Source organism: Octopus bimaculoides, chromosome 1 (assembly GCF_046866305.1).
Source record: "Octopus bimaculoides isolate indiv1 chromosome 1, ASM4686630v1, whole genome shotgun sequence".
Lineage (NCBI taxonomy): Eukaryota > Metazoa > Mollusca > Cephalopoda > Octopoda > Octopodidae > Octopus > Octopus bimaculoides.
In genome coordinates this window covers 60,752,691-60,824,779 of record NC_142928.1, presented here as the reverse complement: position 1 = coordinate 60,824,779, position 72,089 = coordinate 60,752,691, and the positions used below count along the sequence as shown (strand labels likewise).

Here is a 72,089-nt window from a genome sequence, read left to right as displayed (position 1 = left end):
ACAGCAAATAGACAAAATACAGGCATCCCCTGAGAATATCACACCTACACAGCACACACCACTGCAAAAAACAAAAACAAAAAAAAACAACCCAGAATCCCCCATCAAACATACACAGGCAGGCATCCAACAGTAAAACTCTGGATGCCAAAGAGATGTTTCAGAATTGAAATTCCACCCTCCAAATTGAAAAGCCACCCTCCAAATTGAAAAGCCACCCTCCAAAGTGAATTTATAGAAAGCACTACCAAAAAAAAAAGTAATTCTGTTCAAAAAGTAACGAAGGAGAAAAAACTAGAAATAGTATTGAAAGAAGAAGCGGAGAAATGTCTACAGCCTATTTGGTCTGACATTCCCTTTCTGACAAGAGGCAAGAGATTTGCAACAATCATTGTGCATTTCAAAAGTGAGGAAAAAGCCAGGCAACACTCCATCAAACCCTTAAACACAGCCGAGGTAGTGCTACTACCAACCTAAATAAGAAGGCGCACTTCCAAAATAACGGTGGAAGAAATTCCTCCCGAGAGAAATGTGACCTGGCCTTGTGCAGCACTCATCATGGGCTTAGAGGATAAAATATCGATCCTCAAAGCCGCAAAAGTAGAGAAGCAGAAATGGAAAGGCCAGGGGCTCGAAATATTCATTCGAGCAGTACCTCAACACCAGATTGGAGAGGGGACCAAGTTAAGTGTGATGGTCGAGGGGAGGAGGCCTCGCTGCTTTAAATGTGGCGAGAAAGGCCACGTAACCGCAGAAATGTCGCTCCCCTTCCCAAACCTCCGAACCAACAACTACAGCTGATACAAAGGATCCATCCATACAGGAAAACACTACCCCAACAACCGAAGATAAGGAAACCAAAAAACATTGGGCTACTGTAACTCACAAAAAAAAAAAATACCAAAATGAAGAAACACCCAGCACCAACAAAAGAAAATCTCTCCCAGCAGACACACACGGTTCCCAAATAGTCCACCCCAACTCCAACACTAACAAAAAATAACCAAATCTACCGCTCACAGTCGTGAAAAAGAACCTCCCCTCTCCCTCTTCCCAACAGCAGCCGAGTTCAACTTAATGGCTATAAATGCGAAGAATGATTTTTTAGCAGTTAAGTGCAAGATATACTATCTGCAGAACCCTATAAAGAATATTTCGCCATCCTACCTGAGTGGGTGCAAATTTATTCCATAGACTGGATAAATTACTATATGTTGTGCTCCCGATTCCCTAACGACATAGGCCCTCTCAGAAAGGACTTCTGTACGTCCATGTACGTGGACATAACCAAAAAATCCCCGCAAGACACAGACGATACTGAGAAGGGATTATAATCCCTTCTCCAACAAAGGTAAGACTTTTTATGAATACACTCACTGTAGGATGTTTAAATGTACGTGGCCTGGGGTCAGACTAGAAGCAAGGTCACTTCCTTAATGACCTCAGGTCACATAGATTAGATGTGATAGTGGCCACGGAAACCAGAGTGAGTGGGATGTGGGCCTTTATCCCTACTCCTGAACGGTTACGAGAAATTTATTTCTCCATGCCAACCAGGGGGAGGGAGTGATGCCACGATTCTACTCAGGAAAAATCTGGCTTTCGAGGGTAGAACAATCTTTATTGACCTGGAAGGCAGGTTGGTCCTCCTTGATGTGACGATCAGCAGTGGTAAAACATTCAGGCTGGTAGGTGTCTACGCCCGCTTCGGGACTAGACAGTCTGACTAATTTAGAACCCTAGAAAATTTCCTAAGCACGTCTCATCTATACTATAAATTGCAGTGTTCTTGATTGCTTGATTGATTGATTGATTGAGTGTCGGCAGATTCACTTGAGAACGGTGCAGTGGAATCACGTGAAATTCATCACAGAGCGGCAGCATAGTCCGCTCATGTTCAGGAGATTTCTATTGCCCTCCAACTCCCATGGTTACCGAGATAATCGATTATTACTTTTTAAGATAGGAATATCCCATTCAAAGTGGAGAGAGGCGATTTTGTTGCCTTTCCCATGTGCGAAATTTTACGAAAAACCAGCACAATAAAGATTTTTTTTCCAAGTAATGTGGCTGGGTTTATTTTTCGAAAATTTTAATCAGAGGCACAGAAAAAAAATAATTTCAATTTTTTGTGCATTAAAAAAAACCCCTATAGCTTACGCTCTTTCTAATTACTATGTTTTTTTTAACTTCAGTTACAAATGTCTTCAAACGTCGACATTCAAACAGCTTTTCCATATTGAGACAAACGGACTCTGCACAATTGTATCCATCCGGAAACGCGTTTTCAATAATTGAAATTCACAATTCTAATCAGTGTACATGAACGTCCAACCTATGATTGATCTTGAACAGTTTCGATTAACATTCTTGTGTCACCAATACAACAACCGCACTACCATATATTTTTCTTTTAATGCGAGGTTATACCACAAATAAGGTTCCGTGACTACATGGGGCTATGGGTATACACGTGAAGTTAGTTTTACAATATCGACCCGCAAAATCCTTAGCATCGTATTGTTTTTGAGTTGTTCTTACTTTTTTTTGTTTTTGGAATTTTTTATTTTTTTATTTTTAGTTCTTTTTATTATTCAAAATATACATAGGAAATAGCTTTTAACCAAATCCACCACACTGCCCGAATGAAACCGGGAAAAACAGCTAGTACTTTAGTATTTTTAGGTTACTTTAACACGATCTGCGATCCCTGCTCAGATTCTATTGGATTGAATCCAAATAGAAGGGGTAACCAGCCCATGCCTCACCGATCTGTTCAGTTGCTTTCAGCTGACAGACCGGTTTAGACTAGAATTTCCGGATGCTCCAGTGTGGACATAGACGAACAGCGACGGATCTTTTAGATCTTATCTAAATAAAATCATAGTTAGACGTAAAGATAAGAATATAGCTAGTTGTCCACAGTTCCACTATGTCAGCTACAGTGATCACAAGCTTGTGTCCTGTACGAACAAACACGGGCAATTGGTAAACGAACTCGAGATGTGCAAGGTTTTTTACGAGCATTTCGGCCAGTTTTGTAGGATGGGCGATGGACCGGAGCGCAGGATAGACCCTACAGACTTCCTCACCGGTTTACCGCATCTCTCGGGGCGGGAAGCGGTATGCTGTGAAAAGTTGATCACGGCTGCAGAAGTAGAGGATGCTTTGTCGGATTGTCGTGGGGACAGGTCGCCTGGACTGGATGGTCTTGCCTACGAATTTTATTACAGCAAGCCAGAATTGTTTGGGCACTTGCTGGCTTGCGTTTTCATCAACTGGCATCAGGATGGGTTCACATCCAAACCTGTGAGTCGGGGAATGGTGACACTGCTAAGGAAGGACCCAAACAAAGGGAATCTAGTGAGTAACTTTCGGTCCATCACTCTACTGAACGCAGAGTTGAACATTTTGGCCAAGGTATTAGCAGAAAGATTGGCGCGGGTCGTGGGTGGACTCTTCAGTGAGGCGCAAACTTGTGTCATCTCCGGCCGGTGCATACACGATATTCTCCATATTATACGCTATACCTTAGAGCGGGTTAATAAGGTACATAGCAAGGGTGGGCACTGGTTCATTTAGACCACGCTCAAGCTTTCGATAGGGTCACCATCAGTATCTGGTGACGGTTCTCGCGGCGGTCGGGGTGGGCCCGATCTTTCGCAGTTGGATCATAGCTTTATACAGCAACAACAACTCGACCGTTCGGGTGAACAGTTTCTTTTCGGAACCGTTCTCTATCAAGCGCTCAGTTCGTCAAGGTTGTCCGCTCACCCTGCTTCTGTATGTACTGGCTCTCGAGCCCTTTCTGCGGAAGTTGGAGGGTATGAGTGGCGTGCCGCGAGATCTAGGCTGTGGAAGATCAGTGACGGCGTTCACGGATGACATCACCATCATCGTATCTGAGGCGAGACACCTACAGTGGGTAGGTGAAACCGTTAAAGAATACTAGGCGGTGGCATGAGCAATAATTAACCGGGAAAAGTCGGTCGACTTGCAGCTCGGCACCTGGAGAGGCAAGTCGATGCCGTCCAATAGCATCGTGGGACGTTGGACAGACATTCCGGTGAACATGCTAGGGGTCTGGTTTGGGCCAGACCCCAAGTTAGAGAAAACTTGGAGCAAGGTTACAAGCAGGATAGCCCAGATCTGGTCTGGGCGATGGCTATCCCTGAAAGGGAGGGCAGAGGTCGCAAATGTGTTTATCGCATCTGTGATCACCTATCACCTATCCGTCCTGCCTTGTCCCGATTCGTGGCTAAGCAAGATAGAATGATTGCTCTTCCGCTTCTTGTGGAAGGGCAAAGGACCTCTTGTAAGGCGATCTATCTGTTGCCAACAACCGCTAAAGGCTGGGCTAGGGATACCTTGGCTGATAATGCGCAAGCACGCGCTGAGGCTAAGGCATATTTAGCTTTACCTGGATGGTGAACGGGTGTGGGCTCCGTTCATCAAACTGTTGCTTCCTATGTTCACTAGTTTTAGTGAACAAAAACCATGGATCAAACGTAGACCAAAGTTGGGTGCTTGGCAGACCGAGTGTCGTAAGGCACTCCTGCTCCTCTGCCGCTCGGGCACAGGCAATGCTGGTAGCATGGATTTCATCTCGTCATTCTATAGAGGGTTGGTAGATGCCAAGTGTGATGACGCCCTGGGAGAAACCCTGGGCTTCGACGATGGTCAACTAGCCAGCCTGTTCCAAAGGACATTCGCGCCGGGACCCTTGGACAACTTCCAGAGGTCCCTAGCCTGGCAATGTTACCGAGGAGACTTACCAGTTCACGATAACTCGAAAGGCACGGTGCCTCATGCTCACCCACGTGACCAAGATGTGGGTGAGACAGTGAAACTGTTCCACACGCATTTGTGCAGTGTTCGAGGATTACAGAGCTGTGGGTTTATGTCGAACGACTGCTGTCACGTTTGGGAAGAGTACAGATGTCGTCCGAGTCAGTTATAAAGATTGTTCCACCCCACTCACTGAACAGAAAAGATAAGGTGTGTTTTCTTGTAGCGGTCGCTATAGCGAAAGAGGCTATATAGAGGACACAAATGAAAGGATTGGTGACAGGTATCTTCATCTCTGACCAAGGATTAGTAAACTTCTTTGTTTTCCTTCTACGAAGGAAAATACGGCTAGAATGGAGGTACCTGTCATCGGATACCTATGGTAAAAGATGGAAGCAAGTGGTATACATGTTGGGAATGAAATATCCTGCGTGAGTGCAGGCCATAACAGGTAAACCAAAAAGTCCAGTAGAGAAACGTGTTCTGCGGGGTCGTAACCGTCCCCCCACTTCATTGTACTGTTGTGTTGTTTGTTTTTCATTCGTTTAATTATCATAATTTTTTAATTCTTCATTTCTATGTATTTGTATACGCTTTCCTACCCCGTGTTCATTCTATATCGTTCCCTCTATATTTGGCCCTTGTGGCTTGAATAAAATCAATTCGTAATTTGGATGCTGAGTTTGACGTATTGTATTGCAAGTTGCTGGTTATATTCATTGGTAATTTAATTGTTGAATTTGCTGTTGTTCCATTTGTCGTGTGCTTTAAAAAAAACACTTGGTTTTACTGAGTTTGACAGAATTGTGAGCCTTTCTCTCCTTTGTGTGAAGGAGGAAATTATCGTTGTTTTTGTGGGGTGTTTACACCCAAAATTATTAGTTGAAAAATGAGTTGTTCTTCTGGCGAGGAGACTATTACTGAACCAATTTTGATCATGCCTACTGAAAAAGAAATACTGAAAGAACCAGAAATCGAACCAAGAAATAACAAAGTTACAAATTTTGCAACAGCAGTTGATGTAAACAGGTAAGACTTGAATATCGACCAAAACAAACTCATCCAGTATAAAGGACTGATTCAAAGAGGAGGGCACGAGGTGAAAGTGGCCCCCTCCCAGTGAAGTGACGCACAACGCGTCCCGATTTACTATTGTATATAAATCGTTCATTATAAAGAGCAAGAAATTGGATATGGCTTTGAAAGAAGCTGTGGAGATATGCCTCAAGCCGGTATGGCAAGATGTCGCCTACTTGCCCAGGTGCAAGAGATATGCAACTATCAAGATGAGGTTCAAAACCGAGGATAAAGGTCAGGCAACATTCTAAGGCCTCTCTGAAATCTGCAGAGGTGGTCCTCCTACTCACATATTTTGGAAGACGCACTTCCATGATAAGAGTAAGAGAAATCCCTTCAGAGGTGGACGTTACCTGGTTGGTGGCAGCACTTGTGATGGGCCTGGAGGATAAAATTTCCATCCTCCAGGCAGCAAAAATAGAGCAACAAAACTGGCTAGGACAAGGGCTAGAGATGTTGACTTAGAGCAAATTGTGTAGACTATACAAGTGGGAGAGGAGACCAGGCTTCGGGTGATAGTCGAGGGGTGGAAGCCCACATGCTACAAATGTGGTCAAAAAGGCCACATTAGAGCAGAGTGCAAGCCTCCCCTCGAGAAAAATTCGGCTCCTCTACCTCCTGGAAAAGATACTGCACCCTGAACGACAGCCGAGGCAGCTCCTGAAGCAGACATCAGAACTGGAAGCAGAGACACTAGAGGTGGAAGCCAGCAGCAAAGATACTTTAAGAGGACACACCAGAAATGGAATGGACTACCCCGCAAAAGAAAATAAAGGAAAAAATTCCCAACCCATCCCCCACCAGCCCCAGTACATGCAAAAAAAAAACATCTGACATGCGCACAAGACACACACACATCCTCCTCCTTCTCCACCAAACCAGACAAAAATATTATGGCTGTGAAAGCCAATAGCAATAAACTTACGAACAAACTACATAAAAGTCCCACAGAGCAATCATTAAAAAATAATTACAAAAATAACAGAAAATGTTAAAATATTTCATATAGATAGTTTAAACTATAAAATATTTAAAGATGAATTCTCCAAAGGCATAGGCCCTCTGAGGAAAGATTTTTCTCCTCAAATTTTTGAGGGTCATATTAAGCCCCGGAATGAGAGATGAAATGGGACTACCATCCCATCTAATCAAAAGTTAAGTTTCTTTTATGTTTACACGCCACGTTGATTTTAAAAATGTACGCGGCCTGGGGGAAGATTGGAAGTAAGGACGCCTCCATAATGACCTCAGGTCGCTTAGATTGGATGTGATAGTTACCACCAAAACCAGATTGAGTGGACAACGGGGCTTTTTCTCCCTCCTAAACGGTTACAAGAAAATTATTTCTCCATGCCAACCTGGAGGTGGGGAGGATTCGCGGTTCTATTCAGGAAGGATTTGAAACTACAGTTAAGAACAATCTTTGTCGACTCGGACGGCAGGTTGGTTGTCATTGATGTGACACCTTCAGGCTGGTGACTGCCTATGCTCCTTGTAGAACTGGACGTTTCTCGAAGTCTAGAGTATTTTCTAGGAACGTCACACACTTTAGGAGACTTTAACTAAATTTGCGATGCACGCGTAGATTGTGTTGGCTCGAATCCAGACAGGAGGAGTAACTCATGTCTCATCGATGGTCTAATAGTGATGGGTCTTCGAGGTCTTACTTAGGTAGGATTATCCTTATGCGTAAAGACAAAGACTTAGCTAGGTGTCCACAATTTCACTACGTCAGCTACAGTGATCACAAATTTGTGACCTGTAAGCTTGACTTAGGTAGAGTTTGTAGACAGGGTCTCGGCTATTGGAAACTCAACAAGTCACCTTTGGACTGTGAAGAGTACAGGAGACGGATTAGGCAATTAATAATGAGGGCATTGCTTGAATCCTTTATTAACAACGAATGGTGGCATGCCCTCAAAAGAGCCATCAAGTTTGAGTCTGTTAGATTTAGCAAACAGCTAGCAAGTAAGAAGGCTGGAATAGAAAGGGACCTAGTTAAGGCCCTAGAAGAGGCATTGAGGACTGATAATGTGACCCAAGTGGTAACCGCGAGATTGGCACTCAACCAACACATCGACCCTAGACACGAGGGATCATTGTCAGAGCTAAACACCGTGCAATGGAACGAGAGGGAATCAACGCTGTCGGATGGGCCCGTGCACTAGAGACCCAACGTGGCAATGATGTCACAATAAGGTCTTTGATGGATCAACATGAATGTGCGGTAAACGAATCCGAAGAGATGTGCAAGGTTTTGCACAACCATTCCGCCTAGTTGTTCAGGAGGGACAGTGGACCAGAGCACAGGGAGGACAGCACGGACTTCCCCACCGGGTTGCTGCGTCTCTCAGAGCGGGAGACGGAGTGCTGTGAAGAACCGATCAGAGGTGCGGAGATGGAGGAGGTGTTGTCGGACTGCGGCAGTGATAAGTCGCCGAGACTGGATGGCCTTCCCTACAAGCTATTTTTCAGTATGCCAGATTTGTTTGGGCACCTACTAGCATGCGTCTACACCAACTGGCATCAGAATGGGTTTATACCTAGATATGGGGTTGTGGTGCTGTTTAGAAAGGACTCAAACAAGGGGGATATAGTAGATAACTTTCGGCCCATCACTCTGCTTAATGCAGTGTTGAAGATTTTGGCCAAAGTACTAGCAAAAATGTTGGTGTGTGTCGCGGATGGATTCGTCGGGGAGGCGCAAACTTGCAGCATTCCCAGCAGATCCATTCAGGACAATCTCCACTTTCTACGCTATGCCTTAGAGAGGGTAAATAGGCTTCCTGGCAAGGGTGAGGCTTTGGTCCATTTAGTCGAATCTAAAGCTTTTGACAGCGTTGACTATCGGTATCTGGCGGTGGCTCTCGCGGCGTTCAGATTTGGCCCGAACTTCTGTAGGTCAATCATTTAATTATACAGCAACATCGATTCGATCGTTCGAGTGAACGGTTTCTCAAAACCGTTCTGCATCAAGCGTTCGTTGCGTCAAGTATGTTCCCTCTCCTCCTTCTGTATGTGTTGGCTCTGGAGCCTTTACTACAGAAGTTGGGATGGTATGACGAACGTCCCACGTGATCTCGGCTGCGGAAAATCGGTTACTGCCTATGCAGACGACATCACCATCATCGTGTCCGACGTGGACCACATACAGAGAGTAAGCAAGGCTAATAAGGAGTACGAGGCGGTGGCAGGAGCAAAAATTAATTGGGATAAGCCAGTCCTTGAATAAGGAAGGCAAGATGTGTTTTCTCGCTGTGGTAGCGTTGGCGAAGGAGGTTCTTTGGAAGACGCGAATGAGAAGAGTGGTGACGGCTGCCTTCATCTCCGGCCCTGGTTTGCTCAACCTGTTTATTTTCCATCGTAAAAGGAAACCAGGGCTGGAGAGGAGACGCTTGTCACCCGATATATATGGCAAAATATGGAAGTAACGCGGATGTTGAGAGTGAATGAAGCCGCGTGAGTGTAAAACATAAAGGAAACTAAAAGGTTCAGTGGTGGATCGGGGCTTGTGGGGTCGAACCCATCTCTCACTCCATCGTGCTGCTTTTGTATTGTTTGCTCATTCGTTTATATAATTCGTAAATTTTTAAATTGCTCATTTTCAATGCTTTATCATTCAATCCCGGACTCCTCTCATTTTGCATTGTCCTCTCTGTATTTATCCTTCATGGCGAAAATAAAATCAATTCATAATTTGGACGCATCAAGTGTGACCCGATTGTCAGCAGTGCAGGAAGAACAAGCTATCGGCCTATTGCAAACAGAGCAGCGTGCCCTCATTGTTCTGAAAGCTTACAATGTCCATGTCAGCACCAGCTATCGCCTGCAACAGCGATACAACACCAACAAAACTGCAGACTGTGCCCGTAGAGGGCGTCTCCGGGTGACCACGCCCAGGCAGGACTGCTTCATCAACCTGCAACACCTCTGTGATCGCTTCAGACCGGCCGACGTGACAGCTTGCGAGACCATTAGCACTGAACAGTGACCCATCAGTGACGACACGGTACGACGTCGACTGGCTGTCAGCAACCAGCGTTGCCATCGTCCTACTCGAGGGCCTGTCCTCACCGCCCGCAACCGTCAGGCACGATTACAGTGGGCTACACAGCACCGACATTGGTGGCATCAACAATGGAGGTCGATAGTCTTCTCTGATGAGAGACGGCACTGCGTTTCCACTTCGGATGGCAGAGTGAGGGTATGCCGTAGGAGGGGTGAAAGCATGCGTCATGGAGAGAGACGCGGGGGGGGGGGCAAAGCATCATGGTTTAGGGTACTATGGGCCTGATTTAGAGAACTGGGCCCCATGTGTTCCAAAATGTTGGTGCAGACAGAGGGAATGGCATCACAGCGCAGCGCTACATTGACCAGATCCTAAGACCTCACACCGTGCCATTCTTTGCGCATCACTATAGCCACGTGTTCCAGCAGGACAGTGCTCCATCCCACACGGCCAGGGACACCATAGACTTAGTGCGTCAGCACAACCAGGTGGTCTCAAGGCTAACAACTCGTGTAGAACTGGAAGTAACTTTCCTTAGGTGCCAATGGCTTTTGTGAAACGCCTCATGCACTCTATATTATATGGCCATTTTGAACACCTAGGGCGGGGCATACACGGTATTGAACATGTCGCGCGCTACAATCTCGATGTACTGGCTCCACCCACTACAAGACAAATGTTTTCTTATCTCCTAAATGAAGAGAATGGATGGGAGTAAAAGTCTGCCGAATGTCGACCCGACAGAGGGACCAGCTATCTGAATTGACAGTACTTTGGTAGATAAAGCAATTAAGGGTATGATGACCGGGAAAGCCCCCGAGTCATTAGGAATCACCGCAGAGATGCTCAAAATATCTTGTGGTGTCGGCTATAATCTAGTCACTTGTATGGTCAATCGGGTGATACATGAAGGAGTCATACCCAATGACTGGTGTAGCAGTACCATAGTCAACTGCTACAAAGTAAAGGTGATGCATTAGATACGAATAATTATAGAGGTATCAAGCTGTTGGATCAGGTAATGAAAATCACGGAGAGGGTCATAGCCCAACTAATTAGGGAGAGAGTCAGTTTAGACGAGATTCAGTTTGGGTTTGTGCCAGGGAAAAGCACCACTGATGCTATATTTCTGGTAAGACAGCTGTAGGAGAAATACCTAGCAAAAGATAAACCTCTGTACCTGGCTTTCGTTGACATGGAGAAAGCCTTTGACAGGGTCTCCCAATCCCTTATCTGGTGGTCAATGCGGAAACTAGGGATAGACGAGTGGTTAGTGAGATCTGTACAAGCCATGTACAGAGACGCTGTCAGTAGAGTGAGGTTTGGCAATGAGTATAGTGAAGAATTCCGGATAGGGGTAGGCGTCCACCAAGGATCAGTCCTCAGCCCCCTCTTGTTCATCATAGTCCTCCAGGTAATAACAGAGGAATTCAAGATAGGATACCCCTGGGAGCTTCTCTATGCTGATAACTTTTCTCTAATAACTGAGGCACTATCAGAACTAGAGGGCAAGTTTCAGGTGTGGAAGCAAGGTCTAGAATCGAAGGGCTTTATCTAGCAAAAACCAAAGTCTTAATAAGTAGGAAGGCAGACAAATCACAAATCCCTTCAGGTAGATGGCCCTGCTCGATCTGTAGAAAAATCGTAGGTAGAAACTCCATAAGATGTACCCGGTGTAAGCTATGGACACATAAGAGGTGCAGCAATATCAAAGGAAGGCTAACTAGCAAGGTAGTTTTTGTGTGTGGAAAATGCTCAAGAGCAATAAACACTGAAAATGTGCAGAAAACAGCTTCGTCACATGCCAGCGGGAAAACCTAGAAGTAGTTGATAGCTTACGTTACCTAGGTGACCAAGTCAGTAGCGGGGAGGATGCTCTTCGAGTGTAGCTGCTAGAATAAGAATAGCCTGGGCAAAGTTCAGGGAGTTCCCATCTCTGCTGGTGATAAAGGGCCTTTTGCTCAGAGTAAAAGGTACACTGTATGATGCATGTGTGCGAACAGCCATGCTACATGGCAGTGAAACATGGGCCGTGACTGCTGAAGACATGCGTAAGTTTGCAAGAATGAAGCTAGTATGCTCCGCTGGATGTGTAATGTCAGTGTGCATACACGACAGAGTTTAAGCACCCTGAGAGAAAAGTTGGACATAAGAAGCATCAGTTGTAGTGTGCAAGAGAGACGATTGCGTTGGTATGGTCATGTGTTGCGTATGCATGAGGACAGCTGTGTGAAAAAGTGTCACAACCTAGCAGTATAGGGAACCTGTGTAACAGGTAGACCCAGGAAGACCTGGGATGAGGTAGTGAAGCACGACCTTCGAACGTTGGGCTTCACGGAGGCGATAACAAGTGACCGAGACCTTTGGAGATATGCTGTACTTGAGAAGACCCGGCAAGTGAGACCATAACCGTGGCCTATGCCAGTGCAGCATAACCGGCCCATCTAAGAGTACTCTTCAGTCATTGGGCAATAAACTGCGCTTGCGTAGACCTGTTGAGTCAAGTGAAGTCATTGTCGTGGCCGATGACAGTACCGCCTGATTGGCACCCTTACCGGTGGCACGTAAAAAGCAGCACCTTTCGAGCGTGATCGCTGCTAGTGCCGCCTGACTCACATAAATGCACCATTCGGGCGTGGTCGTTGCCAGTGCCGCCTGATTCGCCGTCATGCCGGTGACACGTAAAAAGCACCCACTATACTCTCAGAGTCGTTGGCGCTAAGAGGGGCATCCAGCTGTAGAAACTCTGCCAGATCAGATTGGAGTCTGGAGTAGTCTTGTGACTTGCCAGCCCTCAGTCTAACAGTCCAACCCATCCCAGCATGGAAAGCGGACGTTAAACGACGACGACGATGATGATGATGATGATGATGATTCATATATCCTTTTATAATTTTTTTCCTAGTGTTTATAATTTATAAATAATTTTTTACAAGGTTTTTTTAAATAAAAGTTACTGGGTATGGACATCGTTATTTTAGTATATTTTTTAAGCACGCAATACTCATTAAATGTTTACATGCCCAAATCGGTTTATCTATTGCTTCCACATGTACTCCCTTATACATTTAGTACACCTCTAATTCAATTACCCTTTATATTCGATTCCATATTTTCAATATCTTATACTTATCCACTCGTAATGAAGAAAATAGTCCTTGTTACTGCTTTAATATATACTATGTAATCCTACTCACATGAAAATTTATTTTAGTTATACATTCATTGTAGAATGGTTTTATCATGACCATCTTAACAGTATGCTTAGGAAATAACTCAATAGTTTTTCTTGTGTATTAAAGTATCCCATTATTAGGTTTAAAGTTTAATTTCTATCACTCTGCTCTATAGTGATTTAAATTTTCTCAATTTAATATAAAATTGCTAAGTTATGAATCACTACCTCTTGTATCCCTCAATTCTAATTTCCATCCTGAAAGCTTATATTACTTATCTCTTTTGTTTTTCATTATATTCCCCTTTATTTGATAAACTAAGTGAGTATTGGCCACCCCTATCCTTCTTTCTTCTAGTTACCATCTCTTCCCCATCAGTCATTCCCTTACTAGCAGCTCTGCTTCATATCCTTTTATGTAGATAAAGCTATATATATGGTTCCAGTACAATGATAGTCTGGAAGTTTGTCTGATATTAATTGATTTATCACCATCAACTAGAATAAAGTTAACAACTCCCAAAGGATTTAATTCTAACTAGTTGAAGACTACATCTTCTAAATATGAATAACTACATTACCAATCTTTTATCTCTCCCCCCACCCCACTATTTTCCACTGCTATTCTCTAAATTAGAGTAGGCTTGATAGGATATGCATTATTTTCTAAACTCATTCAGCTACAGATATAACATAAGGAAACAATGTAATTATTTTAGTTCCTGTTATTGATGTAAATTTGTAAAAATGGTTTATCCTTTATGTTTGAAATCTATATGGTCATCTACATCTGAAGAGTGGTTTCTTTCAAATTGATGCAGAGTTTTCATTGATCAAGTAAATGAAGCCACTTGCACACCTGTACTTCCTTGTTACTTATTTACAATCTCTCTCCCTATATATATATATATATATATATATATATATATATATATATATATATATATATATATATATATATATATATATATATATATATATATATATATATATATATATATATATATATATATATATAAGCTGAGCTGAGATCCCCTTCGATCATGATTGACCATGGGATTGCACCTAGAAAGTTACCCTTCCAGACACAAGTCTGGGCAAGGTTGTTTTTATGGAAGACCGGCAGTCGCCCATGCATACCAACCTCCCCTCTCCACGCCACCAGTGTTATCCAAGGGAAAGCAAAGGCTGGTACAGCTTGGCAACTGTGACGTCGCAACTCATTTCTACAGCTGAATGAACTGGAACAACGTGAAATAAAGTGTCTTGCTCAAGAAAACAACACGCAGCCAGGTCCGGGAATCGAACTCACAACCTCATGATCGCAAGCTCGATGCTCTAACCACTGAGCCGTGCGCCTTCACACACACACACACACACACACACACACACACACATATACATTTATATATGTGTATCGGCGTTTATGAAATATACTTAATGTTGATAGGTTAATATGTGTCTGTTTAGACTGCTCTGGGTTTTCTAATTTTCTATATATAAATGTGACTGGTTTCAAATTATATACAACTTATAATTCCCTCAAGCGTGACTTGACGAAGTAGGTTAGGTAGACTTTACTTTCCACTAAATATTGTTAGTAATGACATCATTTTCTTTCACTACATTACAGATACTTTCTATAATAACAAACAACAAACATTAAGTGAAGTTCACCTGGAATACATAAGATTTTAAATCACTTTCATTCTTACTATTTTATCTACGAAATTGTTGCTGGAGAACAAAACAATGTCTCACCATTCACTCTGCTTATTTATACTGTATATTTTACATGGTATCCTACAAGTATCATGCTATAGCAATGGACATAATTTAATAACAAAATCCATATCAAGTACAAAATGTTTACAAGAGGATACCTGTTCATGTAATTTTCAAAATGGTACAGAAATTAATCTACATTTTCTTGATACTAAACAAAGACCAAGGTAACACCTATTTTTTTAAATATTTTATAACTACTACGTATATTATTACTTCACTTAAGTTGTTAAAAGGAATAGTTCTGTGTGACGCTAGTTTGCTACGTGAGGTATAATACTATTTTTGTAATCGAATTGATACCTGTCTTATGAATTGCACAAGGCACAATAACTTAAACCATAACTGGATATGTATGTTTTAACGATTCAAATTTTTAAAGACAATAGTTTGTTCTCGGTGGAACACAGCAACCATAGCAGAGGCCGGATCTGAAGAAATATTATTGAAATATGTTTGTGCCACTCTGTCTCTTTCCTTTACTCTGCTTCTTTTAATTTCTTTTCTCTCTCTCTTTCTCTGTTACCCTCCTCCCACGTTCACATAACCCATGACGATTTATGGCGGTGTCATTCTTTTTCGCGTTGTCTTCAGCCGCACTGCTCACGATTTTCTGAGCTTCTCGCTCTACCCCTCCCGTGTCCTTTCGGACAGTCTTCATTTCTCCTTTGCGTTACCCACTTTAATCTTGTCTTGCAGCCCCAAGGCTGTTTTGTTGTATATGTATTATTATCATTATTAATTGTTGTCTTCGTGTGGCCCTTAGCCTTTATTCTGTTTTGTCCCTCGTCCCTCTACTAACGGTCTCATCTCGAGCCCGTTTCGTTTTGTTATGTTTTGGTCTCATTCCCGGCAAGTTTCTTGCCGATGCTTCCAGAGTGACGCAATATTATCGATAAGGGCTAAAATTGCGTTTGACCCTCTGGCCGATAACTGATGAAGAGTTGGTGACATTCGGTGTTTTCTGTTCGCGTGTGTATTTAGTATATGTTCGTTTGTTTATTTACTACGCGTTTTTTAAAATTATGTGTGTGTGTGTTTTCGGTACGTATTAAACTATATAATTATGCATTCTTTTAGCGATCCTACTGATGAACTACGGATGATAAATTGATTTCCTCATTAATAAGGGAACTCGAGTATGAGATTAACTAATAATTTATTTTTCACTTCTATTCATTCTAGTGCCATTATCGGCGTGCCTTTAGAATTATTCTCTTTGTGGTTTGGGTTTAACTGCCCTTTTTAGCAGTCCTGTCAAGGGTCTTCTCTCCGTGTATAAATCTTTTATACACTCTTATATATTAAAAAATATGTTGTCTTATGACTTTTATAACGCATGCAAACCACTGTTAATAAATTATTCTAATTTTTTACCGCATAACTTACATATGTATGTACGTATGTGTGTATGTGTAAATAAATATATACAGGGTGCTTGTGTGGCATGGTGCAGAGTCTTGTCAGATATAAGGTCTTCCAGCAGCCATCCCCTTGACCCAGGGTAGCACTACCTCCTCCAGGGACTTGATGTAGACCTCCGTGTTGAATCTGAGGCCATGTGGGAAGATATAATGAAGAGAGATGGGCCTGTAGTTCCCAGCCTCTGCTCTGCTTCCACCTTTATGGATAGGACATATGGTGCCTTCCTTCAGCTTTTTGGGAAGTTTACCATTTGCAAGGAAACTCTGGAAGAGTATCCGGAGTGGTCCTGCTAGTTCTTGTTTACACGACTTTAAGAGGACAGCTGGGAAACCATCGGGGCCAGTTGCCGAATTTGAGCTCATTTCATTTATGGCAGCTATCACATCTTCCTCTTCAATGTCGATGTAGGTAATGGATGCAGTCTTTTTCTGCTGAGTGCTATTGTCAAAGAAATCAGCTGGGTTCTTTATCTGCATGTGACTCAGAGGAGAAGTGAAGACACTCTTGAATTGTGTACTGAGCACTTCACTTATCCATGTGGGATCTGCAGTCAGTGAGCCATTAGGCAGGAATAGGGATCCTATCTTATACTGTACCGTAGCAGTCTCCTTTGCAAATCTATAGAAAGCCTTGGGGTTTGTTTTTATGCTTTCTACTGCTCTCTTCTCCTTCTCTGCTCTCTCCTTTTCATGGGAGAGTTTAATTTTGTTTTCTATTTCTAATAGTGTTAATTTTAATTTAGCCCTTTTCCTATCTTCCAGTTCTCTATTTAACTGGTTTGAGACCTTTGTTCTGTGTCTCATAAGGATTTTCCTGTCTCTAGGAATTCTATTGGCATGTTTGCTGGTCTTTCTATATGGCACGTATTTGGTGCATATGTCTTGTATGGTTGACATAAAATGACTTAGTTTGAGGTCATTGTCTTGTATAGAAAGGCTGTCATGCCAGTTTTGATTTCGAATCTCTCTGCGAATTGACTTCCAGTCCGCCCTGTGGAAATTCAGGTTGGATATTGCTTGAGTCCTCCGATATATTGCATTTATGTTATCCCTTAGACGCATATATATATATATATATGTGTGTGTGCGTGTGTGTGCGTCTGTATGAGTTAGAGGTTAAACAAACATCTAAGAGATAATAAATATCCAATAGACTACTGAAAGTATACCTATGTATTTATATTTAAATGCTTACTGTTGTTGGTCAGTAGCGCAATTGAATACTAGGTACGAGTGGGGGTAAAGCAGAAATTTACCCAGAAGTTATAATGCAAAGAAGAAAATGGAGAAGATAGTCAATCAACAAAGATCATCCTGCGAACATTTATTTGGATCTATTTATTAATTAATTACAATCATATCCATATGTAAATAAATAAACAAGTAAATAAAAAAATAAATAAATGAATAAGAATAAATGGGTGAATAATACTATACTCTTACAGCTGTTTCTACTTTCGGGGTCCAACCTGCCAAGGTTTACACATCATATCAGTATTATACAGAGGCATGTATGTATGTATGTATGTGAAGATATATGTGTGTGTGTGTGTGTGTGTGTGTGTGTGTGTGTGAGTATATATATATGTGAGTGTGTGTGTTTCTGTATATGTATATATGTGTATCTGTCTTGCTGTATATCTTTGGCCTCTATCACCGCTTGAAAACTGATCTTGGCTTATTTACCTTCCTGTACCTGTAATGTAATGCTTGAACACTTTCCTATAAATTATATTCAATAATATATGTAATTGGTTACCTATAATCTGAGTTCTTGTTGTTATTGTATAGCTCCAGCTAAGTCCTAATTAAAGACATTAGGTACTCCAGTCGAGTTCATTTCGTCTTTGTAAAATAATTTACAACCACAACATCTAGTACATATTTTACTTTTATATGACGGTAGGGTGTAATTTGAATAACATGGCGTCTATTCCTTGCAGAACCAGTGATTCTCAACTATTTTTTACCTATGACTTCTTTGATTACTATTTTATTATGGTGGACCCCATCTAATCATTCGGTGTTGAAAAACTAGATTTATAGACACTTCTTTCAAAATTCCTGTTCTCTTTTTTACCAATTAACTTGTGTAGGTTGAACTATGTAAAATGTTCAAGAAAGAAACCTAGCTCTTTCTTGCAATACATACCAATACAGGGGCCATATGGACCATGGTTAAGAACCACTGATATAGATAGCAAGTAGGTTTGTGGGTGCAGGTCAGTCATCCTGGTTGAGTACAGTTATGATCGAATGCATTCCATCCATGTCCAGGGCCTCTTTTTCTTAGATGTAGTGAATCCGGAACTACAATATTGCGTGTGTAATTCTTTTCTAAAATGGAGTGTCGTTTAAAAAAAATGTACATAAGCACACAAAGCGAGTACAGAGAGGCCAGCCGCAGTCTTCATGCTCAAAGGGGTTTTATATACTTGAGTTTATGCATACATGTTCCTCTTCTCAGCCATGAATTAAGTCAATTGCTATACTGCAAGCAGCAAGGTTTTTAACTGAGATTCACTCCACTGTCTACATGCTGATTGTCCAAAGTATGTGTATCCGTCTATTACACTTCCATACAGAACCATAAAGTTTCAGAATGATTTTCAGTCTTTACCTGTTGCAGATATTTTTAATCAGGATTATGACACTTTTGATGATTCCCTCTTTTGTAATTGCAGCGTTATCCTGATAGTGCTGACATTTCCCAAATTCAACTAAAAATCAATCACGTTTTGTTTATCAGAAAATGGTAGGATCAGACTCACAATATTTTATTCTTTTACTTGTTTCAGACATATTTGACTGCGGCCATGCTGGAGCACTGCTTTAAAGGGGTTTAGTCGAACAAATCGTCCACAGAACTTTTTTTTTAAGTCTAGTATTTATTCTATCATTCCCTTTTGCCCAACCACTAAATTACAGAGATGTAAACACACCAACAACGGTTGTCAAGCAGTGATAGGGGAGAAACACACACACACACACACACACACACACACACACACACACACACACACACACACACACACACACACACACACACACGCATAAGTAGGATCTATTTTAAAACGGGGGCCACATTTTTCATTAATGTTTTATGTAGTGTTTTTGGTACGGAAAGACTTTCAAACTTCGTATACTTATCTATTTTGTGTTATAGAACAGAAAAATATTTTTGTATTCGAATTTGTTTCATGTAAAAAATTGTCTTATTTCGATAATTTCAACCAATCACTGACAAGTATTCAGTTGTTTATATTTACTCCTTTGGTTGATTAAGCGGTGTAAAGCGTATTTAATCTCCATACCTTCGTTTTATTTGCTTTTTTCATTTTAAATTTGCTCTAACCCTAACGTTAGGGTTAGGGTTAGGGTTAATTGTTTCAGAATCGTTTGTTTATGTAGTCGGCACTTAATGTATATCGGCTGAATGGACGTCAGTGATTGGTTGAAATTACAGAAATACGACAATTTTAACATGGAATAACTTATGGATTTCTTTTTTTTTAAAGAAGACGAGGAGAAAAAGATGTTTTATATGACACATTCTACCAGTGTTCCAAGTTTCAAAGTGTTTCGTTAATGAAAAATGTGGCCCCCGTTTTAAAAAAGATCCCATAAGTATATACAACGGACTTCTTTTAGTTTCTGTCTACCAAATCCACTCACAAGCCTTTGGTAGGCCTGAAGTTATAGTAGAAGACAATTGCCCAAGGTGCCACGCAGTGAGATAGAATTCAGAACCATGTGTCTGGGAAGCAAGCTTCTTATCACACGACCACACCTGCGCCAATTTCTTCGCAAAAATAACACGTTAAATACAGTTTATATAAACAAGTACAGATTGATAGATTACATCAGTTTTGCGAAATAGTTTTCTTAGCGTGTCAGTAAAGATGCAACACGGTGAACAGTTCTAAAAAAAATTATACTGCATAGGAGCCAATATTTTCACTGGAACTATTAGTCAATGTTTATATTTATAATTTTTGCAAACACTAGTACGTGTATCTAATATATATATTTTTCCTTTTCTTTTCAAAGATTCCACGCTGCTACAGAATATCAAACGTATTATTGGAATCCCTGTACAGGTTATACAGTCGGTGATAAAAAAGATGTTGCAGTAAGTGAATATACATATATTGATGTTGTTCTTTTAAATGGCCCTTGTTTTACTTACTTATGGTTTATCTTACATTATTTAATTGCTTTATCATTGCATTGAGACCATACGGCCATACTGGGGCACCACCTTGATGAGGTTAATCAACCACTACTTTTTTCTATAAATCTAGTACTTATGATATCGATATCTTTTGCCAAACCGCTAAGTTGCGGTAACGTAAATAATCCAACAACGGTAGTGGGTTGACAAACATATACGCAGACAAATATACACTCATCCACATACATTCATCCACACACATATATATATACATATGTATGTATGTATGTATGTATGTATATTTATGATGGACTCTCCCGTCGGTTTCGATGTATGAGGCTCCGACCACGTACACTCTTTGTTAGTCATAATGCTTATGTTGAATGTGACATTTAAGTCCCGCTAACGATTTACAAAGGCCACAGATGTTGCAAATATGAGGATTACAGGCTAGTGCCAGTGGTATATTTGCAGCCAGTTTTCTCCTTTACCTTGAAACCTGAAGCCTATTAATGCTGGTTGCAACAAGATTTTTAATACTATTTTGACACAACGATTTCCAGTTTGTTGGTTCCAAAGCTGTTCGCTCAGAGGTGTTGCGAGCTATCTTCATTTCTAAGAGGTTACTCTAGAGCTTGTCCTTATATCTGGCCCATTCTCAAGCTGACTTTGGTTATTTTTTCGTCACTCATTCTGATGACATGGCCAACCCAGCGCAATTGTGATTGTATAAGCTCTCAGTTCCACCAATGTTACACTTGCTAAAGAAGTCGGCATTAGAAACTCTGTTTTTAGTGAATAATTGCAGATTGTCCTTAGACAGTCTTTGTGGAAGATGTCTAATTAGTTAACGTTCCGTCTATAGGGTATCCACGATTCTGAGCCATACAAGAAAGTAGTAAGAATGGCTGCTTTATAGACCTGTAATTTGGTATCAAGTTTACCCCTTTCATTCTATAGGCGATGACGGACTTTGCCAAATGCGCTGGTTGCCTTAGCAAGACGGTTGACAATTTCATCACGAAAGGAAGCGCTCGAATTCACTTTATTATCAAGATATGTAAATGATTTCTCATAATCGTCAGGAAGATTATGAACCAGTGGCTTCTGCTTGACACTTCGAATCTGTTTAAGAGTAGGGCAAGATTGGTGGAGCACTTCCGTCTTTATGTTGATGGTCAAACCAAAGGCTTTACACGCAGCAGAAAACTGGTCTAGACGTTCCTGTGCTTCCTCTAATGAAGTCGCTACTAGTGCAGCACCATCTGCAAAAAGTAGATCACGAATGATGCTGGTGCGTAGCAGTATTCTGGCTTTGAAACGCTGATGATTGAATAGTCCACCACGTGTTCGAAACTGGGATTTGACATCACTTTGTATGTCGCCAAAAGCATAACTCAACATCACTGAAAAGAAGAGTGCAAACAAAACAGGGGCCATAACACAACCTTGCTTCGTGCCGTTTGTAACGTCGAAGGAAGCCGAAGATTCCCTACTGAATACGACAGTAGCCTTCATTCCCTCATGAAAGGAGATGATAATATTCAACCTCTTGCCAGGTGTACCAAGCTTTTGCAGAACTTTTCATAGTGCATGCCGGTTAACAGAGTCGAAGTCCTTAGTAAGGTCAACGAATATCAAGAACAACTCTTGGTTGTACTCACGTACCTTCTCCATGATCTCTTGAACGGAAAAGATCATGTCGATAGTGCCACGACCAGAGTGAAATCTGCAATGTGATTCTGGGTAGATATTATTTACAACATGTTTGACGATCCTGTCAAGAATGAATCGAGCAAGAATCTTACCAGCAATAGACAGAAGCGACATTCCACGATGATCATCACAGTCACTTCTGTTTCTTTTGTTCTTATAAAGATGTTGAATTGAGGCATTTTGGAGTCCTATGGTACACGGCCTACCATCCAAATGTTTATGAAGAGGTCATGCAGTTTCTTAAGAAGCTTCTGTCCACCATGCTTGTAGATTTCAGAAAGGACAGCATCCCAGCCAGGCGCTTTACCAGAAGAAATCTGTTTAATAGAGTTTATCACGTCCAGGAAGGTTGACTCCAAAGACAGTTCCGCTATTTCAATGTACTGTGGAATAGACATTATGAGTCATGAAAAGGTAGGAGTAACACTGTGCTCTTGAGGACCATATACTTTATTGAGACCACCATAAAAAGCTTTAGAATCCTTTCTGCCCGCAGCTTCTTGAAGTTCAATAGCCGTGAAAGACCACCAAGCCTGTTTCATCTGCAAAGGTTCTCAGTTTCTCTTTTAAGCTTTAATTCGCTATTTGGAAAACCGATATTTTATTCTATCAATGTATGCGTAATATAAAAACATTATTTATTGAATAAATGCTTTTTAAAATACCCGTATAATATTTGAACGTGGGATAGCTCTTTTACTCTTTTACTTGTTTCAGTCATTTGACTGCGGCCATGCTGGAGCACCGCCTTTAGTCGAGGAAATCCACCCCAGGACTTATTCTAAGCCTAGTATTCATTCTATCGGTTTCTTTTGCCGAACAGCTAAGTTACGGGGACGTAAACACACCAACATCGGTTGTCAAGCGATGGGGGTGGGGGGAAACACACACACACACACACACACACACATATATATATATATATATATATATATATATATATATATATATATATACACGACGGGCTTCTGTCAGTTTCCGTCTACCAAATCCACTCACAAGGTTTGGTCGGCCCGAGGCTATAGTAGAAGACACTTGCCCAAGGCGCCACGCAGTGGGACTGAACCCGGGACCATGTGGTTGGTAAGCAAGCTACTTTAACACACGGCCACCCCTGTGAGAAGAACCTAGAAAGTTGGCTAATTACTACTAAAAGACGAGGACAAAAAAAAAGTTACCGACAAGTACTCGAAACCTGCATCTTATTCACACTTTCCAAACATTCTATACCACTAAGCCAATATATACACAAACAAGTTGCAGGAGCGACTTCAACAGTGACACACACACACACACATACACACATGCACACTCGTGCATACACATAGATACACATACACACAAATAAAAGGCAATGAATGCGTGTGTGTGTGTGTGTGTGTGTGTGTGTGTGTGTTCACTGACAATTTTAATGTTGAAGTGAAACTGGTAATACTCAAATACAGAGGTCCCTTAACGGTACTACTTAAATACAGGTATTACGTACAAAACATTTTAAATGTATGCTGTGTGGACGTGTAATGACACCCTAACCCCAAAACTGACCCTAAACCTTATAAACTAAACCTTCCCTTCATATCGTTACGTAGATCCATCAGAACCTGTGTATATAAGTAGTGAAGTGAAACTAACGGTTTTTGTGTGTTCTTGAATGACTTACAAACATCTACGCTAGAATTGTTTTTGTTTCAGTACACGATCTCAGATCAAGTCACTTGCTATGCAAGCACATCTCTGTAAGTTTTTAAGATCACTATGGATAAATACCAACACAGACTTTTTCAGGCTCTCCAATATTTTAGTTTCTGAACAGAAACAATCAGGGGAAGGGAGTGGGGTTGCAAAACATTCACAATTTCTCAAATTTTCTTTTTTATAGCATATAAATGTATTTATGGGGGGAAATACTAAAATACATCAAAATATGCGAGAATAATAAAGAAACGATATTATTCTTATTAGATAAAGTATAAACAGAGAAAGGAGGAAGTTATCAAAAGAGAAATGATAGTGGAATTTTAAAAAAAAACAATAACAAAAGACGAAAAGAGGTGTACGAACAAGGAAGTGTATTAGTTTGGCGCTCGGGAAAAATGAAAAGGTCTTTTACGTTTCGAGCCTACTATACTATACTATACTATACTATTTTCTAGATAGATAGATAGATAGATTTCTTTATTAGCCACCACACAGGGCTCAACACAGATGGGACAAATACAATGTAGAGTTTTTCTTTTCGAGGGGACGAAAATAAAGTTTAAAAAAAAAAAGTGGGGATAACGATAAAAACAAGGCATCGAAAAAACGTTTGAGGTATGTACAAAAAATTTAAAAAATAAACAATACAAAACTTCCCAAGAAATGGGGAGGTTATCCGTGGAAAGAAAAACCTAAGACGAAAAGACCACGGCAACTTCGGGCATTAATGTCACAAATTGAAAGAAACTTTTATTTACGAAAGAAACGTAAGTAACTCTCTGCTTATAAAGTTTACGGTTCTATAGAATCATGTTCGAGGTGGCTTCGTCATTTATACGTGCCATTCTTGCTACATGTATCCATCTTTTTTCGAAACATTTGCTAGACAACACTTGCCTCTCTACTCTCACATTCCTTTTCAAATGATACTTGAAAAAGTTGATGAGAGATTGACCAGAGAGGAGAGTGTTTGTCTCTAATCCTTTCAGACGCGTCCACCAGATACATTCTTTCGCCATAGCCACAAGTACGATAAAAACAGCTCTTCCTTCCCGTTTAAAGGAAGGAGGTTTGACGATAGACTCGGTTGATAAACCAACTCGTCCCATACGTGACAGCAGTCGTTCGACATAAGCCCACAGGTCGGAAATGGTTGGACACTGCACGAGTGCGCGCAGAACGGTCTCGTCGCTCTGACCGCATCTCGGACAGGTCGGCCCCGTATTTCTCGAACCGTGTCTGTAGACCTTATCCCGAACGGGTAGCGCTCCTCGGTAGCACTACTAGGTCAGGGATCTCTGGAAGTTATCCATAGGTCCCGGCCCGAAAGTCGTCTTGAACAGGCGGGTCAGGTATTCCTCCTCGACGCCCAGGTTCGCCTCGAGATTGTCGTCGTACCTCCCCTCCACTAATCCCCAATAGAATGCGTTTGTTGTGATGCAGTCGCTCAAGGTCGACCCGGGACGGCAGAGTTGCTGGAGAGCAACGCGATACTCGCGGTGCCATTCGCTTTTCCTCGGCCTCTTCTTGATCCACGACTGCAGTCCGGTTATGGAGACGAGCTGCGGGAAAGCGCATCGCACAAACGGTGACCACACCTGCTCACCGTCGTCTACGTAGAGCCGGAGATGTCGTAGTCTCAGCGCATGTCTGCGCATCATCAACCACGGCATACCCAGCCGGTGTTGGCAGAAAACGGATCGCCTGACCATCGAACGCTTCCTTTCCACAAGAAGCGGAAGGGGATGCGCTCCAGCTTGGTGATGGTTGGGTCGGGACAAGGTACGACGGTCGGGACAAGGTACGACGGTCGGGACAAGGTACGACGGTCGGGACAAGGTACGACGGTCAGGCGTAGTTGATGATGGACGCGATGTACGCGTTCGCCACCTCCGCCCGACCTTTTAGGGACAGCTTCCTCTCGGCCCATTGCCGGCAGATAGTGGCCACCCTATTCGTTATCTCGTCCCAGTTCTTCTCCGTTTGCAGGTCCGTACCAAACCAGACTCCGAGCAACTTGACCGGCCCGTCCGTCCAGCGTCCCACTACTGAGGCGCTGCTGGACGGTATGGGTTTACTTCTCTAGGTGCCGAGCCGCAAGCCCACCGACTTTTCCCCGGTTGATTTTTGCTCCCGTTACCGCTTCGTAGTCTTTCAGCGTCTCGCTGACCAGCTCGATATGCTCGTGGCTAGACGCTATGACGTTGACGTAGTCGGCGCATGCCGACACACTCGCCCGCACCCCAGTTCTCGCGGGATGCCCCTCAGCTTCACCATCTTCCGCAGTAGTGGCTCGAAATTCAATACGTACAGAAGCGACGGGAGGGGGCATCCTTGACGGACCGAACGTGCAATGTGGAAAGGTCTTCATAGATGCCTATTGACGCGAACTACCGAACGGATGCCTCTGTACAAGGCAGCCATCCAGCCGCGGAAAACGGGACCGAAGCCGGCCACTATGAGGACAGCCTTCAAGTATTGATGGTCTACTCTATCGAAAGCTTTCGATTGACCCAAATTGATCAGGGCTCCACCCATGCCAGGTTCCTTAACTACCCTCTCTATGATGTAGCGTATCAGATGGAGGTTGTCGTGGATGCTCCGGCACGGCGCACGTTTGCGCCTTGCCGACCAGTTTCTCGATGACAAGCGCCAACCGCTTGACTAACACCTTGGCCAAAATTTTCAGCTCTGCATTGAGCAGAGTGATGGGCCTAAAGTTATCTATGACGCCCCCTTGTTTAGATCTTTCTTCGGCAGCGTTACGGCTCCTCGGCTCATAAAACCAGGAATGCTCCCGTTCTGCTGCCAGTTGCTGTCCACTGCCAACAAGACGTCTCCAAACAAGTCTGGCATATAGTTGTAAAGCTCGTAGAGCAGACCATCCAAATACGGAGATTTGTCCCTCGAGCATCCCGCCATTGCGTCCCTCACTTCCGCCGCCGTGATGGCACCTTCGCAGCACTCTGCCTCTCTTGCCGGGAGTCGTGGTAGGCTGTGCAGGTAGGCACTGAAGTCCACCCTGCGTTCTCGCTCGCCACTCATCCCGAATAGTCGGGCAAAATGCCGCTGAAACGCCTCGCACATCTTGCTCGGCTCGAGCAATTCGCGCCCCTCTTCGTCTACCAGAGACCGGATGGTGGCTCTGTTGCCCCTTTGTACATCCGCCACCCGGGCCTCTCACGCGACTCCAACACTTTCGTTCCTTAGAGCACGCATCCTTGCCCTGACAGCACACCCTTCGTGTTTGGCGTTGAAGTGTTGGTCTAGTGCCAACCTCGCCGCCAAATCGTTGGATGCGATGTCACTTCTGATTTCCTCTTTTAGCTTCTTCACTAGGTCACCCTCTATTCTGTTTCTATCTACAGCTAGTACCTAGCTATATCTAATTGCTTCCGCCCTTACTGCTTTCTTGAGGGCAAACCACCATTTGTTGTTGATGATGGCTCCCGTCAAAGCCCTCTTTACTAACGTGCTAATCCGGTCTCTGAAAACCTGTCTCGATGGGAAAGACTCGTTTAGTTTCCAGTAACCAGGACCCTGCCTATGTGCCTTATCTAAGTCTAGCGTACACGTCACAAGTTTGTGATCCGTGTAGCTGACTGTATGGAATTGTGGACATCCTAAGCTATCTCTATTGTCCTATACAGTATCCTATCTAGATACGATCTCGACGACCCAATGCAGTTGCTCCATGTCTACGTTGGCACATTTGGGTGGTCGAATCGGTACCTGTCAGACAGCTGAAAGCGTCTGAGCAGGTCTCAGAGGCATTTGCAACCCCTTCTATTGTTGTCTCTCCCCACGTATTCTAGATGCATGTCCAAGGTAGCATTCTAAACGTCAAAAGAAATCTGACCGACCTGTTAAAGGAGGAACATAGACTGCTAGCAGCCGAAAAGCGCACCCATCGCTGCCGTAGACATCCAGGACAACCAGTCTACCCTCCGGGTCTATGAATATCGTCTTTACTTCGAGATCCAAACTCTTGCGAAAAAGAACCGCCGTACCACTACCGCCCATCCTTGGCAGACAGGGAGAAAAATAAATGTTAAACTGTCCGCCAAACATGGACTTTAGGGCCCGCGGCTCATGGAGTGTGGTCTCACTTATGGCTACGATTTCCAAGTTATGTGACTTGATATCATTTAAAAGGTACCCTTGTTTCCAAGGGGACCCCAAGCCACGCGCATTTACACAACCAATCTTGATCATGATTCTATTGAAATAAGTGCTTTAAAGTACAAAAAGAAAGGAACAGGGAGTTACTTACTGTTCGAAAGTTTTGTCTCCTCCTTTGATTTTTCATCAAGGAGGCTGTTGTAAAGTTTTTTGCACAAATATTTCTGGCAGCCCCCTACCGCATTGGGGTAGAGAGATTTTATTGTGTGGTGCAATGTTGGTGTGATGTGGTAAATTTCTATGTGCTTTAGTGGTGTTGTGTGTTGGTGATTGTTTGTTTTAATGTCGTTTTTTGTAATGTTTGTTTTTGAGATGATGTATTTCATCAACCCTGTGCTTGTAGTGTCTATTGCTGTGAGTATTGTTTTTGTTCTGTTATTATTGGTGTTGTTTGTGTTAGAGTTGGAAGTGTTTTCGAGAGTTGTGAATCTCCCTGCTTTGTTGGTGTTTGTCTTTGTTCTGTTTTTCCCCTTTTCCTCCTTCCTTTTCTGGCTATTTGCCATTCCTCACTACTTTCGTCTTCCGACGAAAGATCTGAGGAATCGGAAGGGGGTAGGGGCATGTCTTATGGATTTGTGTTTGTTTGTGTAAGTGGTTGTGTTGTTGTTTTTGTTGTTGCTGGTTGTTGACTTTGGGTGGTCGAATCGGTTGTGGTGTATGTGATGTGGGGGAAGGGGGATCTGTTTCTTCGTTTGTTATTCTTGCAGTAGTTGTAATTTTTTCAGTTGTTGATGTTGTTGGTTTTTCTTTTGTTATTTTTTTTGTGTGTGTGTGTGTGTGGAAGGCCGTGTGGGCAGCAAGATTTTTTTTTACAAGTTTTGTTAGTTCTTGTTGTTGGTCTTTATGGCAGTTGGGCAGTCCTTTTTGAGGTGTGTCTAACTGTCGCATAAATAACAGCGAGGCCGCCTGCTCTCTACCACTACATATAATTTTTTGTCGCGTGATAAGCATATGTATGTTGGTATATTGCTTATCGATTCCTCATTAATGTGGAACAGGATTTGCAGTGTTTTTCCCACCCAGTTCTGCTTTTCCGAAACAGTAATTTGAAGGATGTTTATGTCCTCCATGTCGACACATATGGCCGATAGCCACCATAGTGTGTCTATCATTGGTGGGGCATTTTTTATGGTAACCATTGTTACCCTCTGCCCAAGGTAGCTGGGTATCATGATGATGTCTTGTGTATGAAGAGTTATCGTTGAAAATGGTTTTGCTACTTTTTCATTTCGAAATATTACTTGGACTTGGGCAAATTTATGCCACCAAGCAACATAATCCTTATGTGACCAAATAGGGTGTAAACATCTTTTTATTTTGTATGTCTTGGCTTGTTCTGGTCTTCTTGTTTGTGCGTTTATTACTTTGTATATGATGGATTTTTTTTTGTTCATGTTTTCTAGTGTTTGTTGAGGTAGCAGAAATTGTTGAAGTGGTATTGACGTCAGAGACTTTGGTGGCGGTGTTGGTGGATGGTCTTGTAACCTTGGTGTTGTTGTTATTGGTGGCGGTGGTGGTGGTGTTAGCGTTCATGCTAACACTGGCATCTGTCTGTGTGATGTTTCTCCCCTTCTTTACTCCTTCATTCAGCTGTGGTGAAGGCAGTGTAGGGAAATCAACATCGAAAGAGTTGCTATAAAGCCCGGCGTTCGTTGTAGGATCGTCTTCATGTCTTGGAGACGCTATCCTCAAAACAAAAATGGCTAAGAAAGCCGAAATTAATTTTAGAAAATAGGGAAATATACCACACAGGGCAGATTTCCCGTGCAAACAAGTTGCACAACCGAATCTATTAGTTGTTGCACAACTTTTGTATACAAAATGTAATTCAAAAATAAACTTTTAAAGGCAAAACAAGGAAAACTTACGGAGCCTATGTGTCTACAGTCTGTCCATATAGATAGATAGATAGATAGATAGATAGATAGATAGATAGATAGATATCTGCATACCCTGTATCTTTTATTTTATTCTTATTTCAGTCTTTAGACTGCGGCCATGCTGGGACACTGCCTTGAATCGAATGAATGAATCGACACCAGTATTTCTTTTTCAGCCTCTAACTTATTCTATCCGTCTCTTTGCCGAACCGCTAATTTACGGGGACGCATGAATATTTTGACAAATTTGATTAGTGAAACCAAATTACATGAGTAACTTACTCGTTAAATTGTCTATATTATTATTTAATTCGAGTTTATTACATCGAACCCTAGATAACGAATGCAAACCACCGACCCCAGTGAATTTTAAAATCTGAATCAAAAGATACGTAACCAAACAGCGAAATTTATTTTGTCTGGCTTTCTATCCATCATTGTGATTTACCACTATTACAATGAAATTTAACTTTATTTTGCAGATGTCTGTGGAGAGTTTGGTACTTGGTTTACAGGTAAACTCTTCATTTCGTACGTTCGGAACCAATGACTTTGGTATATTCTATAGTAGGTATGTTTTCTTTTTATGAATATGTATGTCCATGGCTTCATACACAAGTATGCCTGTATGTCTGTTTGCGTGCTTATACTTAAAGGAATATGCTTATGTGTGTGCATATAGATGACAGACTCATGTATCTGTTTTGCGTACACGAAAACACGAAGATATATATATATAAAGTGAAGTATATTTGCCACTTAAATGTGGCTGACCCCGAGGGGTGGATGTTACTGTTGCTTTTAGCCCCAGGAGGACATCTCCTCCAGCTGGCTATCGACACACTTCTGTGTACAGACAGGACACAGAAGTGTGTCGATAGCCAGCTGGAGGAGATGTCCTCCTGGGGCTAAAAGCAACAGTAACATCCACCCCTCGGGGTCAGCCACATTTAAGTGGCAAATATGCTTAACTTTATCGTGCAGTTACTGTTAATACCTCGTTCAGAGATTTAACATTGCTTATATATATATATATATATATATATATATATATATATATATATTAAGGGCATTACTATACATAAATGCCTCACGCCAGGAGGGACTCTTAAAATCTAAACTACCATAATAAACACATTTTACCGAACGCGAGGGAATGCAACTCTCGAAGCGAGCCTCCTAAAATCAGACTTGGCGGTATATCATATGATTTTGCAATCAGTGCACGATATGCACTCTTTGCTCTTCAGTATACACATAGTCAAGACACATAAAAATAAACGAAAATCAACATACCAGACGAACACTCCATGTATCCAGCATAGTACATAGACATTGTTTATACCTGTATATCTATGTAAGAGGCGGACTTTTCGAATTGCATCTCGGTACACCTGTTTGTTCAGAATAAAATTCAGCACTGAATATATTCTAGTTAAATTTACAATCTAAATATAGGATAAAATCTTTATAAGAATTTATCAAGTAGTTAGCGTGAAAAAACCTCATAAGGGAAAACTTTATTAATTATTCCCTATAAATATATTTATTTATATTAAGGGCATTACTATACATAAATGCCTCACGCTAGAAGGGACTCTTAAAGTCAAAACTACCATAATAAACACATTTCACCGAACGCGAGGGAATGCAACTCTTGAAGCGAGCCTCCTAAAATCAGACTTGGCGGTGTACTGAAGAGCAAGGAGTACATATCGTGCACTGATTGCGAAATCATATTATATACCGCCAAGTCTGATTTTAGGAAGACCGGCACACACACACACACACACACACACACACTCACACACGAGTGTGTGAGTGTATGTATGTATGTATATGTCAGGCCCTATAATTTATGATATTAAACAACATTATAAGGCAGCTAGCTGGCAGAATCGTTACTACGCCGGAAAAATTGTTTAGCAGCATTTCTTCCGGCTTTACGATGTAGGTTCAGATTCTCCTATAGTCAACTTTACCTTTCATTCTCTCAAAAGAGTTCCTTTCACTTTTGATACAACGCTTTCAAGTTTCTTTTTTTTTTTTTTTTTTTTTTTTTTCATTTTTTTCATTTTTCAACACTCAATGGAACACGCTTTAAGGTTAATACGAAAGTCTCCGTAAATAATTTTCTTCAATCTCTTCTACCACCTGAAATCGGTGACCGTTCAAGGAAAATTCAGTGACTGAGAACAAAGGAAGTCTGCAAGGAAAACCTCCGGACTGTAGGAAAGCTGGAAATTGAGAGTGATCACAGTCTTTGCCATAAAATCGCAAGAAGTGACGCGTAATAAGGTGCATGGTGGTAAATAAAACAGATTTTGTTTTATTCAAGTCTCTTTCTTCGCTCTACCTAATTCAAATACTTGTGCCCATCCATATAAAACTCCTTCCTGGTAGTCTGACCACGTGGAAAAGATAAAAAAGCATGATAAACGATACCTCTCGATCAAAACAGACAGTCTTGTGTGAATATTTTCTGTTTTGATTTTTGAGCGCGACAAAAATGAACTCATGGACTGCAGCCACCGCTCTCTTTTTCCTTTTTCTTTCTCGATAATGTAATCATTATGCACTCACCGTTATCTGTTATGGTACTTTCTGAAGAGTGCCATAAAAAGTCGAAATTCAAGCTAAGACACAGCTCCTGACTTGCTGTGTCTTCTTTCCGTTTTTGTTCATAAATTTTGCAGCTATACGATGTATCTTCAAATTTACATTGAAAAGTCATGTCACACAAACATTCAAAGATTTCTACTTCTTGAAAAACTTCACGGAATTCAGCTTGTGCTTTCGCAATGTTATTGTCATCATTTGTCGTGTAAGGTAGCCCAGCTTGTGAATCATATTTGGTAGAAGTTCTTTACATCACTCATGATATTCTTTCCTGTTCTAGGCACAAAGCCCGAAATTTGTTGGGAGGAGACCAGTCAATTAGATCGACCCCAGTACGCAACTGGTACTTAATTTATCGACTCCGAAAAGATGACAGGCAAAGTCGATCTCGGCGGAATTTGAACTCAGAACATAAAGACAGACGAAATACCGGTAACCATTTCGCCCGGCGTGCAAATGTTTCTGCCAGCCGCGCCGCCATCTCATTTCGCTTGATATTGAACAGACTCAACTCTCTCCACACATTTCTTTCAGTACTATAAAATCTCTGAAAAAAACATCACCAATTTAAAACGAAATTTCTCACTCTTACACTCCCAAATTCTTCATTGTTCAACTCAGCACAATTCACCTGGAACACTAGACATACTTTCATTCTAAAACATGATGGTCAATGATAAAGTGATAAAGTGCAGTGTAATTATCACCTGCATATCTCCATACTCGCGAGCTCACTGCAAAAGCTTGTTAGCTCGCTGTTTTAAATGTTGATTCCTTTCTGGACAGATATAGAATGCATATGTATATTTATGGGTATAGCATAAAGCTCTGAGATGACAGTAACTTTGATCATCAAAGCAGTATATCATGGACCAACAACCGGATAATTAACTATCACTTTGAAGAGTATACGTTTGCTATCAGGGAACAGGAAATATCAAACCTGATACACAAAAGGGACAGAGACACAGGAAAATCAACCAAATATGATAACTGATATAGACTTTGTGAAGCTAAGAACGAAGATATCACTCTCACCATAAACGATTGTCCGAAAATGTCATCCCGGGTTAATCTACCAACAAGACGTTGTATTGGCTAAGAAATTGTAAAATGAAATCGGTCAGAAGAATAGCACTCAAGACAAAGAAACAAGAACCCACAGTATGATAGAGGCTATAGTCACTCATAATAAGGAGTACTGGTGGAATATCCCTGTGAAAACCTCAATTAAAGGTAAACATAGTGATTTAGGACAGAGAAAAGAAAGTGTGTACAGTGGTAGAAATCAGCTGCCAGGCAGATGCTAACATAGAGCTAAAGATGAGTGAAAAATAAAATGCCTACGCTGAACTAATTAGAAATCTACGGTTACTCCACCCAGCTCACAAGTTTAGCTTTATACCAGTAATTATTGGAGCACTGAGATATGTAGCACACTGTCCAAGTACCAATCTTGAGAAATTAGGATTCTCATACCAAGAAAGGAAAAGCTAGGCATGTAACTATATTTATGAGAATACATATATAAAACAAAACATACAAATTTGCACGTCTACTGACTCCAAATACTGCACGTGTACAAACATACATGCAAGATTACTCTGTTGATGTTGAAATTCTGGGTTAGAAAGTAGCTCTTTCTCTATTGGCAAGAAATCTTAAAATAAAACTGAATAATGACTTACATACATACATACATACATACATACATACATACATTCATATATATATATATATATATATATATATATATATAGCAATAAGAAAATGGAGGGGATCAAGAGTTGGTATTCATCAACTTTTAGACATTATGTTATGTCTATTTATTAAAAAAAACAAACAATTATAACAATATATATGCATGTATCATATATTATGCTTTACATACATAATATATAAAAATACCAGTAATTATTAAAATATATAACGTAGTGCATAGAAAATAGGATATTATCTTACAGCTGTTTCGGGCAAGAGGCTAAAGTACCCTACTCTACTTCCATCCCTTCTGTGAACTGAACTATTTGGTAAATAAGATTAAGGTACTTGGGTGTGTCTCTGGGCTTCGTCAGAGAGTTTAGAATTCTATAATTATAAGCATAATTATAAGTAGGGTTCAGCAGATTGCTTCACGACATACCGAATTTAGAATAGCAGTACGTCGCCACTATATGTATATATAAATCCAAAAAATAGAACAAGAACGCAGCAGAAAACAATAAAATATCCGGACAGATAGACGATACAAAGACGGACAGGAAAAAAGGACGGGTCATTTGCAACTCTCTCTCATCAGTCAAGTTTCCAAATCAGAGAGAGAGAGAGAGAGATGAAGGTGCGTCCTTGAGCAACACACTTTGTTTCACGTGACTCCAGTCCACTCAGCAGGGAAAAGTAAGTTGTATTGTGTATTTCTAAGGGCCAGCCTTGCCACATGCTATGTCAGGCTGAATCTCTTAGGAACTGTGTTAAGGGTACGCGTGTTTGTGGAGTGATCAGCCAAGCCACTTGCACGTTAATTTCACGAACAGCTTGTTCCGTTTACCAGGTCAACTGGAACCCGTATCGTCATAACCGACAGAGTACCAGTAAAATGCATATATATGCTTGCTCGACTTTCTGTCTTCCTTGTTAGTTGATTGATTCTAAGTATTTTTTCTCCCCTCCCAAGTTTCTCGATATTCTCTGCTATCTATTTCACTTCCATTAACACTTTTGAACATTTCGTTTGTAACTATCTTTATCTTCTCGATAAAGCTTTAGAGTTCAGCAAAGGTTTTATTCCAGTTAGTGATTTGAATATTAATACCATCATGCAAGCTGGGAAAATTTTTATTATAATTGGTTTTGGAATGATCCCAGTGACCAGTAATTTGCTTGATGTAAACATTGAAGGTAAATTAATAGGATTATAACTCTTTGACTTATTGCTGAAGATATGTCATCCTGTTCACTTCGATATCTTCTGTGATGGAAGCTGTTGATTTTTTTCGAAGTATGAATGAACAAACAATGTATTTATTTTAACAACGTTATCTTTAAACTTAGTTGTGAGAAGATTTAGATGATATCCTCAGTGACTCAACAACCTTATTTAAAGAGAGCTCTGTTCACCCCGGTTACTGAGGGTGGGCTTGAAAAGCATCCTTAGCAGTGCTTGTCCTACTTGCTGCTCAGACACCGCGACTGATGACAGTTCAGTTTAGCCGGAGCTACAGAAGTAAACATGTAAATGCAAAATGTAAAAAGCTAAACAACTGAATGACACTTCTACAGATGTTCTGCTGGAATGTTCGAACGTGTAGGACATTGCATAATCCATCAGACCTGACCATGTTACCGTTTGTATTGCAGCAGACCTTAATCGACACCAGATCGAGATTACTGGCTTTCCTGCAACATTTGTCAAGGAAATGTCAGCTTAATGAAATGAGTTTCAGTTATAGTTTTCTTGTGCACGTTCGTGTGCGTGTGTGTGTTTACATGTATGTGTGTATTTTTGTGTGTGTTTGTGTGTATGTATGTATGCATGTATGTATGTGTGTGTGTGTATGTGTCTATGTGTCTGCCTGTCTATTAAGAAACCGGCAAGATAATCTACTAACTAGATTCTAGTTAATAGGCTGACTGTGTTGTCATCCAATCTACATGATCGCATCATTAAACTTCACTTCCTTGCGTTGTGTGACTCTCTTCTCTACTTAAACTCATTTTTCACTCAACTGAAAAACTCTATTTTACAAGAAACTTGGAAATGCCATTCCTCTTAATGAAGAATGTGTGGTGATCGAACCTATCCATAGATACTCAACTAGTCTTTAACAAAAATATAAATATATAACAATCTGCATATTGTTAAATCGAATGCTTTGTCTTTACCAATCCCTCCTCTCCGTTCTAATGATAAATCCTCCTTAATCTATGATACTGATGATATTATGAAGTGATAAACAAATTATCGCACAAATATTTCCCCCTGCACATCCTCACTAGTTGAGAACATTATAGAAGACCTACTGCAGTTCTATACTGTTGAAGAAAGTATAATCCAACAGAGTATAATCCAAGAGTATAATCTAACAGATTATAATTAAATAGATCAACCAATGAAAAATCCAATAATCGAACGTATACGTTATTGACATTAATCAGCAGTGGGGATGTAATTGATCCTGTGACCACACTAATTGTCGATTGTTCATCAGTTCCATATTACTGGAGTGATGCAATACTGATTTCAAAAATAGTGCTCACTTCTTAAGTTGTCAATATATTTGTTCAATTACACACTTATTCCAACTGTTGAAATCTATCGCAGAGGACAACGGTGTTGATCGGGGTTGATATACATGTACTAACTTTATTCACCATATACACCCCACTTGTAATTGCTGTAAGGACTGCCATTTAAAAATTTATGTTCACTATCTCACAACATGTACTGTATAATCTAAATCGTTTCAGATTGAAGATATTTATAACTTTAGCTCGCAGTTTATTGTACAGTGATGATCGAGACCTTGAGGCCTACGCGGTACAAGAGAAAAATAACGAAACTTTTCGCGGGTGTCTTTACTGCTTTTGAACTTGCAATAAGTTCGAAGCAAATGAAGATGATGTTTGCATTTTTTCCAAGAGAGTTGTATATTGAAGTCGATATACTTGTTAAAGAGATCAGATTTGATGTTGTAGATTCTTTTGTGTAACTTGCCAGCTCTAGGGATGGGTTTCTAGATTCTGGGATCAACTTGAGGTGTGTGGAGGCTGCCAAAATGTTTGAGACATTGGAGAAATGATCCTGTATAGACAGTGACCTAAAACTCTCCTTCAAGCTCTACATCTATAATATTTGCGTTATTATAACCCAGCTGTACTCCTCTGAAACATGAACTCTATATTGACGACACAAGAAAATACTCGGAAGAATTTCTAGAAACGTCAAAGGCATATGTTAAAAATCAGTTTGAAATATTACGCCTGAAATAGAAGTGATAGGTACAAGCTTCTTATCTTTTTCGTCGTCGATGTCGTCATATTTGTTGGTGGTGCTGGTGGTGATGGTCGTTATCGCCGTCGTCCAGGTCAGCCATAATAGATCGACATACGAACAAAGATATTTCAGTTTCGATCATCACATCATTTTCTTAAGTCTATATAAGCCAAGACCACAATTTATTAAGACATTAGGGTTTGATCTGAGAAATATTTGGCTACTATTTCTATTAGATTATGCTAACACCTTGAAATGTCCTCAACATCTTGTAATGAACTTGTTTTGTTGATTGCTATAGAGCATCATCAATTTTCTTGAACCATATCGTTAAAATACAAGGCAAATTTCGTCTGGTTAAACTGTTATTTTTATTTAACTTTTGATGGGGTTGGTGGATTCGCCGAATCACTAAAGCATCGAATAACATGCACCGCCTTATTTCCATCTCTTTGTCATATGAGTTTAAATCCTGTCGAGAACAACGTTATCTTTCATTCCACCGGAGTCGATAAAAGACAGTATCAGTCAAGTGTTAAAGTCGATTTAATCCACTAACACTTCCTCTCAAAAAATTTCAGACCTTGGGCAGTAGCTAGAAATCCTTAACTCCAAATCAGCATTAATCAAAAAGCGTTCCAGTTAAATAAAAGATGGGAAGGTCATTTTCATTTTTTATTCAAACAGTGCTCTACATTCTTTTAAAGATATTAAGATGAACTTTGAAGGAAATTGGGTTATTTCTAGTAAGCTGAGTACTTTTTCGTTGACCGGTTAGGTCTTTTGATGTTGCTGCTATTGTTGTATACCTTCATGTTACTATTGATCGAGCAGATCTATGATGAAGTGCATCCTAACCATAACCTTCAAAACGTTTATCAAATGGTCTGTAAGACTACATTATTCAATGTGCTATTTCCTAATATTATAAGATGATTGATTTAAGTAAAATTTGTCAGCCTTTTCTGACAGCTCATGTGACTATACAGAGGATTTTTGTTTATAACTAATGGGATCATTAAACGAGATTTGTTTATAACTCGAAATAAGATTAAGGTAGATATATGTGCCAGTAGAATGAATATCGATAGATGGTATACTAAATGCTATATGCAAGAAAATGTTTAATTGTATTTTCCCTCTAAGTGAAAGAAAATAAATATCTAGTGGCAGTTAGCAGACTCAAAGGAAAGAGGGATTTTAAGAAATTAGAAATTGATCACTCAAACTTAATTTTTATCTTTAGGAGATTAAAGTAGGGAAAACTGGCTTTTGTTAACAGACGAAAAACAATTGTGGACATGTTCCTATCTATTAGATCTCAACTATATAGGACACAGACTTTCGTATATAGAAAATAGTTACGGATAACTTTTAGATAGTAAAATTTGTGTATTTTGCTCTTGAAATGTTTCACCTAAAGAAGTATGTTGACTAAACTTTCATATTAGCATGTAGGCATCACATATCAAAAACAAAACATTGCATGACTTAACTCTCCCGATTATAAATTGATGCTTTAGAACAGAAGTATGAATGTGCTTTTTTACGTATGCGTGTTATGAATTATGTACGCATGTGTGTATACTTGTTTGTATGCAAGTAGTATGTATGTATTTATGTATATGTATATGTGTTTGTATGCAAAAGTACTAGACTAGAATTTAACACGATGCTTCGAAATTTACACATTAAAAGTATTAACCACTCAACTATGTCTTATGTGTTTATGCATTACTAAAATCACGCATGCGTTGAAGAGTAGATTGATTAATATTCCATTTTTTCTTTCTTGGCAGTTATGCTGTAGTCATGCTAAATTGTAATGATGCTATGCACATAAATTTCAAGGTGAAAGACCAATGCCCTAAAGATATAATTCTGGTGAGTAACTTTTAGTTTTAGTTGTTTTGGACGTGGCAGAGTTTCGAGCCCCTAGTCGGCTCGACCGAGCAGTCCTATTGTCAAATGCGGTCAGTCTATGGCCATCCTCACATCGTTTCTGAATAGATTACGCTATCTAATGTTTCTTTCTTAATGTTATTTGGGTGTGATTTTGCATATATTTCGGAATAACAATCACGTTGAAGCTCGTTCAGATGAAAATCGCATTTCAACTTGTTTTTTCAGATGTAGTTGAAATATGACTAACTATTGGAAATTTATTTTTAACCATTTGAAATAATGGAGGAGGAGCGCTAAGCCGTGTTAAATAAGGTTGCAATATTATTTTCATCTGAATATGCTTGAGGCACGTTCCAACCGGTGAACAAGCTACTCATTGCGTTTTGTCACGGAAAATATATCCCGTTTGTTGCTAGATGGTATATATACACCTACATCAGCTCACAGCGCCACCTACCCAGACCGTGCGATGCAAGCATTTCGGAGTAGTTATCACTGAAATAGGTGTATACACACCATTTGTTAACAAACTGGATATATTTTCCGTAACAATGCGCAGTGATTAGCTTGTTCACCATTTCAAGCGTGCCTCAAACATATTCGAGCTGATGATAACATTACAGTTGAAATAATGCGTCCCAAGAGTAGATTCTGATTATAGAAATGCCATACTGAATGATATGAAGCGTTGGACTAAATTTAATACTCTAGTTTCTTCCGGTTAGTTTCAGAATTCATATCAGAACAGGAACAGTTTGATAAAGGAACAGAGTCTTACTCTGTACCTTTATCAACTTCTGCTTGATAAAATTAATTGTTGTAAGTTAGTAAAGTTAGTTTTAACTTATTTGAATTTATTGAGTATCAAATCGGAAGCTATAAATTAATATGCTCTGAGAAATAAATACAAGAAGTAATGCCTAATATTTTAGGCATTGCTAAAATATTTTAGCAATACCTAAAATTTTAGGCATTGCTAAAATTTTAATTATATCCTTGAGTGCGTTTTAATTACATCGTCTGAAATTGTTTCGGTCTTGTAGTAACGCCTGCGCATGCGTAGTCTTACGCATGCATAGAATAAAACAAGCAAGCGTTTCCCGCTCAATTCATTCTCTTTCTCGCTGGCCAGCGATTGAGCATGGACGTGTGTTTAAAAGCTGTCCCTACATCTTTCAGTCTTATACTAGACAGCTCGTTATTCTCACCTCTAAAGATGTATAACTAAAAGATTTGTATGTTTTACCAAGTAAATAAATGTTGTTTGAGTTGTTTAGTCTGGAGTTCAGCGTTCCGTTCATTTCTTTAATTTTATAGTAGAAAGTCAGGTATACAATCTAAAGATGTATAACCCACTTTCTACTAAAGTGGTGACCCCCGACGAAGAAAAAACGCAGCATGAACTACGGATTACCAACTTATAACTGGTGAACCTCGACTAAAGAACAAATACGGCCATGGAGACTGACTCATTACCAACATCTCCAAACATAGTCAACACGACTCAACAAGCGCGGTTTTTATTCTCGTCTCTGTTAGAGTGGATTTTTTCCACTCACGAAAAACAGACAGGATTTACGGCCTGCTTTTTATGTTTGTATATGTCACATTTCACACTCTCACATTACACATACATCTTTTATGCCACACAATAACTCTTGTTGTTCATTTCGCACGGTCGTTCTTTCATCTTGGGTTAAGAAAATTTTTCTTCGAGGTTTTCGCTAATGGTCGTACAGAAATTGTGTCTGTCGATCGTTCTGTAAAAGCGTACCTCTTCAAACACTCATCACGAAACAGCCTTTTCGCCACCAGCGTCGTGCGCCAACCAAGATTACCACCGTGACGACAACAATTACTACTATCAATTACAAGCATTCCCCCCGACGTCGCCAAGTTTCAACTGAATCATTACCACTATCAATATCATTACCACCACACATACAGAACACAGCTATAGCAGTTCCTGCGCCGACGTCTTCATCAATGTACTCTATCTCGGTGTTTTGGGATTTTTCGCAGTCTATACTACAGACACTTTCACTTGTTCTGTGTTTTTTTTCTCACACACACACTTGTGCACTCATACATTTTCTTTCCTTTCGGGGAAAACAAACACTCAAGACTTTTACATCGCGTGATTCCAGTTTCCTGGACAGTTGTCATCACGGTTGTTTTGTCATTGTCATTTCATTTATACATTGCATGTTCTGTGTTTTTTCTCACACACACACTTGTGCACTCATACATTTTCTTTCCTTTCCGGGAAAACAAACTCCCAGACTTTTACATCGCGTGATTCCAGTTTCCTGGACAGTTGTCATCACGGTTGTTTTGTCATTGTCATTTCATTTATACGTTGCATGCATGTATTTCACAAGTGTACATTTCATTTCTTTGAATTTTCTTTGTGTGTGTTTGTACCACATCTTGTGGGTGGTTTTTCAGTGGCCATCCTGCCTCAGGCGTTCTAACAGATTTTATTTATCGTGCGTTTTCGCTCTGGCGAGGGAGCTCTGTAGTAACGCCTGCGCATGCGTAGTCTTACGCATGCGTAAAATTAAACAAGCAAGCGTTTCCCGCTCAATTCATTCTCTTTCTCGCTGGCCAGCGATTGAGCATGGACGTGTGTTTAAAAGCTGTCCCTACATCTTTCGGTCTTATACTAGACAGCTCGTTATTCTCACCTCTAAAGATGTATAACTAAAAGATTTGTATGTTTTACCAAGTAAATAAATGTTGTTTGAGTTGTTTAGTCTGGAGTTCAGCGTACCGTCAATTTCTTTAATTTTATAGTAGAAAGTCAGGTATACAATCTAAAGATGTATAACCCACTTTCTACTAAAGTCTCATTATGGCCTCGACAGGAAGGTGGATATGTAGAATTGTAAGAGCATTAAACAAATAAATACTTCCAGTACCTGTTCCAGCTCTTTGCCTTCTGTGTTCAAATTATGTCGTTTAAATTCCTCTTGAGATCAACAAAATAAAATACGAGTTAAGTACTAGCACTGACTTAATCAATTAATCGTCTCCCAAAATGTGTGGCTATGTGCCTATCTCGAAGATGATCTGATTAGCAAACCATAATCTTTACATGGTGATGAGTAACGTTTTAAGTATTTAAACAAGATTATGCACAAAACGGCATAGAGAATGGAACTGTTTCATGAATAGTTGATTACAGGTGCAATCAGCAAGAAAAATGACAAGTTAGAATCTTTTATACTGAAAATAATTTCTGTATATGTTATACATTTTATACAAATACAAAAAATATAAGACCCGAGAATTTACAAATTTTGTGTAATTTTATAATTTTCTTATATCTCCACCACAGTGCTTTGAATATTCAGGACCATGTCATTCAAAAACACCACACGTGCCTGTTGAACCAAAAAAGCTTTCTACTGGAAGCATAATCGTTATCATGTAAGTGTCAAGTTTATCACATATTCAGGCTAATTTGAGTTTGGCGGAACACTTACTGTTGACTTCTGTCCCTCTATAGATTTGTGGTGAATAAATGAATAAAAGAAAGAATATAAAAAGAGGTTTGAAACCTGCAATGTATGATGTCGTGCGTATTTGTGAGCAAAATAGTTATACATGGAAAACCATTAAACATAATAATAAGAGCAGAAATTAATATTATTAAATGATATAAATTTCAACTAGTGGTCAGGATACTTAAAAATATCCGAGGACCGTGAATTCTATTTAAATATAAACAATATGAGAGATCACTATGTGGATCCCTTGTATGCTAAAAATAGACGTCAAACCGTCTTACCACTAAATCGGTAAGACGGTTTGACGTCTATTTTTAGCATACAAGGGATCCACATAGGAATCTCTCATATTGTTTAGATTTAACGTAATGTATACCTCAATTTTTTATTTGACTATAACAGACATATCGATAGTAACTGCAGATCTGTGAGATTCATCATCGTACAGCTCAAGGTATGGAAATTCGCATGTAACGCACGAACACATCAGATAAAAGTCTTACGTGTAGAACATATGATAGTTTATACACGCCAAAATCCGGAAGAGTTCTTTGTGTTGTTATGTACCTTCAACATCATATGACTTCCTTCCTCTCTTGATTTGAACTTCCTGGACTGTTGTGTCTGCAACACCACCACTGGGATACCTGTCTGACAATTCCATAGTGCCAAAGATGCGTGGATACTGTAAGTAGCATGGGGCAATTGTTATTTAGTTCTCTTACGTCGATGTGTTGAGGCCGCCAATGAGGTTCAGAACAATTTTTTGAATGGTTGTTTTGTTGAAACTACCTGCACGTGCACAGTCTTTCTCTAAGAATATATTGTTTTATTTTTTCTATTTGGTGACATGCTTTACCTTCTGATATTTTTCTTGTTCCCAAATACCATGTACAAATAGAGTTTTTGAGTTTAAACTAAATCAAGAAACATTGTCTTTAGAATTATGGCAATCGGAGGCGCTCTTTCATTAACTTCCAAGGAAAATTAGCGTTTCTAATATAAATCAATAAGCGACATTATTATCAATAATGTATTGAATCACAATCGCTTTGTTATCTCAAAAAAAAAAAAAGTTACACTGGCTAGCAAAATACTATTTTTTTTTCAGTTGCCAACAATATTCAAATGAATTTGTGGTAATTTGGAAGCCCTAAATATAAAAATTGCATTGGTTTCACCAGATTAACTCCAGTTTTTGAAATGATGAATTCACCTTAAATTCTTATGTCACCTTAATACGATATACAGAGGTGTTTCAAAATCGGGTTAAAATGTAGATTAGGAGTAATGTTTGGTCAGAGATCATAGTACTTTGACAAAGGAAAGATTAATGATTTAATGTTTATTATCAAATATGGAATTCCCACCTGAGAATACCCAGGTGGTTACGCTATATTTTCTCAATATATTTGCTAGATGCTGTAATGTTTTTATCTACATATTTTACTTTTCTACAATATCATTTAATTTTTTTATTGCAAAACTAAATTTAAAATTATCTCTTTCATTTAGTAATTCTTAATGATGGCAGGTAATAAACTATTAAAGATGAGTTCGTCATAAAGAACCTGCTTGAATAAATAACATGTTTTCTGTTGTATCTGTTGTGAATACCCTAGAGAAAAGCAGAGAAAAAATATCATTGACTTTGTAAGCAAGCATATCGTTCTTATTTTGGAGCAAAGTTTGGAGATCAAGTTAAGTCGTGAGTTCTCCATAATGTATTTAAAATCTAAGTAAATTCCTTTCACCAATGGCACGAAGGCAAAAGAAAAAAATTTAACGTCGGAGTGCCTATCGTGTGGTGTGATCCGTAAAACTACTACGAATGATTGTTGTTTTGTACTGTTAATATGAAAAGCTTCAATTACTATAAAATTACATAAGAATATCCTGATTTGGAATCTGCAAATCGAATTGTACTACATGGTAGGCAAACTCTCATGCTAGTACTTCCTTCTATACCTGACCATCGCTTGTCAGATGTTGAAGAAATGCAAAGCTTAATGTCTACCACACATGGTAGCCTGGAAAATAATTATGAGTAATAAGTTCTTTGATACCAAAACTGTTCTCAAAAAAGGAAAAAATTATCTGAAATAAGATCTCAGTCTCTCAAAGTAGTCTACTGAATCTTTGGCATTCAGGCTAAAAGAAAAGACCAGTCTACAAGCAAGTTAAAATAACAGCCTATTGAAGAAAGAGTAGACATTTCTTCCTTATTTTAGCGAACACGAAGATGTTGTCTACGGAAATAACATAGCTGAACTTTTCTCGAAATGTAACAACTAGATTGTCGATTATAAGTATATACAGAGAGAGGTAAAGGGAGTGAATGAAAGAGAGAGAGAGAGAGAGAGAGAGAGAGAGAGACACCTGAAGTTTGAAATGTATTTTATTACACTATGGAAACTGTTATGTATATTTACCAATTGGTCAGACAATATAAAGAACATAACTGTCTTTCAAGGACTCTGTTATCATGAGCGTCTGTGATCTATTCGCGTTGACTCAAAGATAGAGAATTTCTTGCTGGGATAGCAAAGTAGGAACACAAAATATCTTTGCTTCAAATGCTTGTGGGACAATAGAGCAAAGCAAGATCAATTGAAAAACGTAACATGGCCTTTAAGAGAGAGAATAACCATAGGGAGACTGAACATCCTTTAATGAGCTATTAGCTCAAAGACAAAATATCATTCTTCCTACCCTCCATATTTATTTGGGACTGATGAAACAATTTGTTAAAGCTTTGAAAAGAGATGGTGATTGCTTCAAGTGCGTTTGCATCAAAAGTAGAATATCTACTGCTGATCATATTCGTAAACTTACCAAAAATTCTAGTTTTCAGAAATATATGAATGATATTGAAGTTTCTTCTTGGTGTAGTTATACCTCAGTTATTGAAAACTTCTTGGGTGACAAGTAACCAGACAATTATGAAGAATTATTAAGGGTGCTTAATAACAGTATGAGTGCTGGGAGTAATATGGGCATAAAAGTAAATTCCCTCCATAGGCTGTTTGACAGATTTCCACATAATCTTGGAGATTTAAGTGACGAACAAAAGGTAAAGTTCCACCACTATATAAGGATGATGGAAAGCTATCAAGGCAGAAAGGGAATGCATATAATGGTGGGATTCCTGTTGGAACATTCCGATTATAGTCCTGCTACGCTACACAAAAGAATATCGTATGAACATGAAGGACTGATATATTTTAATATTCTTAATTAGTCGATGCTATTGTATTGTCTTGAAAATTATTACTGTTTAAAATGTCATCAAATATTTTGTGATTAATTTTTGTTAGTTTTTTAGTGTTACAATGTATACATGTTTTGGCATTTTATTTCAGAATGATCATTTTATGTCAACGTGCCTTAATAAAAATATAAATATTTTTAATTCCATTATTTAATATGCAATTAATTAAATGACCTAAATATCAATTCAGGCACAACTATATCATAGAAATAAGAGGGGCTTAGAAGGCTAAGTGTTGCGAATTCTCAAATATAGGGCCTTTAAACTTGTCAAAAATTAGTGCTAATGTAGGGAAACTAATGTCATTTTCAGATTCAGCACCGCAAAGTCACCCTTAAATAATTCCAATAACTTTAGTATCGAAAATGCGTCAATGCTACCAGCCGAACAGCCTGCTGTTCTTAGTCTGTTTCATATCTTGCCACTAGTGGGGTGCTCTACAGACAATGACTATGAATGACAACTACTTAAGAACGATTCCACTTAGGAAGTTTCTTGCGTGGTTATTCAACTTGTCGGACATAGCAACCAAATTCTTCTTTAAACATTGGAAAATGTAATGGTTGAACTATTGTTTGAAAACAAAGTCAAAGACGGGTTCGTCACGACTGAAATCCATTGGTCTACTTGATTAGAGCTGACTTGGGACTAACCAACCGTAGCATTTTCTGTTTAGCAACAAATAGATAGGAAAAGATACGGACGTAAGCTGCAGAATTAGTGTTAACACAATCGTAGTATTCTGTCTATATTCTTCATTAGGAAATGTTTCACAGAGGCCAACTTACCGAAAATGAACTGCTTTTGTAGTTACGTATAATGGATTCTGTCCTCTCTCCATACGTACAAAGTAAATGTGTATAATTTGCATAAAGCTTTAGAAAACAACTTCTCTGAAAATATCATTGTTTGAAACGATTATTTTTCAGTACATTTTCAATTATGATTGTATACATTGTGGGAGGTTGCCTTGTCACTTCGTTTTACCGAAACTCAACTGGAATGGAACGATGCCCGAACGTTAGACTTTGGAGCAATTTGGGTTCTCTTATAAAGGTAACTTGAACATTTTATTTAGAAAATATTCTGCAGATTACATTTGCGCTGTCTGTCTGTAAATGTGTGTGTGTGTGTGTGTCCGTGCGTGCGTATGTGTGTGCATGTGTATGTAGTGTGTGTGTGTTGAATAAAATATGAAGCGGTTTGAGTGTGAAACTGCTTTAGTCAATCTATGTTTATTTTGATGTTTGCAAGTATTGATTTCTCAACCATAATGCTACTTAGATGAAGAAAAATAGATTTTGTCGACACCAATATTTAACTGGTATTTATTTGATTAAACTTGAGAGGATAATACACAAGTTAATATACAACGTCGACCTCGGAGAGATTTATTAGTATCAAACAATTATTTGTGCTTCTAATTCCCATGCTATCATTAAGTTTTCTAGTCTAATTCCTTAAATGCATCGTTTCTCACAAAGGAAATATATATTTTACAATGTTTAGCAACAATACTTGGCAATTAATCCCTTGTTTATTGCTTGTATTCAATAGAGTACAGAAATTTCTCGTTTTTTTTTTTTTCACCCAGTGCTTAGGAAGTGTCTGTGGATAGCGCTGTCTTTACATCAAATATGCAACAAAGAAATATTTCCCTCTCTACATATCTACTAGGTAGATTTAGTAATTATATCTTTACAAAACTGGACACCCAGATAATATGATGAACTGTTTCTTTCTTATTGTGTTTTAAACATTTAACGTTGAAACAAAAATTAATCTCATGTGCCAAGATGAAAAGAAAATTCTAACCACTAAAAGATATATAGTCTTAGGAGGCTTGTTGGTTGCTCTTAGAAGAAAAACCTTTGATATTTCACCATTCTTTTCTTTTTACTTAGTCGTCTCCTGCAGTGCCGTCTTACAGCATGGACACACTGGATCTAGGGGCTCAATCCTGATATATATACGATGTGGTTTGCTGTCAATAAATAAATATAATAAACCCCAGTGCATCGATTTGCCCGGGTGCCTATAATGCTGCTAAGACAACTCTGATCTCTTACCGATGAAATATGGCATTAATCATTAATTCAACATCTGGAATTAATGTTTGAATTATAATCGCTTTTAATGAAAAGAAAGTGGGTTGGCAATATCATTAATTCGCTCTTAGTCAAGTAGCAGTTGATTATCAGTAGCTAACGCAAAGTAGCAGTAGATTAGCAGCATAATCGTTAAAGTGTCGAACAAACTAGTTTAGTTATTAGTTATGTTTCTTTATGCTCCTAATTTGAAAATCTGTTGTAGTATACTTTTCCTTTCATCTCTCTAAAGAGTACCACTCAAGTACATTGGTCAATTAAATCGTTCCCACAGACTTGCTCCAGTCTTAATATTTAAGTACCTATTGAATGGCGACCTTGCAGAATCACTACTGCATAGAAAAGAATGCATAAAGGCATTTCTTCCGATTTCACGTTCTAAGTTCAAGTGCCGCTGGTGTCGATGTTGCCTTTCGTTCTTTCGGAGTCGATAAAATAAGTATCATTTGAACATTGGGGGCGATGTAATCAACTAGCCCCCTTCGCACAAACTTCAGGCCTTATGCCTATAATAGAAAGAATTATTAATGCTTGAAATTTTATGGTCGATTAATCGGTTTATCCTCTAATTTTACTGGTTGAAGACCCAATAAAGGATTTACTTACCACTTTGCAACACACACATATATATATATATATATATATATATATATATATATATATATACCGGAGTAAGCACATGAAATGTGCAACAAGGTGGAAAAAAGAGTACTCAAATACCAGAGGTAGAGTAATATGCTTTATTTAAAAGCAGCAGAAATATAACAAAAAAACCGTTACTCTGAGTTTCACGTTCCCGTTCATCGGACAGCTGTCCGATGAACGGGAACGTGAAACTCAGAGTAACGGTTTTTTTGTTATTTCTGTTGCTTTTAAATAAAGTATATATATATATATATATATATATATATATATATATTGTGTATATATATATATATTCTCTTACAGAGGTTAAACAAACTGAAGGACCGCTGCAATAAGTGTGTGAATCTGAGAGGGAGAATATGTTTTGAATAAAATCATAATTAACTAATCCTCCTGTATTTTCTTTTACTCAAGTCCAGGGGCTTTTCAGCAGCCCCTTGTGCATCTTAAATTTAGTAGAAATGGTAAAAGATTAAGCAGTTCGTTGTGAGGTGATATTCATATCATGCTATTCAATATAGATGGAATAGGAGCTTGTAATTATATTCTATCTATTGCGCTTTATCTTCCATTTTCTTCTCTAATTTTCAGGACGGTTTCTCTTACACGTTTTCTAAAATCAAATCATCGAAATCAGGAGGCTATGAGAGTATTTAAGAACAAAATTCAAAACTAAACATGAATTCAGCAAAATACTTCCATAAGAGCCCAACATCTAATAATAATAATAATAATAATAATAATACAAGATTGAAGTTACTCTCCACGAAGGTAAAGACACTGTAAGAAACTATAATAATAATAATGATGATGATTTTAATATATGATAATGACTTTAAAACTATAATAATCTTTTATCTTTTACTTGTTTCAGTCATTAGATTGTGGCCATGCTGGGGCACCACATTGAACAATTTTAGTCGAATGAATAGAGCTCGGTTCTGATTTGATTTTAACCTGGTATTTATTCTGTTCCTTTTGGCAAACTGCTAAATTATGAGGACGTAAGCACACCAACACCGTTTGTCAAATGGTGGGTGGGGGAACAAACACAGGCACAAAGACACACACATCCGTGGGTATATATTATACGACAGCTTCTTTCAGTTTCCGACCACCAAATCCATTCACAAGGTTTTGGTCGGCCCGAGGTTATAGAAGACACTTGCTCAAGGTGTCACATAGTAAGACTGAACCCGGAACCATGTGGTTAGGGAGCAAACTTCTTACAACACTGCCACGCATGCGTCTAATATTTTTTTTATTATCATGAGTAAAAATCCAAAAACAAAGAATAATTTTTAAAGACATGAATACTGTTAAATTACCGGCGCAGTTTATTGACCACAAAGGCAATAACATAAAAAGCAAAATGTGCCTCACAAAGGGGGTTACAAAACCTTTGGGTGAATGTGGGTATATATACAGGTTTATGAATTTGTGTTGCAAAGATTCCTGATGTGAAGTGGTGTGTTGAAACAGATATTGTTGCATTTCGATGGACATTTTTATTTTTTTTTGCCAAATAAACATATGGACTATATATATATATATATATATATATATATATATATATATATATATATTTATATATATATATTGATTCTTCACTCGTTTGTTACTGTTCTTGTTCTAACTCATGTCCATTTTCCGGAAATTGTGTATCCTTATATGCGCATGCGTCTGGAGGTACATTGTCGCAAGGAGGTTGTTGACGCTAGGAAGATTCAATGAGAATGTGTAGAGAACACAATATGAAAGGAATATATAAATGTAGGGAGAAAAAATTATTATTATAATAAATTCAGTTTGGAATAATGTTTACATGTTCGCATGAATATGCATGCTACGCATTATGTAAGTCGATTGTATATTCACAAGTTAATCTTGCGCATCAGATCACAAGAAAATCATGATTACACCAACAATTCGACTTCAGTTATGCTCGCAAAATTTTCTCGTTATACATACAATGTATGAAAGACTGATACTTCAAAGCTAATATTATCTAGTCTCGGTTTTCCATACACAAAAAAGAAATTTGTCATCTTATAGTTTATATACTCCTCAGGGAATAATTTCATCGATCGAATCTTCTGAATTTCAGCTGCATGGACACTTTGCATTACACTTCTTTGTATTGGATTACTATGTGGTCTGTTAGCCGAGTTCCTAAGAGGAGGTTTCTATGATAGTTACACGATTCTCTGAATTCATATCTTAAACTACAAATTTACACACACACATATATATATATATATAATAAGAGAAGGAAAATTTACACAGTTTATATATTTTTCATATATTTTAAAGGATAGAACATTATGATGGTCGACCAGTTTCGCGTTTCGCTAAACATGACATTGAATTTGGTGAGAATACTGCAATTTCGTAAAACTTCTTAAGAAAATACGAAACTACAATGTTTTCACTAATTGCAATGTTATGATTAGCATAACGCGAAACCTGTCGACTACCATTATATTCTATTCTTTAAAATGTAATAAAAATGTATAAATTGTATGCATTTTCCTTCTTTTATATATTTTTTCCCACGAAAACTCGCCACATGGGGAAAATCTCTTCAATGAAATTCCTTTATATATATATATATATATATGCCTACACATGCAAATTCACTTACAAAGCATTAGTTAGTTCGGCACTATAGTAGAAAACTCTTGCTCAAGGTGTCGCACAGTGGGACAGAACCCAAAACCAGGTGATTCCCAAAAAGGCTTCTCATTCACACACTCATGCCTGCACCTACGACTCTGTGTGTGTGTGTGTGTGTCTGTCCGTGCGTGCGTGCGTGCATGCGTCTGTTTGTGTGTGCTATAGTAAAAATATTGCATTTGAGTAATTCAGCTCAAAGCTTGTTTCAGGGAGTAGTCTAGAATATCTTTATGCGTAATTGTAGTTGTTCCTCCACTATCTTATGCATGCATCATTGTAAGTGAATCATTCTAGGTGAAATAAATATCAGGGGTGATCTACCTCAAACACAGACTGAAGCAGTTACTCAGAGATTTTGCAAGCTCTTCTAAGCCCATTGCAATCCATTGCAATGCTGGTTAACCTTCCATATTGTCAGCAGTTATCCCAGGGTCGCAAGCGTTTCGCTTCTTAGCCTGTATGCTTTGCACGACTGGAATAGGAATGACTGAACGAGCCTTCGCCTGCCAACCTGAGTTTCTTTCACCAACCGTGCCTATATCTTAGGTGGCTTTCTTCAGCTGACTGGGTTCCAGCCCTATCATCTGTAGGAAATAGCGCACCGACCACGCTCAAATGGCTCGGTAACCGACTTCAATAGGAAATTAAACTGGATACCATCATTTTGGCAAGAACCTTGTCGACTAAGCCCTGATACTTTGTTTTCTTTAGCTGGTGGGAAATATAGAATCTGTCCTCCAAGGGTACTGTGAGTTCGACTGCGAAGATTGCCTTCGTCTTCCTTGACAGCAGGAACATATTGGATCGGCGTGATGTTACCGCTGTCTCTTCAGGGAAGACGAGTCTGTCCTTCAGGTTTATTAACATTTTTCAGTCAGAAGCTGGATGCAAAATATAAAACTGGTCCCCAGCCTTTGTTTTCTTCTTTAGAGCTATGTTGCCATCCCTTAGTAATCTGATACCGTTTAACTGTGGTGTTGGCTGGTGTTTGTTCACCTTTAACCCTTTGCACATCAATCAACTAGGCGGTTTCTGCAAGGACCTTGTCGTGTCTCAACTTGTAGCGGCCTTCAACCGGTGCCCTAGCGCACTTGGTCAAAATGTAGTTCTACACTGGTTGCAGGATGAGTCATCTCTTTCTTTGCTCCATATCTTAAGGTTATTTGGAGTTGGCAAGAAGTCAGTGACAGCACGAAGGATGAAGGCAGTTTTCCTAGAATTCTTTCCTAGAAGGTGGGTGTCTCAGTGCCTAGTCCCACTATATCCAATGTCCCTATTGTGTAAACTCTATTCCCTTCATCCAGAGATCTTCCTCTACTGAACGACGGATCCTTTGGTAAAAAGGCAAATAAGTCAAATACAGACACACCACAACTGGTGAGTGGGTTTACAAGCATTGACATTTATCCCTTTTGTCCTTTTTGTAAGCCTGTATGTATGTGTATATATAAGTATACGTATCTGTACATTATATATATATATATATATATATATATATATATATATATATATATATATATATATATAAATGAGAGAGACAGTGGTGTGGTGTGGTGTGGTGTGTGTCTGACTCTCTCATCCTTAGACAAGCAAATTGCTAATTGCTCTTTCGTCTACTACTAACGAAATTGTTAGGCAGAACTTAGAAGCCTTGCCATACAGATTGACTGAGCTAGAAGTTGCGGCAAAGCCCAGCCACTTTCGCACGAATTAACTACACAGCCTCTCTACTGCCTCTGTACGAGTCATGCCAAAGTTTCAAAGTAAAAATGGCCACTGCAGGCTGTGTATGACGCCATACTGGAAGCACCATACCTTGAACTTTTAAGGTAGTTGGTTTTTATCAACTAACCTCACCCAGTCTAGTTGAATCTTAGTGCCTTCGTCATTGTCAATATCCTTAGAGGTATATTCGTAATTTTTCTTAAGGCATCGGACTATTTATTTTCTGAAATGTTTGGAGTCTCAGAGCCCTGAATGTCGAAGATGTCATTTATCAGCATTCCTTTGAGGATATTCAATCTCAGAGATTTCGCTGAATTGAACTTCTGGAGGGACCATATCACCATCTTTTCCAGCGATCTCAAAGTCCAACGTTCCCCATCGTTCACGGAGGCACTGCAAACTAAACTTTCTGTGTTTTCGTTTGTTTTGGGCCTCCTTCCCACCTGTTGCAGTAGGTTCATGGTCGCCACAAACAGCATCATGTAAATTATGCATCTTGTCAATATGCTTTCTTCCAGTCTCTGCCATTTAGTGGTTACATTTTCCACGGTGAACAGCACATCTAGGTGTGCCATTATGAGACCGATTACTTATGCTGGTATTTGGTAGTACTCGAATGCGCTTAGGACTATTTAGTCGGCATGCTTTTGCAAGATCCAACTATACAACGAAGAGGGAGTTATTGTTCCTCTTGCCTTCTTAATGGCATTGCTGATGTGTGTTCGAGGCATCCAGAGTAACCTGAGAACCCTCCTTTCTGGACATTCGTATCGATGCACTCATTGGCCAGGAGATGTGATGTTAACCTTATAGCAATGATTTTCTTAAATATTTTCCCCTCAACATCTAAAAGAGAGCTCGAAACTGGTGAAGTCTTGCTAAGTTTTCTTCTTTTGAGACGAAACAGCACCCTACGAGTGTCCAGAACAAGGTCTCCTTCTACTTCTTCCAGATCAAATGTAAAAGTTTTGCTATCCTACTCAACAGCAGTAAGCAGTTTTTTGTATATTCTATAAGTGGTACCAGATCTCCGCGAAGCAGAACTTATGTGTGCTTTTACCACCACTGCCCTCACTTTGTCAAAAGTGAAGTTTGCCATGCTGAAAGGAGTATAAGGTTTGAGCATTGGCAGTAGAAATGGGTGATCATCTCCTAACAGAATATCTCTTCTGCAGTTACCATGCATCGCTGCTACTCTGCACTCCATCTCTTCCCTGGATTATATTAATTTCCCACTTTATGATTTTCTAGGGATGTCAGCTGAGAACTGAAAGGGTTGTTTTTTTAAAAAAAAGATCTTCCTTTGCCTCATATTCTAGTTCTAAAGAATATGCTTACTTTTGAGAAATGGTAATGCAATTATCAGAAATTGTGATACTTAGCATCTATAACAAATATCGGTTCATTTATATCTAATCATATGAAGTAAAATAATGATCTAAAACCACATGAAATGCGTCTTTGTAAACTTTAAGGAGAATTGATTATCATTTCCTTATGGCAAGATATTTTCAGGATTACTACTATGTTGGTTGTGTCTAATATGAAGTCTTTTAGTTGCATGAAAATTGCGTACAACAAACTCAAAAGGAGTGGAGAAATGTATCATTTGGTATCATACGCATGTGTTGTTCTAAGGTACGAAGCATAATTTGAGTTATATAAATGAAACATGGAGTGCACCTGTGTGGATAAAATGTAGGTGTGAGAGTATATCGACAACATTAATTGCAATGAAGTGGTATCATAGGAACCTTCCTACTTAAAAATGGAGCTCATGAATGGGTAGCCTAGATAGGAAGTTATATTGTTAGAGTGTATCAAAAGATGTTCAAACACAAGAGCACCATCTCTTGGTGAGAATCAATGGTTATATAACTGTAGTCAACATAAATTTGAGATACCAGAGATTTCAAAATTTATATTCACTCCTACTTTCACTCATATATTTTTATGTCAACACACATAGATAATATAATATGTACTATCATATGTAATAAAATTGTGTTATATTATATATTTTTTATTCTGGAGCATCACTTTCAAGGATTTTAGTCAAACAAATTGACCCCAGGACTTATTTTCTAAGTCTAGTACTTATTTTGTTGTTCTTTTTTGCCGAACCGCTACTTTACAGGGACATAAACACACCAGCCTCGGCTGTCAAGTGGTGACGGGGTGACAAACACAGACACAAAGACATACATAGATAGATAGATAGATAGGTATACATACGACGGACTTCTTTCAGTTTCCGTCTACTAAATCCACTTACAAGGATTTGGTCATCCCGAGGCTATGATAAGTATCGTGCAATGGGACTGAACCCAAAATATGTTGTTGGGAGGAAAGCTTCTTACCACACAGTCACACCTGTGTAATATAATGAATTGGAAAATTACAATTGGGTGAGATTATCACGCAATTTGTTGATCAGAACTCACGCTAGTGCTGTTTGTTTTAAAATGTAAATACAAGTAAGGAAAATCACTCCAATGAAATCATTTAATTTTTTTTTTTTTTTTTTTTTTTTTTTTTTCAAAACTAAAACGATGAAGTTGGGAATGCATCTTTGACTGACTGTTGAAAACAGTAGATATATTAGGATCTTGTTAGGTATCATTAGCAAATTCAGAAGTAATCACAATGTACAGAAATACAGAAAAATGTAGAGATGCAGATTATGAATACCAACAATGTAGCTGACAGAAGATACATCAGAGGAAGGTTCTGTATGGTAAATACACATACGTTATGAAGTTTCATTTAATAGACACAATGACTTCATGCTCGACAATGAAAATATAGCAAGACGCTGCAAGCTCACCATCAAAAGGTAAAAAGTTAAACACTAATACTTTTTTTCTTTTATACTATGTACAAAGGATCTCTTTTTTTTTAAGTGGATGAAGAAATGTGTAATGTATGAGTTTACTGAGATGATTTATATATTTGGAAGACTTTGAGGACAAAACTTGATTAAAATATGGAATTATTAGGAGCTTACCTGTTGCTCTCAAAGAAGCTGGTCACTATATCACCCTTGATATTGATTCCTATCATTGGTACAAGATCAAATAGTTTTGGGGAAAAATATAAATTGATTAGCTTGACTAAGCATTTTTACTGGCATTTTATTTTATCATCTAAGGATGAGTGAAAAGCAAAGCCAACATCTGTAGGATTTGAACTGAGAATGTATGTTCATAACCAAAACATAGTAAGATATTCAGTCCAACATTCCACCAATTATTCCAATCTACTGTCTTAATATTGAATTACAAAACAAGAAATTGAAAATTTTTTGATATTATTTATTCTCCATTACACATGTTTCATTTACTAATAGGAATTATAAAAGTATACCTGTTGGATAAACATGTAAAGAATTTCCAATTAGAAATTTGTCAGAGCAAGAGGGTAAGAGAGAAAGAAAGACAGAGAAACCAAATTATAAATAAAGACAACTAACACCATAATTGCGTCTTTTGATGCATTTATTTCAACAAAAGTTCGTTTCTTTCTACGAAAAACAGTTTATCTCTTTTACAGTAAATAATATTTGACATGTTACATAGCTTTACCCTTATATCAAGGTAGATAAAAAGACAATTGTAATAGCTGCCGGGATAGGAGGAAAAAAAGAGTCACTGAAATTGGGTCATTGAATAGGAAACTATTGGTATGATTTTGAAAAAAATCACATCAATACAAATTTGGAAAATTGGTTTATTTAGTAGTTTGTTTTTATTTTTCTTCTATAAATTTTGTATTTATCACATACATATCACAATACAAGGAGCTGCCAAATTTACAAAGAGGGCTATCGATGTTTTCACAAAAAATTCCGTCATATTATTCTTGCCAGATAATGTCACAGACACTCTTCTTCACCTTCTACAGAAACATGATGCTATAGTTTCATACCTATTATCTCTCACCTTGCTCTAATGACATTTAAGTTACTTGGGATACTAAACTATATGCACACATATACACACACATATATATGTACATACATATATACATATACATACACACACATATATTTATAATATATGATATTTGTATATATATATATATATATATATATATATATATATATATATATCAGACATAGGTGTGTTTGTATGATTATACTAGGTCAAACCTCTTGTTTTCATATACAATAATGGATATACATTGATAATGATGTCTTCATTAAGCAGATGATCAATTGCTTTGTCATGGGAGAAGCATAGTTGACACCCAGCATACACAGGTAATGTATTGTATTGATCCCTCAATGAATAAAAGGCAAAATCAATTGCAATGGTATTCAAAATATGAACTTAAAGGGATGAAATATCATTCCAGCCAACTCAGGATATCACTAATATCTATTTCTGCATTTAGGCTCAAAAAAATATATGCATGGGAGTAGTTATATTTGATTCCATATCCTCTAGTATCTGACTGGTTGATCTACTTTTGTCCCTGGAAGCATGACAAATGGAAATGACCTTGGTTAAATTCAAATTCAAAATATAGAGGAATGCAATTAACTACTCTTGTTACATTTACACTTGGACAAAAAAATTACCGCTAAATTTTCATCTTTCATATAGCGTTTTATTTTTTTAAAAAGCGAAAAATAGTATGAGTATAATAACTTCAATACAAAAAGAAAACCTTTAAATATTTTTGACATACCTTCAAGAATAATGTGTTAATTTATAATTAATTGATTAATTAAATCAACAAGGAAAAGACATTTAGAAAAAAATGAACCCATAACTAAATATTTGAAATATACTCATATCTGCCGAAACCAGATGAGCAGTTCTGATGTTATTTCTATACATGGTTCATACCTTATCAGATATGTCAACATTATCTGTTTACATATCTTGGGAAAAAAAAGTTATTTTTATTTGTACGCCATGAATCAACTGTCATTTTGTCACACTAATTTGTATTATGAAGTCATGAACAAAAATGGATGTATTTACTGATTAGAAGGAAATATCACAAAAATATTTTTTTTTTGCCCCCTAAAATATCAAACAAGTCTTGGTGATGTTCATTCTTTATCTGAGTATTCATATCAGTTAATGCAAAACAATGTTTAAATAGACAAGATACTGGCCAACGTTTCCACTTTGCAAATATCTGCCATAGATTCTGAGTTAATAAATTAAAATATTTTATTTTTAGAATATATCTAGTTATGAAAGTAGCTTACAAATTACTGTATGCAATAAGAATTTGGTAGAGTTTCTCTATGCAATTAATATTTGGTAGACTAGAGTCCTACTCCAAGGAGCACTTGTCTGTTCTCATGTTGCGTAGTGCAGTAATAATTTCTCATAAGAATTGATCTATGGTTTTTATGACCAATGCATTGAAAAAGGACAAAATCATTTTTTTCATTCTATCCAAATGTTGTGATGAAATGTTTAAAAAGAGAAAAATAACAACATGTGGTAACATACAACAATAACAATAAATAACATGTACATAGTGTGTGAAAAAAAGATGGTGAAATGGGACGGAGAAGAAAAAGAAGTAACAAGCTGAGATATGTATGTTTATACATGTGTGTGTGTATGTGTGGATGAAAATCTTTAAGTATGCTATGTAAAGCTCATCCACAGTTATCAGTTACTGGATGTTAACATATAGTGGGAATACACTAGTTACTGGATATACATTAGTAATTCCATAGTATCCATAAAGTTTATATATATATGGGAGAATTTACGAAAAAAACCACAACAGGCGAGGACAGGTGGTGTAAACAACAAAAGGATGTATTAGTTTAACACTCGGGAATAAGAAAGTCTTTAACGTTTCGAGCTACGCTCTTCAACAGGAAGAATACGGAGAAAAACAAGGAGAAAAAAAATTTTAATGCCGTGGTCAGCAACCTATCATGGCAACATATATATATATATTTTATATATATATATATATATATATATATGAATACAGAGAGCAAGAAGAAAGAGAAAGTGATAGAAAGGCACAGAGAAAGAGGAAAATAGGTGGACAGAGAGAGATTTGTAAGTAAACACAAATAGATATTTCCCTCAATATTTCATTAGGTGAAAATTGTGAAATTAAAATAAAAAGAATCAAAGAAAAAGAAATGATGATTTCCTAATTAAGCTGGAGGCCAATTGTTTAGCTATGATAAAAGTGTAGAAGAGTAAATTCGCTCCCAATGTATCAATGACAATATATTTCATTAATCTTTAGAGATCAATGAAGCTAAATTTTCTATATCAGTCAACTCCTCTTTATATGTAGAAATGTGTGTGTGTCTCTTTCTCTGCCTATATATATATATATATATATATATATATATATATATATATACATGCTTGTGTATGTATGCATAATGTATGTATATATATATATATATGTATATATATATATATATATATATATATATATAACTGGGTGTGTATAAGTAGACAAATCCAAAGATTATATGAATAAACACAGAAACACACATGAACTAATATTGCTACTTTATAGATAAATACCTATTATAATTTATCAGGTTTACATTATTTGTATCATGTGCAACTGAAAATGTAAAGTGAATACAAGTAGATTTGCTTCATATATAACATATGTTAAAGAAATTCCATACATCATTTGAACTTGATATGCATATATGCATACTTATGCACATATATAGCTGTATGTGTACATATTTACACACACAAACACTCACACATATCTACATACATCTCTCTTTCTATCTCTCTCTCTCATATATTTATATATGTGTATGTGTGTGCATATATATATATATATATATATATACAGACAGATGAAAGTAGGCTTTGAAATGACTTGGGAGACCACAACTCACTTAAAAGGTTGTGAAGAGCAAAAAAAAAACAAAAAAAGAAGTTTGACAAATGAATTAAGTGATTGACTATTTAACCAACATGTTAAACAATCAATTGATTAATTAGTTAGGTATTCAACCAATTGACTAATAATAAAGAAGTGGAAATGAACCTCTACATGTGTTATTATTATTGGCATAATGACTCTCTGAAAATACAACAAAATGTATAAAACACACACATACACACATACATATACATACATGCATACATACGTACATATATGTGCATATGTATTTATATGTGTGTGCGTGTGTGTGTGTGTGTGTGCGTGCGTGTGTGTGTGTGTGTATGTATTGGTCAGTTTTGCATAAGTCAAGAGGAAAAAACATACTCTAAAATAAATTTTATGCTGTTATACATTCATGTTGTCAATTTTAGATACTTATGTATATATCAATTGTCTAGTTAGGGACGTTTGAAATCTTCAGTTGAGGTGTGACTATCTCAAATCTTTCAACAGGATTCTGCTCTAATTTAGATGTTTGCAGAAATTATAAAATATCTATGGTATTTATGAGATTTTGATGCTATGTTTACAAAATTTTGTTTTATGTACCATTTCTTGCTGTTGCGATTATTTCTAATTATCAATACTTTAAGACAATATCTGCTAAAGAATGACATTGTTATTGAAACTAAACAATAAAAAACCTAAAGAAACTGATTCAAATTTTAACGGAGCTACCTAATGAAATTTGACTTATGATGCATTGTATGCTATCGATACCCCATGTATGAATGACTAATATAATAAGCAGAAGGAGCATGAACTTCAGAACATATAGTATTACGATTTTATCTATGAAGAGATCATTCAGCTTTAAGAATATAATTAATGAACAACAAGGCAAAAATGTACCTAAATCCTATTTCAAAAATGCTTTGTAACTCATATTTAATCTAGAATATTATTGGTTTCAAACTTAGGCACAAGGCCAGAAATTTTGGTGAAAGGGGTAAGTCCCAGGTCTCAACTGATGCATATTTTATTAACCTTGAAAGGATGAAAGGTAAAGTTGACTGCAGAGGAATTTGAATTCAGAACATAAAGCTGGGCAATTCTGTCATCTTGCTGTAATAAATCTAAAATAATATTAATAAAATAGTTAGACTCATCATCAGGAAATAAATCTATGGCAATTTTTAGCCAACTAATATTTTATTAATACTGATTTTCTATCACAGTGATAGTGAACCTATGCCATGTGAACAAACAGTGACATTCCAAAGGTTTCTAGGTGATGGTGATTAACTTTGAGAAAAGTTACTCTGCAATATCACAAATACCTTGAGCTTATCTAGAAATATTTATCGAAATACATGTGATATTCTAATAACAGAATAATCAAATAATTTGAAATTTCTTCATGTCAGATTAAAAAGGTTCAATGTGATTATGATTAATTACAGCAATCTCCTTTCAAAATTCTTTTCTTTATTATTCTCCTTCTGTAGTATATTCACCCTTCACTTCATTCTTTGATAAAAATAGATTCTTTTTAATGGGTTTCTATTTTTGTGAATAAGGAAATTTATTATTGTTACTAATGCGTGCCAAATGAGTGAGGGATGGCTTATCAAGAAAACCATTCAATTTATAAATATATTTTGTAAATCCTTTTAACAAAACATACTGGAAAACCAGCACGAAAACAGTTATTGAGGGGAGGCAACTCTTTTCTTTTCATAGATTTAAATTGCAGCTGACATCAACTTGCTGGCATCTACGTGGTACATGCTATGAGTATGAAATGCTTCATATTCATAATCATTACTATTTGTATAAATTATGTTTTTGCTGTTTTAAACATATCATTTTTATTTATTTTTTTCTTTCAAATTTTATTTCAGTACATCTTTTACTTCATTAACACACCTTTCTCACTCATTCTTTCTTTCTTACCCAACTCTTTCTCTCTCTTCATCTCTTTCTTTCGATTTTTTCTTTTCTTTCCTTTTATATCAACGCACTGCCCATTTACTATGAGAGTCTCTTTGAAGAAGCAGCAACAATTTCGTAGTAAACTTTGGTATATTTCTCCCAGTTCTATTAATGATAAAGATGATGATGATGAAAATGATAATTTATTTTCCTAGTTTCATGCTGATGGTTAAGAGAAAAGAAAGTATATATATATATATATATATATATATATACAACAGGCTTCTTTCAGTTTCTGTCTACCAAATGCACTCACAAATCTTTGGTTGGCCTGAGGCTATAGTAGATGCCCTGCAGTGGGACTGAACCTGGAACCATGTGGTTGGTAAGCAAGCTACTCCTGTGCCTATATATATAATATTCATACATACACCTGTATATTTCATCATCATCATCATCATCATCATCATCATCATCATCATTGTTTAACGTCCGCTTTCCATGCTAGCATGGGTTGAACGATTTGACTGAGGACTGGTGAACCAGATGGCTACACCAGGCTCCAATCTGATTTGGCAGAGTTTCTACAGCTGGATGCCCTTCCTAACACCAACCACTCAGAAAGTGTAGTGGGTGCTTTTACGTGCCACTGGCACGAAGGCCAGTCAGGAGGCACTGGCACGAAGGCCAGTCAGGAGGCACTGGCAACAGCCACGCTCGAAATGGTGTATTTTACGTGCCACCTGCACAGGAGCCAGTCCGGCGGTACTAGCAACGATCTCGCTCGAATGTCTTTACACGTGCCAGGAAGGCGATGTTGGTAACAGTCACACTCAAATAGCGCTATTTATGTGCCACCGGCACGAAAGCCAGACAGCTGGTGCTCTGGCAACGATCACGCTCGGATGGTGCTCTTAGTGATTTACTGGTACTGGTGCCATCACGATTTCGCTTTCGCTTTTGTTTGACCCAACAGGTCTTCGCAAGCCGAGTTTAGTTTCAATGAAGACGTTGGCATGGGTGCCAGTCTACAAATTTAGTTCGAAGTACTTTATTGATCCAAAGATGACCATATTTATACATACACCCCAGTGCTTGATGGTAAGCATTAAGCTAAGACATGTACACATTTGACTGAAGAAGTTCAATATTTCTACACATGCATGCCTCTTTCCTTACTTCTCAAGATGATGTTAATTGTGTTTCTTCTCTATATTTTCAATCCCTATCCCTAACTAACAATAAATGGTAAGTGTTGATATCTGCCATTATTGAAGGGTTGATATTCCTACTCTCCAGAGTAATCCAAAACCACTTTGAACGATTTCTTTCATCTTCCAGCCAGATGTTGGCTGTGGTGAAACTGGTAGTTAAGAGTCTTATAGGGGGGGGGGGGAATGCAAGTTAGACTGGATTCACATTACATACCCAAAACCCTCTTGTTAATAGAAAGATTTTGGAGAAATGCAGAGAAAAGGCAACATCTGAATATCTTCCATCACATTTGTGGATCTGTCAAAACTTCCCTATTCAGTAAAAAGAGAATTTCTGTGGGATGTTCCAAGAAAATTTAGTTACATGGCCAAATTTACAAATTCCTTTACCAAAGCTTCACACAAGGTCAATGGCTTGAGTTGTCATTAGAGATCAGAAATCTGAGCCTTTAGAAAGAGAAAATATATGGGAATGAGGCAAGACTGCATGCTGACTCCTATACTGTCTGTTATTTTCTTCATCATTGTAGCCATGCAAAAGAATAGGGAGGAATATGGGAGTTACTACTTACTTTTGACTCAATCGGGTAGCATTCTAACATCAGAAAGCTGCATACCACCACTAAGATCAGATCAAAGTAGATCACCGACCTACAGTATACTGATCATTGTACTATGGGAGCTCATACTCAAAGAATGGACCTGACAGTTTATATCCAAAAGCACATGCTCTAGTCCCATCTTCCTCAATACTACAGCAACATCTAACCACACCCTCCCAATTCAGATCACTAGGCTGCAGTCATTTCTAATAACTGCACATTGTGTGTCTGTGTGTGTGGGTGTGTGTGGTCCATACCTCGCACACACACACACACACACACACATACACAGCTAACCCTGAGGCCTTTAACATTTGGTGTCTTCAGCAGATTCTTCCAGTCACCTGGCAAGATTAGATTACATTTAAACAACACAAACAGCATTGAATCTACACTAGATTCATTCACACGCACGCATGCACGCACACAAGCACGCACACACACACACACACTCTCATACATACATTCATACTTGGTGCAGAAACAATTGTAACTTATAATTAAAGATGTGTTAAGGAATTTTCTTTGTCTTCTTCTTTCCATTGGCTGCATACATACATACATACATGCATGCATACATACATACATACATACACAAGAGTCTCTCTTAAATCAAAAAGTCGTGTTGCTTTTTTTAGCAACTAGCTTGAACTCCCTCAGGAAGAACATAAACTAAACTCAAAGAAAAATCATACATACACACACAGACTTGAATACAAACATACTTATATACACCTATGTGAATATGCATTTTCAGATATTTGCATCTTTATATATTTGTGAGTATAAGTAAATATACATACATATACATATATACATACACACATATATATATATATTATATATATATATATATATATATATATATATATATATATATATATACATATATATATATATATCTGCACATGCACACATATATATGCATATATATATATTTTAAAATATTTTAGTTAAATAGCTGGCTGAATTAGAATGGTTAACCATCAGTTGATAGCCCTAGCTTGGGCTCATAATAAAAATATTAGTGGCAGCTACAAGCCTTGTCTCTCAATATAGCTTCTAGCTGATCAACAGTGTTGTCCTTCCTATATGTTGCTATATATATCCATACATACATACATACATACATACATACACGCACACATACATAATATACAGATACATACTTACATATATATATATATATATATATATATATATATATATATATATATATACATAAATACATACATTTTTATATATGTGATACACACACACACACACACACACCCAACACACACACATATATATATATGTACATGTCTATATAGTACTTGTTACAGATTTATGCATACAGTAACATACACACATATATCATTTAGGTTTATAGAAGAAAATATGCTTTATACATTGATGCACAAAGATATATAATTCACAAACAATAATTACGTGACCTATTTCGTATATCTTATTGAAATACTTACTATGCTCTTGACCAATCATTTTCTCTTATTATCATGAAATCTGTAGCTGTTAAGCATTATACAAATAATTATCAATTCTAATATCATTGTTATTTTCTCAGTCACTATGACTGTTCTGTTTCCTTAATTTCTTTTTTTAAATATCACTATCTTCATTTATACCATCTTCAACATCTTCTTCACTGTTATCATTAAAAACATGTTTAATGTTATCGTCAACATCATCATCTATGAATTAATATAATCGTTGCCACCATTCCCAGCAGTGCTAACAGCACTGCCAATATCATAATAATCATCATCAAAATTGACCCTGCTGTAGTTAATATTTCAGAAAATGGCACTCAAACACATACCCAGTAGCTTAGTTATGTATAATTGCAGAATGTTAAACATACATACATATGTATATATGTATGTATGTATGTATGTATGTATGTATGTATGTATGTATGTGTTAGATACACATGATGTAAACACTTACATAAGCACACATGCACACCCACATACCTATGCACATGCACGATTACACTATATCTGTTGATATAGCTCATCAGTAGATCATCAGACCACTTAATATTGCACAAATACCAGCCTTAATGTACATTTCATTAAGTGATTCTGTAAAAGTTTTGAACTAACAGAACACGATAAAAAAAAAATGTATCTTTGTTAATTAGATTTGCACTTACATTGGCAGTTTAATATTAAGTCAACTTGGCATACAGCTTTCTAACTTACAAAACTCGTCTGTCGCATCATCATCAACAGTAATAATTTTAATGATCAATTTGAAGTAATATTCAACAGTCTGTGGAAAGGAGGAGAGTTATAGAAAGTATTTCAGCTGAAGAGCTTGTCATACATTTAGCTTAGAATGTTGGATTTACATCTGATTTTAAAGCAAATATAGAATACACAGTAACTGCATTTTCTTATATTTTGTATTACCTAGGTAGAAATAAAGTATAGTTACTTGTGATCATCTAAATATGTACGTAGATTAGTAGCTACAATTGTAGCTGAACGACAAGTAATTTGTGAAACTAGGCAACCAGTTAAGTGTGTGTGTGTGTGTGTGTGTGCACGCGTGCACACATGCATGCATGCATAGTTTCACAGTTATCTTGGCTCAGAGAGATCATAGTTATTGGATAAGCAACGATATTTTTTTTCTCAGCATCTAACAGCTAAAAATGATACAATCTAATTGACTGAATTCTTATATATTTCCGAATTTGATTAAAATAGGAAAATTGCTGAAAAGTACTTGTGTCTCAGGAATGATGTACACATACTTGCTGTAAACAAATATGCAAATTGTTAGGTATCTGTAATTTGGTATCTCAGTGTATCAGAAAAGGTATTTTAGCATTTAAAGCCAATGGTACTATAAGAAATGCTGCAACAAGAACTGCTTCTATAAGATTATAATTAGTGTCATTTCTAATAAATCTAATACATTTGCAACATGGTGGAGACATTATCACACAAGTAACTGAGGCAGATATGTATTAGCTCTCTCGCTCTCTCTCTCCCTCTCTCTCTCTCTTTCTCTCCCTTTTGATATATCTAATACATATGATATATTCATATATATATGTATATATATATATATATATATATATATATATATATATATATATATATATATATATATTTATATGATATATACATACATACAACAATATATATATATTTGTATGTATGTGCGTCCATATGTATAGTGTATATATACATAGAATTATGCTAAAGGTACATGCCTTTCTTTAAATTTATACTGATTTAATTGTATTGGTATATAACCAAGTCAATATATATATCCACATCCATGTGTGTGTGTGTGTGTGTGTGTGTGTGTGTGTGTGTGTGTGTGTGTGTGTGTGTATGTGCATGCATGCATGTGTGTGTGTGTGTGCACACGCACATGTGTGTGCACATGCACGTGTGTGTGCATGCACATATGTGTAATTAGAAACATAGTGTACAGTAATAAATGAAGATATATGATTTTGTATGAAATATAACTAATGGTATGTTGAAAATAAATAATGCAATTTTTTTCTTTCATTCTCCTTTTTTCTTTTTTTTCAATTTCTTTTCTGTTTTGTCTCCCCCCCCCTTCTTTCTTACACACATAACAAAACAATCATAATTGAATTAAAATTAATTTTTCGCTCATTCAATCTTATAAGTGTCTTCGGTCATACTGGGCTCTATGATTTTTGTCATACCGAACTGTCTGACACACATGAAATAATGAGGGACCACATGCAAGAGTAAAGATCAAAAATTGAAATGAGATATGGGATATAATATAATTTTTTTTCAAATTTCTTTTTTTTTTTTTTCAAATTATGAATAATGAATGACAAGGATCCAAAATGATCATCAGATACTATTGTTTAAACTCATAACACCTACATTAATTAAGCAGTTAATGGTTGGGAGATGGAATGACAAATATATTCTCTAAGATATAATGGGTAGTCATTTGTAGGTAATATATTTAGACTAGTAAACCATTTTTTTTTTATATGGACATAATCTATAAGACAATTGGTATCTCTAATTTCGACACAGCTAAGCAGGTGTCATATAACTCTCCTGCCATAGCAGGACAGAAGAAAAGCTGGTATTTGTTCGCAAGCATTTTAGTGATTTGAAGCAATGAGAAATAAACTATTGTCCATTTCTCCACAAATTCTATATGACCCCTGTAGAAATGTGGGCTTTAAAACAATGATGATGGTGATGATACATGGATTTACTGATGTGCTTTAAACATGCCAAGTGATGTACTGAATAGCTGTACACATACAAAGAAATACAATCAAAGATGCATCATGCATATACATACAAACAAACATACATATATACATACATCATATATATATATATATATATATATATATATATATATATATATATATATATAGATATATAGATATATATATATATATATATATATATATATATATATAGATATATATGCACATATACAGGGAAAGAGAAAGAGAGAGTGGAGGAGGAGAACAAAGGAGAATTACTAAAAGTATCTTTAAAGTTTTCAGGTACTCACAAGCTGAAGCATAATAGCTTATAAATCCCACAGTATACATAAATATATATGTATATACACACACATACACATATATATACACACACACATATATACATATGTACTACATATACATATATACACATATGTTTACACATACATATATCTTTAATATATATATATATATATATATATATATATATATATGTGTGTGTATGTGTGTAAATGTGTGTGTATATATGTATATATCAATGTTTCACATATTTGATTTTAATTTACTACATAAATTATATAACAAACTACCATAAGCTGGTTGTCATATTGTAACAGATATATATAGTGTTCTGACACCAGCATGTGAGATCGAATAACGTGAAGAGACTGGCAACATAGTCAATCACCAAATGGTTCTTGACAGAGGTTAAATTTCAGTCTGAAAATGCCTTAAATTTATAGCAATCAGAGGTGAATTCTACTTCATGTGTGCTATTTATCATTGCTATAAGTTAAGTATTATGCAAACAGACCTTCATATATGATATTGCATTCAGCACATCACATATATAGTATATCTGTGACAAAGAAATTAAATTTAAGGATATGTTAAATCTTATAAGATATAGAAAGCTGCAGTAATATTTCTTGACTACGTATGCACAACATTAATTCTTTTATAATAGAAAGGTAAATTCAAATTAGATAATTACTTGTATTTTTTATTTTATTGAACTTTCTCCTATGCAACTGACAAGCAAAGAAAGTCATTTGGTTTGATTTAAACTCTTAACATAAATAAAAGCAATTGTACTCAGAGATAATTATATAAGCTGAAGAGATTAGTATTATAAAGGTGAGAGATGTGGCTATGTAGCGGTTCTGTCTTTCTCAAACTCATTATTGATATATTGATAATATTGTAAGTGTGAAGCAAAGTGAAATAATACCATTGAGGTGCCAGGAAAAAGGGAGACTTCTGTAATACAATCAATTTTTAAACAGGTGCAATGTTTGAAGTTTAGAAAGGAAAAAGACTATCTAATAGTACAATATTCGCAACTTTTTACAAAGGTGTCACTGGTCCTATAATGGAAGGGAAATAGTTGTAACTTAGAATTGAAGTTAAATCTCAGAGTTGACATGCAGAAAAGAAAATGAGCCTCAAATAATTAACATTTTCATAGACAAAAATTATTTGACATATATATTATAGGGAGAGAGAGAGAGAGAGGAGGGGCAAAGTGTAGGGGCCATTTTTCTTTATTTATGTATTTATTTTCTAAAAGTGCAATATGATCAAATTCAATATGAAATATATTTTTGATAGATTACAAATCTAGAGTAAAGATTATACTTGTACACCTACAGAAACACACATATGTATATGCGCACACACACACATTTACACATACTCTTGCACACACACATACACATGAACACACTCATATACACATACAGTTATAGCTAAACACAGCCTCTACTCTGAACTTACAGAAGGTTACTGCCTAGGAGGTGCATTTAAGAAATACTTTCATGACTGCAACAAAAGCAATCTGTCCTCATTCAATGTACATCCTAACAAAAGTTAAAAAGTAAGCAAAGACTTCAAGAACTGGAAGCAAGCAAGCATGCAGAACAGAAAGCAGATGACATTCAGCACTAACAAGCCAAAGAAAAAGGAATCAGAAAAAAGGAAAGAACTCAACAATGACACGTAAGACAAAGACCATCTCCACAGCTTCAGTGCTGATTCAGAGACTTAAGATGCATCTCAAGCATCAGAAGGCATATTATTTATATTATTTACATTTGACAGATATTTGTCCTCATCTTGTTTGTTGTTAACACAACATTTCGGCTGATATACCCTCCAGCCTTCGTCAGGTGTCTTGTTAATAACAAACAAGATGAGGACAAATATCTGTCAAATGTAAATAACATAAATAATGTACATAATTCCACATTTCTTAAATATAGAACTGTATCAGAAGGCACAGTTATGATAATGGAAATATCAACAACATCATTGAAATGTAATATACATACATACATACACCCACACATATGTGTGTGTGTGTGTGTGTGTGTATGTGTATGTGTATGTATATATATATATGTATGTATGTATGTATGTCAAGAGAGAAGTCTCCAACGATCAGTTATATGAGATTCTGAGTAACATCTTGCAAAGAGCTTCAATAAAATAATATTTTACTCTACCTTTGTTTTCAGTATTTGAGTACTTTTTTCTCCATCTTGTTTTGAATTTATGTGCTGACATGTGTGTGTGTGTGTGTGTGTGTGTGTGTGTGTGTGTCATTTATCATCATCATCATTGTTTTACATACACTTTCTATGCTATGCTTTACATACACTATTCTATGCTAGCAAGTGTTCAATTGCTCATTACTGTCCAAGTTCAGTTTATATATTTTCTACAGTCATAAATACTAGTCTTGTTATTTTTGTCGTTTATACTTCTTTACTTTCAATCTTGTTTACATATTTATATACTTCTATCAATCTCTCCCCCGGTTCTGATTCATCGTATTTTACAACTATTCCCTAAATTTTTCTTACAATTATTCTTTCCCTATATCAAATATAACTCCATATTTTAATAGTTGTCATATACTTAGATATTGTTAGATCATAAGTTTTCTGATATATTTGATATTTAACTAACTTTGTCTTTCATGAATCCCTATTCCTAATTGCAAGCCCCAAACATATAACCTAAAAATCCTGATACTCATAAACTTCCATACTTAATCCAATACTATTACAAACTACAAATATCATTGACCATTAAAAATTCATTCTCCTAATAGTTAATTCCTGATCTTGAATTCATGTAATTCCAACCTCAGTACTATTTCATTTCTCAATGGTAATCCCATTTTAAATTCTATATATAAATAATTTGAATTTATCTCCCCTTCATTTCACACTCTCTATAAACATGTCTTATTTAAATAATTGTCATTATACTGACCCATCAAAAGCGCATCCTTGTTTCTTGAATATATTTATTCTCCACATTAGCTTTAAATTTAAATCTATATGTTTTTCAATATCTGGTTCCCACCATAAATTATTATATTATTATTTATGTTTGACCTCTCAAAAGGTTCTTTAAACAATTAGGATTTTTTTTTTTTTTAATTACATGTTTTAAACTCCAACAATGTTATCACAATTTTAACAATAATCACAAAATTTATCACTGAAAATATTCAATTTTAATTTACAGACACCTTTCAGTACAAGATGCATACAGTAGTCATATATACTCAACCATTCAGTATTCAAAATCAAATTCTAATAGCAGGATTAAATATTAGAACTACAAGGAAATATTTCTATATGTTGTGACATGCCTGCTACTCAACTACCACTACCACAACAACTACTACTACAACTACTACTACTACCACTTCTACTACTACTACTACTACTACTACTACTACTACTACTACTACTACTACTACTATTGCTGCTGCTACTGCTGCTGCAACTATTATTCAATAATAACAATAATTCTTTCAAATTTTAGGACAAGGCTAGCAACACTAGTGAGAACAGAAGCTGATTACA

General features: G+C 37.4%; 1 protein-coding gene across 1 annotated transcript; it reads left to right on the top strand.

The window, feature by feature from the left end:
• The first annotated feature begins 14,562 nt into the window (after nt 1-14,562).
• LOC106871359 (uncharacterized) lies at nt 14,563-50,023 on the top strand. The gene is made up of 7 exons (XM_089351778.1): nt 14,563-15,001; nt 20,309-20,390; nt 30,391-30,479; nt 39,320-39,404; nt 42,766-42,857; nt 47,138-47,264; nt 49,553-50,023. Exons 1-7 carry the CDS (start codon nt 14,802-14,804, stop codon nt 49,616-49,618), a joined length of 741 nt encoding a protein of 246 aa, XP_089207904.1. The 5' UTR covers nt 14,563-14,801; the 3' UTR covers nt 49,619-50,023.
• The last annotated feature ends 22,066 nt before the right edge of the window (nt 50,024-72,089 follow it).

Coding starts and splice junctions, on each gene's coding strand:
- LOC106871359 (XM_089351778.1), top strand. CDS start 14,802: ATGTCTCACCATTCACTCTGCTTATTTATACTGTATATTTTACATGGT. Junction 20,391..30,390: donor GTGATAAAAAAGATGTTGCA/GTAAGTGAATAT, acceptor TTTATTTTGCAG/ATGTCTGTGGAGAGTTTGGT. Junction 42,858..47,137: donor GGAAGCATAATCGTTATCAT/GTAAGTGTCAAG, acceptor ATTATTTTTCAG/TACATTTTCAATTATGATTG.